The sequence below is a fragment of the Silene latifolia genome, chromosome Y (genome assembly GCF_048544455.1).
Source record: "Silene latifolia isolate original U9 population chromosome Y, ASM4854445v1, whole genome shotgun sequence".
Lineage (NCBI taxonomy): Eukaryota > Viridiplantae > Streptophyta > Magnoliopsida > Caryophyllales > Caryophyllaceae > Silene > Silene latifolia.
Window position 1 is genome coordinate 364,645,454 of NC_133538.1, and position 72,089 is coordinate 364,717,542.

Here is a 72,089-nt window from a genome sequence, read left to right on the forward strand (position 1 = left end):
TCATTTTACTTGAGCCTTGCACTATCATTGCCGGTTATTAGCCGAGTCTTACACATAATGTACGAGTTATTGTTCAAATATAGCTGACTGTTTAGACTTAACCTGATAAATTGGCAACGTACTTTACAATTTCTGAGATTTAGAGCCTTATAACTGGTGACATTCATAATCGGTTTATATAGGAATTGAGAGTAGTACTCCTTACATAGCATGTTCATCATTTTTGCACTTTTATGACATTTGATTTCTTGTCAAATGCATACATTTGGGTTTGTGGTCGGTGTCATATGCAGGGAGGTGCTTGCAAATTTTTCCCTTTTCTTACATTTTTCAGCCATTTAGCTCCACTTAAGCCAAATTTAGCCTTTTTGACCCATTAGTTACATCTAAAACTAAGCCTGCCTTGTCAAGCTCGTTTAATTTGTCTTTTGTGGTATATTTTTCCGTCTGCGGTTTGGCCCATGTGTATTTTGTTTGGAGTTGGTGGCGAATTAAGGAAGGGAGTATGAGAAGAAAAAAAAAAGAATTGTAAAAAAAAAAAGAATTACGTGAATTGAAAGAAAAAAAAAGAAAAGAAAGACGAAAAAAAAAGAAAAAATGAAGTTCACGTTAAAACCAGAAGAATAAAAATCAAAAATTTGAGCTGGTTTGAATATTTAGTCCGTCTGTGTTCATTTCTATTTGTGACGGTCTCACTCCTCCGTTTTATTCCATATTTTTGAGGAGATAGTGTATGTGATTAGTGAGTTGTGTGCCAAATGAAGGGCACTTGTGTCTATTTCTTTGTCAGTTGAGATTCGGACGGTCTTATATGGTCTTGTTTAGGAACTAGCTTGACGCTTTTACCTCCACATTTCCATAACTTGTTTTGCCTTTTCTCACCTGAACCTCACTATTCCTATACTATTTGTAAGCCCTCGGTTGTGACGGACATTATTGGTTGGATTGTATGCATTAGTACTTGAATCGTCATTCATTTTTGTTGCATGCATGCTATGTAGGTCGCAGTTTAGGTGAGTGACTGTTTCTCTTTCTCTCTTTTACATATAATTCACCCTTTGCTTCATGAGAGAAGAGTGACCATGTGAAAGTCCGATTTTGTTGGTCTTGCAAGGTCGATAGGTGGGCTTTATTTCTGAATAACTCATAACTCGTTTGCGTATTGACTGTTATACCTGTAACTGTTAGTTTTTGTTGCATTAAATTGGTTCAAGTAGACGTGTTATTGCTAGCTATGAGTTTTCATTCATGTTCCATTAGTTGCATTTTAGTTTACTCGAGGACGAGTAAAGGTTTGGTTTGGAGAGATTTGATACATGCATTTTGTATAGTCTTTTTAGCCTATTTTAGCACGTATTTCCTTGTACTTTTGTACTGTTTATATTGCATTTTTGCCCCGAATTGGCTACTTTGGTTCGTCATGTCTATTTTACAGGAATGAACGTGAAAGTACTGGAATCGTACCATTTTCGTCCTATTTTGCATGCATTTTGAGGAGACGGGATTTTTCAGAGTGAGATATTACATTGGGATGCGTGAAGGAACGGTCTACGAAGCAGTCGGCTACGAGTTGGAGCTGTTTCAGAGGAAGAACACTCGATCGAGGACATTTATTAGTCGATCGAGTGGTTTATTGGCTGAGGAGGTCGATCGAGCTGTTTATTCTAATCGATCGATAAAGCTGAAATTCAAGGATGCTCGATCGAGTAACAATTTTGGTCGATCGAGTAGATTACCTGTAGAAGTCTTCGATCAGCTGTTTCAAACTGCTCGATCGAGTGGTTTGCTATTTCACGGGCCTTAATTAGTCCGTGTTACTTATTTTTAGTTTATGGACTTCGCTAATTTCTATTTAAACGCATAATAATTAGGTCATTAGGATCTATCTTTTCATCTATCAATTTACACTACTGTTGAACGCAACTCTATTCTTTTTCTCTTTTCCAAAAACTTTTACTGTAACTTTTACTTTCGGGGTTATTTAGCTTGGATCTTGTGTTCTTTACGCCGGAATTCTCGCGATTGTAATCTCTTACTCTCTTTTAATCTTAATCTTTTATTTGTTTGCATTGTTTCTCTTGTTTAGTTCTTTTAATTTCTGCCCTAATCTCTTTTATGCGATTTAATTATCATTTCAATATGTTATTAGTAGTTCATTCATAATTATTAGTCTTCACAACATCAAAAATATGAGTAAATAATTTATTTCATGTTGGGATTAGGGGATCTACGGTAGAACTATGACAATGTACTGAATAGCTTAGATGAATTATTTGTGAGACTCTGTCCCCATGGCAATTTAACTGTATCACCAACTTAGTTAAGTGCACGCTTCTAAGTTACCCTTTAATCTGGTTAAATTTAATCCTGGATCGGAAGATTGGACTAAATAGACCTGCTATGAACAGTAGACTACCCTGACGAGGACGGAAGTTAAGTTAGTGGAAATCTAGGATAGAAAGTGGACCGGAAGGACCTTTCCATATCCGTCTCACAGTAATTTATCTAAGCTATTTACAGTTGACTCACTAGACTGCCGTAGTGAACCGAAGTCCTGACATGTCCCCTCTTTATTGATAGTTTATTCCTATTTTCTGCCTTTATTGCTCTTATTTATTTCTCTTCCCTTAAAGCTTAATTAGTTTAGAAAACCAAATTTACAACCCCCACTTATGACCGAATAGACGAAACTTTTACAGATATCTTGCCTCCCTGTGGAGAACGACCTGACTTCCCTAGCTATATAGTTAGTTTAGTTAGTTATTTTGGATAGGTATATGACTGCCCTGTCTGCGGGGATGAGAAAACTCACGCCGACGAGACGAGCCAATTGGTCGAAAAAGGTTAGGTTGTGGGCCCGGACAAGGAACCCGACTATGACCGTAATATCAATTGATGGATTTCAACCAAGACCTCGTTTGAGTCTCACCATCTAGGGATCACAAAGACACAAGTGTCCTAGTTTTCCCCATCAGAGTCGCCAATCCGTGGACATGGCCCACCTGCGACGCCCAGCCGATATGTGGGACGCGACAGCGGTCTTTTTGAAAGCCACGCTCGGGGGCGTGAAAATGCTTTCGACCGGATCGTTTTAGATCGGTCGTTTTCGTCTCGGCAAGGGTCTTGAAACAATGTAAGAGATCTTCGGAGTCGCCACCAAGCATTTATGGGATGCTTGGAACCCGTTCGAATCCACTTTATACCTAGGTCAACCAAGGCAAAAAGCGGTGCTTGACATAGGTACTAAAGATAAGGAATCGTCCCTCTTTAGCATCCTATCTCTAGAATGACTCTTGTACGCCCTGGATAAGGTCATCCACTATCCAAGGTTTCTCACTAAGAGGTGAAGGTACATATTAGGAAGCCCTTTAATCGGACACACAATCCCACTCGCGGTAGCGGCCTCTACTGATCGATCTTGGTTGGTTAAATGCAAAAGTTGATAAAACGGGTAAATGCCTGAATGCACATCCACGAGTTTGAACCTAACATGTGAGCTTTCTATGTCGGTTGTTTAATCCAAGTATCAAGCATTTGATGTCGGGTTGGATTTAATGTTGATTTGCATGCAAGACGGAAATTAAACATCCATTTACCGAGTTAGGTTTATGCTGCATAACGTGATCCATTTGTCTTAGTAAGGCGTTTTCCAAATATGATGTGAAATAGACAGATTTGTCATCTGATCCGTCCTGTATTTGGGTAAACCGAAGTCGGGATCGTCCTAGACAAATGCTGGAAGGAAACAGACCCTGCATCAGGCAGCCTATATAGGCGCGAGCCATCAAGCGATGAAAGCAGGTCTGCCCTTGTTAGGTTCATATACCTATTATTAGACTCCTCTAATAGTGAACTAATTAACTTGTTAATTATTTGTTCTTTAGATCTAGTGCATGCATAACAAAATGAAAGATTTATAAGAAAAACAATGTTCCTTACATTGTTAAATGGTTCGAAATATGTGGGCACAAGTAAGGTCACCTTCCTTCACTTGTTCTTGAGCTAATTATGATGGATGATCCTCCTAAGACTCCAAGTATAGAAGCCACTCCAATAAATTGCACCCAAAATTAATCCTAAAAATTCCTACTAATATTAGCTAGATATGTAGTAGAAATATAACCTTAATAATACTAATGTTCTTGTATTACTACCTCTAGTAATAGGATGATGATTATTAGTATTGTAGAGAGTTTTTATCAATTTTGCATGTGAGGAAAGTTAGAGAGAAGCATAAGCAAAAACAAACAAAAACTAGTGGAAAAATATGAGCAACAAAATTGCCCATATAGAGAGCCAAAACCGGTTGGCATTAGGCAAAGGGAGAATCTTTCCCTTTTGTTTTTACTTGTTTGTTTATAATGGGTACAGTAAAGGAGACAAGTGTGTAAGATGTAGCATGAAAAGGGTTGTGTGATATGTCACAATCACACAATAACCAACACCTATAAAAGACAAAAGAGCATCTCTTGTGCTCTTTAATATGACCGAAATATTGGTCTTATTTTGGTCCATTTTTGCCTTTAGTCATTTGTCCCACAAATGCTTATAAGTCATATGTTCAACAATCTTGCAAATTTAATTATTAATGTAATCATTTAACACTTAAATATTACAATTAATAATATAATATACACTCCACTTTTTGAGTAGTATACTACCATTATATCAACATATAATGGGTCCCATAATTTCTAGTTAGTTAAAATTACAACTTCTTGTAACTTTAAATAACTAATTACCTCTACCTCAAAACTTCTATTAATACCTCAACCAATTTAGTAATATAACACTTAATTACTAAATTTAATCTTATTTAATCACATTATAATAAGACGCAAAAATGCACTCCCAAAATTAAGGAATTAATTAATCTGTATCGCATACAATTAATTAAATATCTATTTGGGCCTCATCCTATAGGTGCGACCTAAAGGGATCAACTGACCACCACCGTCACACGACAGTAATGTCAAACTCTAGTTAGCCAATCATTACCGATTAATGACGGTCAGTCAACTGTATAAAGAATCATCCCTCACGTATTCTTAGTATGAGATTTAATTATGATATTTAAATCATGTGATCGCACTATTGTTGAGAACACATTTCCCAACAATCTCCCACTTGTCCTCGACAAGTGTGCGTCACCAATTCTCTTGTCCTATTACAATCTCCCACTCAATGCAAGGTGTCTTGCAAGTCGTACTTCCATTTGATCATATCTTGAGTGGTTTTCTCGATCTGGAGATTAACTGTCTGACCGGAATTATCTATCATAGACACCTTCCGAGCGTGGCCACGCATTTCCAGTTAACTACTCCTCGAGTGGCCTTGAGATTTCAAACAACCCTGACAAGAGGTGGACAATTCCTATCGCCCTATTCCCTTCGTTCTCCACCCACCATCATAACCCAAAATATTCCCAGTTTGACCTCATTTACGAAATCGTAGAGTATAAATCAAAGCTAATCAGAAGTTGTGCCAACTTGGGCGAATAGTCTCTAGTCAAAAGAATTGACTCATAAGAATACTATAGTAGCTCTTGCCACGACCAGGCTTTATGAATTACCAGAACTCTATAAGCGCTCACTGCCCGACAGATTGTCCCATATAGTCTGCCTATGTGATCGACTAGCCATCCCATATAACTCTATGTCACTTGAACTTGCCATCAATCGCATCACACTCTAGTCACTTGGAGACGTCACCTCATATAAGTAACTAGGGCCGAATACCATGTCAATCTAGTTCACTTTAATGGGGTTCAAATTGTCTCTACAACCCACTCGGATATGACAAGGTAGCGGGTGAGTTTATAAAACTCAAACAATAAATGTGATTATCACATATGAATAGTCAATACACTATTACTACTGTTGGAAATCTATATCTCATTACTCAACATATTCATATATGTTCTAATTAATTTAGTCATAAAATTAATTGCAAATCTTATGCATGCAAACTAAAATAGATAAGATAAGAAAATCAATTTCTCACCAATTAAATTTCGGTCAAATGGGCACCAACAAGATCTCCTTCTTGTTAGTTCTTGAGCTTTCCAATATGGTATGAACATTCAAAATCCCAAAGTAGATATTCTCCTCTTGATTGCACCCAAGACTATCTCTTATCCCCACTAAATAATATTAGCTAGATATTAGTTTAGTAGTTTACCTTAAAATTGATTACTAACACTCATATATTACATTAATAATTTTAGTAATTTCTTTGAATAATTTGGATCAAAGTTTCTCAAGTTTTTAGAGAAAATGAAAGAGAAGAGAGAAAAAGCATGTGAATGAATTATCATCATATGAATGTGTAAGAGAGGAAAATAATAACCAACAACCCCATCATGAAGGGGAGTGTCACGGTTTTGGGTAGTCCAAAATGGCATCATTTTTTTTCCTTTTGCTCTTCTCAATATTATAAGTGTGTAAGAATAGGTAGAGTAGGTTTTATTAATTTATTCTTATCACATAAAATAATCACCCACTAAAGCCTACCACCCACAATATTTAGGTCCACTTCTATAAAATGGACTACCATTTTATTTTTGTCAATTGTCACACAATATGTCGTATGTAGTATGCTACATGTTATTAATTAATTTTAATGCATATTTATCATATAAATATCATTTTATGAATTAATTAAATTACATCCAATAATTTGACTAGTGATACTTGATCACATAAATAAAATGGGTCATGTAATTATAATTCACAATATCTTGTAATTATAATTAACCATTCATTCCTATCTCTATTGTTTCTCAAACAATAAATAATTTTAGTAACAAAGCATTTTATTACTAAAATAAATCTTATTTAATCCCATTACAATAAGATATTTATTCTCTCTCACAAATCGAATTGTTCAATTTTAAGGAATTGATCAACTTGCATCGTCATACAATTAATCAACTTTATAGATAAGGGCATCATCCTTTAGGTGTGACCTTAAAGGATCAACTGACCACCACCATCCCACGACAGTAACGTCAAACTCTAGCAAGCCAATCGTTACCGATTAATGTTAATCAGTTGACTATATAATTGAATCATCCCTTACGTATTATTTATATGAGATTTAATAATGATATTTAAATCATGTGATCGCACTATTGTTGAGGACACATTTCCCAACAATCTCCCACTTGTCCTCGACAAGTGTGCGTCACCAATTCTCTTGTCCTATTACTATCTCCCACTCAATGCAAGGTGTATTTCGGGTCGTACTTGCAAGTGATCATATCGAGAGTGGTTTCCTCGATCTGGAGAATAACTGATTGACCGGATTTATCTATCATAGATACCTTCCGAGCGTGGCCACGCATTTCCAGTTCATTACTCCTCGAGTGGCCCTGAGATATTGTTTTAACCCTGACAAGGGGGTGGACAATTCCTATAGCACTTATTCCTTTCGACTAGCCACAGCCATCATAACCCAAAATATGCCCATTTGACCCCATTTACGAAGGTCGTAGTAACACAAATCAAAGTTAATCTGAAACTGTGCCATCTTAGGCGAACAGTCTTTAGTCAAAAGAATCGACTCATTAGAATACTATAGTAGCTCTCGCCACGACCAGGCTATATAAATTTGACAGAACTCTATAAGCGGTCACTGCCCGACAAAGTGTTCCTAACAGTCTGCCTATGTGATCGACTAGTCATCTCACATGACTCTATGGCACTTGAACTTGCCATCAATTGCATCACACTCTACTCACTTCGAGACGTCACCTCATACAAGTGACTATGGGCGAATACCATGTTAATCCGGGTTCACTTTAACGGGGTTCAATGTTGTCTCTACAACCCGTTTGGATGTAACAAAGTATAATAAAAGAGTTTTAAAGTAAAACTCGAACGACAAATGCGATTATCACATATGAGTAGTCAATGCCTGATTACTACTTCATATTCTATAATCCAGCTTGATCTTGAATGTAGTTGTTCATCTCAATTTAATTGAAATGACATGACTCATTATGTTTAGCCTATGAGAAGGCTTTGGTTAGTAGGTTTTATCAACTTCTTGTACCTTACTCAACCTTACTACATACTCGTTTTCCTTTGTAATGTATACATTTGCATTACAAAACTTTCTGAGTACGTGTCGAGATCCAATCAAGACATAGGCCCTCTAGCCTAAGAATAGCTCCCACTGTTTTCACGAAAGGCGACTCATCCTCTTGCACATCTCATGATTGCAAGTGTACTCAATTTCCGTTATAAATATTTTTCATTGTTCTTTATTCCCTAGAACGATTCTAGAAAATCTATTTCTTAAATAACATAGCCACAATGGTATCTTAACCATTCTAATGTGTTTTGATTATGGTTTTGTCGGAAACCATGCGCAATCTCCATTGTCAATTGTCACTTGTGTAACACCCTTACACAAAATTGCATCAAAAACATTTTTCTTTACATCCTTAATGCTTCTGCAAGCACTTAAGGGTAATCAATATGGCTACTTGAATTTCGATTTTGAAACAATTCATCATACTCTAAGTATTTGAAGTGTTATACATCATTTCCTATTTAATTGATTCGGCAGCGGAAGCGAATGGAATCAATCAAATATGTTCAACTTGATTGAACTAGTCATGAATCTTATAAACATAAGACTTCTTATTTGACGCTAATATCATGTAGATTTATCTTTATAAATCTGGATATTATAGATGAATTATAATATTCCATAAGTCTTAAATCATTCACAATGATCAATATGTCATCCACATATATAAGACTAATTAAAATTACCGTAACTCCCACTAAACTCCATGTATAAACACAACTTCTCGGCTTATCGAGAAAAGTTTTATAACATGATCAAAACATTGATTCCAACTCACTGATGTCCTACTTAAGACCCTCTCTTAAGTTTCACATTATCTTAGGATTGCAAGAATATACAAAACTCAAGACATGTATTGAATACATACCTTCTAATTAAAGAAGTGGGTTTTAGATTCACTCGCTATGTATTTCATAATAATGAAACACAATCCCTAAGAAGATCCAAATAGACTTAAGTATTTCAACCAGTGCAAAACTCTTTGCCACCAATCAAGCTTTGAAATCTCTCTTTATTAGTGCAAAACCCTTTGTCACTAATCAAGCCTTTTATTTCGGATTTTCATGGTTCTAAGCCTTGTAGTGAGTTGTGACTTAAACACTCTTATGTAAGTCATATATTCATTACTTTCCAGAAGTAACTTGAATCAAACAGTTTCTTTGTAAGTTATAAGCTCTTTACTTTCTTAAAAGTAGCATGAATTCATCATTTTCAACAAGTGACGAATTAACCTCCTAGGTTTTAAAGAAACAACATCTTATACAAAACGTCTCATGTAGCCAAGAAAGACCAGTTTCTTGCGACATAACATTCTTTGTGGCTCTTGAATAATTCTCCCACTCTGTCTTCTAGAAATAAACTTGTATTTTAGAAAGACAGCTTCACGAGCCGCAAACCCGTCGTACTCGTGATAATGGAAAGGGAAAAATTAGCATTTGTTTCTTGTGAAAACTTACAAACATGGTACCCTACCATTTCATATCTCATATGAATCGTTTTAGATTTAGTGGAAAAATAATCTAGACAAAATGATAAAATCCCCAAAAGGATCAAGTAACTCAAAGTAACTTGATTGAAGTCCAAACTATATTGAATAGCATTTGATTTCTTATCCAACCACACATTATCCCAGATTGTGTGTTAAGAGAGATTAACTTGTTATACTATATCACATTTGCTTTGGCTTATATCAAAGTTTTCACTTTGATAATCCCATCACGACTAAATCGTGATTCCCTGAACTCTTTGAACTTCTTCAAAGATTTCCCTATTTACCTTATTAAGTGAACACATTAGCATCAACTTAAATCGTTGGTAAAAGAAAATGATCAATCTATTTTGGATCAATGATTTACAACCTCGATCTCATTTTCAATCAAAAGGCACGTGACATCTTGCTTTGAATACAAGATACGCATATACCATAAGATCTAATGGTTTCAAGAGTACTCGATAACTCTTTGCGTTCATCATTCCAGAATCTAAGGTTTAATCATAGGTTACCAATTTGAGTCTTGCATCATCTACATGATATATCATTCTAGTTTGGTTTAGAATATGCTCACCTTGATAATGGGCTAGCCATACATGAAATCGTGGTGTATAGGGTCACAAAAGTGAAACCTCTTTTATATCTTAACAAGTTTATATTCTTATTTAAAGTTTATGCACTTAATAGTCACAATTAAGTACAACTTTAAATCCAAAACTAGATTGATTACACAATGACTCTATCTCTCGACATTATTGTTGCTAGTCGTCATATTCTAATCATCTTATGTGTCGAATACAATGACGAAAACCTCCACTGGTTTCTAATATTGACGAAGTAGTACTAGCAAAATTTATGTTTAATCAAATAAACATTTAAAGAAGAAGGTCCCATTAGATGTCTCACAACTAACTTGCTGATTCTTTAATAATTTGGGGTAGTTTCCTTTCTAGTGTCCAACATTTAAGACAGTGGAAACTTTATCGGTCGGGATTGATAGGTTTAGTATCGCTATTCTCAATAACTTTACTTTTAACATTACCTTGTATCAATTCCATTATAATCTTTACTTCTTGAACCTCGTCCTCATCTTAACGGTTTAAGAGAATGCTCCCACTCATTTCAATAAGTCTTTGCTTTGAGAAGCAAAATTGAATTCATAAAGATTACTCTTCATTTGTTCGTTTTAGTGTTAAAACTTTCATTGAAGTGGTTGCATTATTTTGGTCAATTACGAATTCTGACAAATCTAATTACAAAAACAATTTATCGCTTCAAGGTACTTAATTCAATTAAGTAAATGAAAAACAATCCATTGTAAGTAGATGTGTTTAGTCAAGAATCAAAAACCTGTTTGATAATGAATAACTTTAATCTATACTCTTTACAAGAGATCCTTAGCATTGGTTCATTTGAGGTTTTAGAAGCAAAATTCAAATTTTGTCTTTAGTTACGATGTTTTGATGGAGATTTGAATCAAAAATCGAAATGATATAGTATATGAATTGTGGTAAAGAAATAGAACAATATGATAACGGAATAATAAAAACAAAACATTTATCGTTATAATAATACTTGTAAATAACAAGTAAAGCATTTACATAGTGGCCTCTACCCAACTATGATAAATGATTCCAAGATCCAAATTTATATTAACTTGGGCACGGGGTAGCCGATGAAACCCTTATCAATATAACTCAGTGGACTAACTCTTTAATCGATTATACTTTTAGAACTCTCGGTCGATAAAATTACTCTAATATTTATCTATAGCGCAAAACACATCCGACAAGGGCACGGGGTAGCCGATGAAACCTTTATCAAAAACTTTTGTTGAGTTCAATCCAAATTTCTAATAAATGTGTCCATGATCCAAACCCATATTAACTTGGGCACGGGGTAGCCGATGAAACCCTCGTCAACATGAATTCGGTGGATAGACATTTATCACCCACTTCCCCTACGTAACAAGGTTTGTACCCCGGGGTAGCCGAGTGCACTCCCTCGCGAAATAGGTTTTCATGGTTTCTACTATTTGGTAAGGCTATGTCTCAATTGATTGTTTTAGCGAGAGGTCATGTCAATTTATTATCTATCACGTTTTAAGTGAACTAAAGCGGTGAACTACGACAATTCTAATTTACACGGTCGATATACTCGATTAAATGATAATGCATGTTTTAGTTATGGCGATATAGCGATGCATGCGACATATAAATAAAATGCAAAGCATAAAAATATATCCTAGTATGGCCTTCCTAAAATAGAAAAACTATTTAACTATTACACATTCGGAAACCAACTCCATTAGTCCCTTGAACTTCGGTTGTGGCACGCATCTCGAGGTAACACCGTCTTTATGTATCGCCTTCTTGAATGACACCGTCTTCAAGGAACTCCGGTATAAATAAATTACATAATTTCCTATTGTACATTTGTAATTAAAATAAAATAAATCTACTAAATTACAAAACGGTGATACGAGATCACAATAAATTACAACCGAATCGATATTCCCATACATTTCGGGTAATACCAATTAAAAACTAAGGCCATACTAAGATAAATTACATAATTCAAAAATTGCATAAATAAAATTATGACAATCATAAATAAAATGCAGCATTATAATATGTATGAACATGCCCAATTTTATGCTAAATCGCCTTTAAGGAGCCAATATCGTATATTAAACGGTTTTTACGGATTTGCGTGATTTAACATTTTATAATCACAATAATTACATAAATTCATATTTATGCACAAGTTAATTACCCTAAACAAATTATGACTCAAAATTAGTCTCTACTAACCATTTGACTAGAATTAATTTATATTTCTTAAAATTGTTCATTAATGGACTCAAAATTACAATAAAATGCTATAAACTTCAAATAAATCACAAAAATTTCAAATAAATTTGAAATTTGAAATTTAAACTGATGAACATTCTGGAAAAATACCATGACACTCATAATGTTCAAAAAACTTAGGTTAAAAATTTCGAAATTTATCGGGAAAAACAATGTTGCGGTTTATCGAATTTATCAATTAAAATCATAAAAACATGAGAAAAATTATACTCATCAACTTTTCAATTTTAGATCTGAAAAAGATAATATAATGCAACATGTGACGTTTTTCCTTAGTCATGAAGTATGTTTTAGCAATTATTCACTAATTAAGTCACTATTTATGCTATTTTTCATCAAAAATCCATAAATCATGCATGAAGACTTCATTATAGCCTATTATTTTACACACATCTTGTAAAATTGCATGTGACAACATACTAAATTTCTATGACCAGATTCGAAATATTTCTCATATTAACCTATTTTTCATTTAAATTCGATTTTTATCATGAAAAATCCATATTTCGAGCATAAGAAGTCCAAAAATTTTGAAAATTTCCAGATCATCTAAAAAAAATATATGTGGAAGCATATCCAAAAACCACTGGAAAATTCGAAATTTAGCTAATTTTCGTCCAAAAATGACATTTTTATCATAAAAATCACATTTTAATGCCAATATAATATAAAATGAACAATAAAATCTATAAATTAACCAAAATATCCTAAATATATTTTAGGATTAGAAACTTGAATATGCATGAATTAATTTCGTGATATATCATAATAACACAAATTTACAAAATCGTATAACTCGGAAAAACTATAACCGATTTGCATGCAAACAACCAAGGCTCATGATACCGCTTGTTGGAAATCTATATCTCATTACTCAACATATTCATATATGTTCTAATTAATTTAGTCATAAAATTAATTACAAATCTTATGCATGCAAACTAAAATAGATAAGATAAGAAAATCAATTTCTCACCAATTAAATTTCGGTCAAATGGGCACCAACAAGATCTCCTTCTTGTTAGTTCTTGCTTCCAAAATTGGATGAACATTCAAAATCCCAAAGTAGAGATTCTCCTCTTAATTGCACCCAAGACTATCCCTTAGCCCCACTAAATAATATTAGCTAGATATTAGTTTAGTAGTTTACTTTAAAATTGATTACTAACACTCATATATTACATTAATAATTTTAGTAATTTATTTGATCAATTTGGATCAAAGTTTCTCAAGTTTTTAGAGAAAATGAAAGAGAAGAGAGAAAAAGCATGTGAATGAATTATCATCATATGAATGTGTAAGAGAGGAAAATAATAACCAACAACCCCATCATGAAGGGGAGTGTCACGGTTTTGGGTAGTCCAAAATGGCATCATTTCTTTTCCTTTTGCTTTTCTCAATATTATTGGTGTGTAAGAATAGGTAGAGTAGGTTTTATTAATTTATTCTTATCACATAAAATAATCACCCACTAAAGCCTACCACCCACAATATTTAGGTCCACTTCTATAAAATGGACTACCATTTTATTTTTGTCAATTGTCACACAATATGTCACATGTAGTATGCTACATGTTATTAATTAATTTTAATGCATATTTATCATATAAATATCATTTTATGAATTAATTAAATTACATCCAATAATTTGACTAGTGATACTTGATCACATAAATAAAATGGGTTATGTAATTATAATTCACAATATCTTGTAATTAAAATTAACCATTCATTCCTATCTCTTTTATTTCTCAAACAATAAATAATTTTAGTAACAAAGCATTTTATTACTAAAATAAATCTTATTTAATCCCATTACAATAAGATATTTATTCTCTCTCACAAATCGAATTGTTCAATTTTAAGGAATTGATCAACTTGCATCGTCATACAATTAATCAACTTTATAGATAAGGGCATCATCCTTTAGGTGTGACCTTAAGGGATCAACTGACCACCACCGTCCCACGACAGTAATGTCAAACTCTAGCAAGCCAATCGTTACCGATTAATGTTAATCAGTTGACTATATAATTGAATCATCCCTTACGTATTCTTTATATGAGATTTAATAATGATATTTAAATCATGTGATCGCACTATTGTTGAGGACACATTTCCCAACAACTACTTCATATTCTATAATCTTTGGTGTATTATAACACTAGTTAAAATGCAATACAAGCTTGGCAAGTGGATATACCCGATATCCATATATTCCAACTTTATAAATTGCTATTTTCTTCCATTCAATGTCATCTCTAATAACATGAATTTTACAAAGTATGTGTCTAGACTTCTTACTAGACCCGAGCTCTTTAACTTGAAAGAAGCTCCCACTGTTATCGCATAACTTGTGACAAAATCATTTGTCGAGGGATTCACCCTTAATCCCTACGTTGACTATTTTATCACAATTTTACTTAGATTCCTTTTGTAGAATTTACAAAGCTCGAAACTAAAACACTTTTCTTAGTTTCTTACTCCTTTGTCAATAACATTAGCTTAGGATTTCATCAAATCCTTTTAAGCTTGGAAACTAAAGTTGGTGCAACCCTTCAACACCTTAACTTAGTTTATCATCTAAACATGTGTACAAGTCAACAATTGTACTTTAAGGCTTTCACAAGCCCATCTTATGAATTAACTTATTATTGACTCATAATGTACCTAGCAAATGGTACATCACAGCACGTGCGTCTGTTGGCATACATAATCGTTCTAATGGCAGAAACATTAGCAATCGATTTCATGTAATCAACAACTTAATAGGTTCAGTGAATGACTATGACTCCATCATAGTAATTCCAGTTTCATCAACATGAATAACCTATTTGACTTTGTTGTTGAACAACATATGTGAAATATCTTATCCTCATAAGACTCTCAACTTTATGCCAATATTCTCTCACATAGATTCAAAATCTAGAATACTTTGCATCCCTTTCCAAGTCACCCAATTACTATTACCAGAAGAGAGCATTGGTACATTATTCTCAATAAGTAATATGTTATCAACATATAAGATATGGAGAAACAATTCTAGCTCCCACTTAACTTCATGTATATCATGATTCTTCAATCATGTGAATGAAACAAGTCACTATAATATGAATGAAAAGTATAATCCTTTAATGCTTGCTTAAGATCATTCCAAGATCACTTAAGAAAGCTACGCATAATATGTTAGGATTCTTAGATCTTCATCTAAGATTTTGTGTTTCAAACACTTCCTTCTCTAAATTCCCATTTTAGAAAAAGCGAATTTTAATCTCATTTGCCATTCTTCATTAAAATGAAATGCGGCAATTCCTAACATAATTAATTTTGATCAACATCTTTATGTCAATCTATGCTTTTAAGTACTCTAAAGCTCTATTCAATTTAAGGAGACCCTTTCCTTTAAGTAAATCTACTTTCGAGTAACAATTTTCGGATTGTAATACTATGGCTCGTGTGTAACATGGTCATAGTACTATCACTTTCACAAAGTAATTTTTTTAAACAATAAGACATGTGCGATAAACTCCCACTGAACAATGATTCCATTCTATCTTCATAGACAATAGTTCAATACCAACTCTCACTCTATAATTCTATTACTTTCACAAAGTAACATTTCAACTATAAGAGATGTTTGTGACGATTCAATCTACTCCCACTCTATCTCTCAGAAATACATCTATATTCTCGAGAGATAGCTTTGTGAGTCACAAACATATATATTTAACAGAGTATTAGGATTTTATCTAGACTATGTATTAGCATTCAAAAGGCCATCCTAACATGGCAGCTTGATAATATACGAGTCTTATCCATGTCATCTGTTTAATAGACTCTCTATTCTAGGTATCTTATGGTTGACCATCCGTTTAGAATAATGTGTCCATATGGTATCGTAAATTCCCTACTTGATGAGTTCAAAAGCTCATTATAACTTTATAATTGATCTTACATAAGTAAGTTGTTACTTTTAGTAATGATGACATAAGGAGAATCAAATTCATAGCTTATGAACATATAATGATCCCATCATCATAATCGTCTATTTGATCAATTTGAGTTGTTTATCTAATGTTTCTCTACGCAAGTAATTTATGATGATGATTTTAGAACAAATAACATAATAAAACAAGTGATTTGGGTTGAAAACCAAATCACCAATATCCAAAATACAGCCCGTGTTTAAAGGATACAAACCAATTTCCAAGTCACACAAGGAAATCAAAATAGTTCTAAAACATGAACTACATCATAAAATTAAAGACAAAGAAAATTAAAGCCAAGCTTCCTTTGATACATCACCACGGTCGGCTACTCTAGCTTCCCACATGATCCTCTAGGCTTGCTTCTCTTTGCCTTTGTCCTTGGTAGGAGGCCCTATTTACAATAAAAAGGGTAATCATCACAACTTGTATCATCATACTAATTGAGATTGAAACATAAAATATAGGGATAGTTATATACCTACTGGAATAACCTTTCCAACTTTGATGTCGCCAAGGTATTTGGAACAATTTCTTTTCCAATGTCCAACACCACGACAATAGTGGCACTTCTCCCCGGAGGGGGCACTGTACTTGGGCTTGGAGGAGCTTGCTTTATAAGTCTTAGCTATGTTCCTATTGGGAGTTCGCTTCTTTCCCCTTTTCCCACTCTTCTTGAAAGTTTGCTCTTATGATTGACATTGAGCACATCTTTGGTGGTGCTAACACTTAGCCCCATGTCCCTTTCGGCTTGCACAAGCATTTTGTGCAACTCATCAAGAGAAACTTTCTTATCTTGCATATTAAAATTCACCCGGAATTGAACATATGCTTTGATTTTGTTGAGGGAATGAAGAATTCGATCAATTACGAGTTCATTGGGAATTTCCACCTTATGCATTTTCAAGGTCTCAACATGCTTTATCAACTTGAGCACATGAGGGCTCACCTTTTGGCCCTTCTTGATGTTAAGATCAAAGAATGCGGAAGCCGCTTCATATTGAATGACCCTAGGAGCTCGTGAAAACATGTTCACAAGCTTCATGTAGATCTCATGAGCGGTGCTAATCTTTATAGTACTTCGTTGGAGTTCGGCCTCCATAGCAAAGATCAACACATTTTTGATCGCGGCCGACTCCTTTTGGTAAACCTCATAGGTTTGCCTAGCGGCGGGGGTGGACCTAGCATTAGGTTCGGTGGGAGATGCCTCGGTAAGGTAACGAAGCTTGTCGTCACCTTGCGCGGCCAAGCGAAGTTGCGCGTCCCAATCGGCGAAATTAGACCCAATCTTTTCTAACTTGGATCGGAGCCATGACACATTGGTAAGCGTGGTGGAACTAGTGGATGCGGACGTGATTGGAGTTGCCATTGCGGTTGATAAAATAAATTTGACTACAAAATATGAATTGAAGGAATTAATTATCATCTATCGTTTTAATAATACTCGTAAATTTAACTACAAGTATTGCATTTATATAGTGACCTCCACCCAACTACATAAATGATTCCGAGATCCAAATTCATATCAACTCGGGCATGGTGAGCCGATTCATCCCTTATTAATATAACTCGGTGGATTAACTCTTTAATCGATTCTACTTTTAGAACTCTCGGTCGATAAAAATTACTCTAATTCTTATCTTTAGCCCGGAACACATGCGTCTAGGGTCAACAATACTTCCGTTGAGCTCAATACAAATTTCGATGTAATAACTTTTTATTACCCCACTTCGCCAACGTAACAAGGTTTGTATTACGGTGAAGCCGGATTAACTCCCTTATGAAATTGGTACTTCATGGGTTTCTACTATTTGGTAAGGCTATTTCTCAATTATTATATGTGAGAAGTCTTGTCAATTTATTATCTATCACGTTTTAAGTGAACTAAAGCGGTGAACTACGATAATTATAATTGACACGGTCGATGACTCGATATGATATGCATGTCTTATTATGGCGATTTGGCAATGCATGCAACATATTAAAAGAAATGCAAAGCAATAAATAAAATTCCTAGTATGGCCTTCCTAAAATAGAAAATCAAATAATCTATTACATATTCGGAAACCAACTCCTTTGGTCCCTTGATTCTTCAAATGGCACGCCTCCCAAGACACCGTCTTTGTCGGATCACCTTTCCGAATGGCACCGTCTTTGAAGATGCTCCATAATTACAAATAATAATAAAAATACAAAGCTATTCCTATTATACATATGTAAAATGGAAAAACTAATGAAATAAAAATAAAAGTGATACGAGATCACATTAAATTACAACCGAATCAATATTCCCTTTCATTACGGGTAATATCGATTAAAACTAAGGCCATACTAAGATAAAATTACATAATTCAAAATTATATAAATAAAAGACATTCAACAATTGAAATATGCAGCATTATAATATGTAACTATCATGCAAAATCATGTGCCAAATCGCCCTATTTAAGTTATGTCGTACATATAACCCGGTTTTATGGAAATGCGTGATAATAACCTTTTAAAATCACTAATTAACACTTAAATCACATCAAAGCTCAAGTTAATTATCCTAACACCTTTTAGGACTCAAAAATTAGTCATCACTAAATTTTTGACAATAATTCAACTTGATTTAATTTTATGCTCATTTTTTACCTTAAAATCATATTATATATGTAATAAATCCAAAATTAATTGTAAAAATTTTAAAATTTGAATTTTAAGTTTTTGAACATTCTGGAATAATTCCATGACACTCACAATGTCAAAAATCATGGTTAAAATTTTCGAATTCATTTTGTGAAAATATAGTTGCATTTTATCGGTTTTATCTCATAAAATACTTAAAGTATCCGAAAATTAATCCAATAATTTTTACAACCTTAGATCTGATAAGTGGGATATTAATGCAACTTCAAATAATTTTCTCAAGCAATGCAATACGTATTAGCTAATTTTTGCTAAAAAAAATCACTATTTATGCCATTTTTACTCAAAAATCCATAAATCATGCTAAAGAAGATATTTTAATCTAGAAATTTACATACACTCTGTAAAACTTTCATGTGACATCATATTAAAATATCATGGCTTAATTCGAAATTTAACTATTTTTAACCATTTTACCTCTTTTAATCCATTTTTATCTCATAAAAATCATAAATCATGCAATATTAATCAAATTAACTCGACTTTTTACACACAACTTGTAAAATATGCATGAGAGGTCATATAAAATTTCCAAGGTCAGAAACGAAGTTTAACTATTTTTAGCATTTTAATTCCCATTTTAGTCATAAAAATGTAATAAAATCACTAAAAATCATTAAAATGAGCAATAAATTTCCATAAATCATGAAAATGACCTAAAAACATTTTAGGACCATAATATATAACATGAATAGTGATTTCGTGGCTTATGCTAATAAATCACAAATTTTAAGTTTTATATGTTAACCTTTTTAACTCGGGAAAACAATAACCGATTATGCATGCAACATCCTTATGCTCTGATACCACTTGTTAGGTTCATATACCTATTATTAGACTCCTGTAATAGTAAACTAATTAACTTGTTAATTATTTGTTCTTTAGAGCTAGTGCATGCATAACAAAATGAAAGATTTATAAGAAAAACAATGTTCCTTACATTGTTAAATGGTTCGAAATATGTGCGCACAAGTAAGGTCAGCTTCCTTCACTTGTTCTTGAGCTAATTATGATGGATGATCCTCCTAAGACTCCAAGTATAGAAGCCACTCCAATAAATTGCACCCAAGATTAATCCCAAATATTCCTACTAATATTAACTAGATATGTAGTAGAAATATAACCTTAATAATACTAATGTTCTAATAGGATGTTGAGTATTAGTATTGTAGAGAGTTTTTATCAATTTTGCATGTGAGGAAAGTTAGAGAGAAGCATAAGCAAAAACAAGCAAAAACTAGTGGAAAAATATGAGAAACAAAATTGCCCATATAGAGAGCCAAAACCGGTTGGCATTAGGCAAAGGGGGAATCTTTCCCTTTTGTTTTTACTTGTTTGTTTATAATGGGTAGAGTCTAGGAGACAAGTGTGTAAGATGTAGCATGAAAATGGTTGTGTGATATGTCACAATCACACAATAACCAACACCTACAAAAGACAAAAGAGCATCTCTTGTGCTCTTTAATATGACCGAAATATTGGTCTTATTTTGGTCCATTTTTGCCTTTTGTCATTTGTCCCACAAATGCTAATAAGTCATATGTTCAACAATCTTACAAATTTAATTATTAATGTAATCATTTAACACTTAAATATTACAATTAATAATATAATATACACTCCACTTTTTGAATAGTATACTACCATTATATCAATATATAACGGGTCCCATAATTTCTAGTTAGTTAAAATTACAACTTCTTGTAACTTTAAATAACTAATTACTTCTACCTCAAAACTTCTATTAATACCTCAACCAATTTAGAAATATAACACTTAATTACTAAATTTAATCTTATTTAATCACATTATAATAAGCCGCAAAATTGCACTCCCAAAATTAAGGAATTAATTAATCTGTATCGCATACAATTAATTAAATATCTATTTGGGCCTCATCCTATAGGTGTGACCTAAAGGGATCAACTGACCACCACCGTCACACGACAGTAATGTCAAACTCTAGTTAGCCAATCATTACCGATTAATGACGGTCAGTCGACTGTATAAAGAATCATCCCTCACGTATTCTTAGTATGAGATTTAATTATGATATTTAAATCATGTGATCGCACTATTGTTGAGGACACATTTCCCAACAGCCCTGGTTTGAAAATGGAAAAAGGATTGGCCTGTTTAGGCGCGGGTCAATAGACGATTGAAGGACGTCTTCTAACCATTGAAAAAGTTCGTCAAGTGTATTAAAAAGAGGGTGTTGATGTGAAGAACGAGACTTGAATAATCATCATTGTTTTGACAATATTCGACGTCGGGTTCGGTTTTGCAAGCTTAACATAAATAGTTTTGAAAATGATTCTGAACTAATTGTTTTAAGTTCATTTGATTGTAATTAGTCAATATTTATCATCGTACTCGGGTTAAAATCCGACATGGTATGTAGAACCAAGGATTATTTTGTATTTATGACTAATACATTTGTTTTGAAAATGTACAGAAATGAAATAAAAGGCTTTAAAATACCTTTTAAAATGTAATTAACCAAATATTATCACCGAAACACGGATTAAACCGTCATGGTATTAGGAACCAAGGGTGAAAAATGTTTCATGATTAAAAGTTTGTTATAAAAAAGAGATTGAAATATTTGAAGTGGTAAAAACCTATTACAAATATGAAATGAAAACGAAAGAGGAAGAAGAGACCAAACACGTTTGGATTTAGGCTGAGAGGGGTTTTAGGTGCAAGCCTGGTTGCTATATAAGCAGCCCCTACCTCAACCAAAAATCCGGTTTTGGCTCATTTATCCCATGTTTGGACCATGTTACGCATGTTTTAGCATGTTATAGCCATGAAACAAATGAAAAACATGATAGAAGAGGATTTTTATACCCTCATACTTACATGCTAGGCTTAAGACGGGAAATCGACGAAAGTATATCAACTTGTTTGGTAGGAAAACTCGGTTGGAAAACCGTTTTAGCAATGTAAAAAAGTATTTTAAGATTAGTGATGGTGTAGTTGGTCGAGATGGTCGGTCAAGTGATTTAATGCACGATGACGGTACCAAACAATGTGTAAGGCTTGTGTTTTCGATCGGTAGGTCGGAAACACGTGTCGGTTTGTGACTTAAGATGTCGACTCTAGAATTTTAAGGGAGAGATGAGGGGGCGGAGACTCGCGTCACTCTCAAATGGTGGCATTTGAGGGGTATTTATAGGAAAATGGGTGGTTGTGTGCGTTTTGAGCGACGTGGCCGCATGGGCTGCTCGAAGAGGTGCGAGCTATTTCGCGGGTCTTTGAGATGTCTTGTCACTATCACGCAAGTGCAATCATGATTTGTTCTATCCTATGTTTTGGATGAACTTGATTTGTACTTGACCATTAAGGATTCCGGGAAACCTTAACATGGATGATAGGCTTATCGTGTACCTATGCAAAGATAATTTCCCTAGACACAAATTAATGTAGTAATAGGGGTCGAACACAAGGAAATGGGAATTACGTCGTGAATTTCTATGGGTAGATTTTTATCAAGGTCGACTTCGATTTGGGTTTGGTTTGTTTGGTTGATGATTAATAAAAATTGCGATGTAAATAATATAATAAAAGAGAGTCTAAAGGGTTCGGGTCACTCATGTAAAGGTAAACATATGAACATGATAAATTTGGTACTAATAAATTTGTCAATTGTTTAGGCTTAGAGATACCCACCTTACGGCATTAGTATCAACCATAGACCGGGTCATAGAAAAACTCTCGTCCATGACTAGGTCGTCCTACCACACATGCTTAGTCTAATTCAATTTTGTGCCTCTCGACTTTAGAACGAATGAACAAACTTAATCTACGATTACGGCCGATAACCAAAGATTAAACGTTACAATACAAACATGTGATGGAAACAATTGAACAATATTATTATCAACCTATTTAAACATGTTATATATTTGATTTTGCATGGCTCCCCTAGCCTTTAGACTAGGAATTTAGCTACTCATACTAAAATGTAAATTGCAAACTAAATTATAAGAAATGTTAAACATGGTTATATGATTTATATAAATTAGATGATATAACATGTGAAAGGAACAATGCTAATGTAAAATGAAATACTTGATTATAAACTATGGGGTAACTAAAATTGTAATGTAAAATTGCAAACTTAGAATTAGAAATACCTTAAAGGGAGAGAACTTATATGGAAGAAGAAATAATAATAACCAAATGCTTGAATATCAAATGCTTGAACAATAGTTTGTAATACAAAATGTTGAAAGATTAACTATGGAATGCTTAACAATTTGTAAATAAAAATGAGAAAACTAATGAGAGAAAATATAATGCTTGAGGCTATTGTAAGTAAACTTAGACGTGAAAAATGAGGTGCCTAAAACCTTGGAATACCTCTCCTATTTATAGGAGAGGAAGAAGAAACGTAAAAATCCAAAGGGCATGCAACCCTGATCGAGGCCGCCAACCCCGATCGGGGTCGTGGTAATCCGGGTTAATTCCCTTAATTCTCCTCTTAATTGCAAAGGGCATCCAATGTTCGTGGTTAATGATGTGATTAATCACTCGGTTAATGCTTCACATTCCTAGCATCCAAAGCTTCCTTAGCATCCAATGCCTTCACTTTCAAGTTGGACTTTTGTATCGGGCTTGACTTTGCTTTTGACAACATTTGAATTAAAAATGTTGATCCACCAATTTCTTCATGCAAAATCCACTCCAATACTCCATTCTTAGTCCAACACTTGGTCTTTGTTTAGCTAAGTGGACTTGGTGTACAAAATGATAGGAAAAAGCCTTCAAATGCATAGATTACTACAAAAACATAACAAACATAGCAATACACCTAGAAAGCAAGATTAGCTCAAAAATATACTAATTAAAGTATGATAATCAATAGAAACCGAGCTAAAATGAGGGGTAAAAGTGTATATAAAATGAACATATCAAACTACCCCAAGCTAAACCCTTGCTTGTCCTCAAGAAAGAAACCAAATCCCATCTATTGCAATATCCAAACAAGCTAAGCATAATGATTTAAAAACCCGAAACAACATGGGCAAGGAATAAAGCAAGACATGGATGAGATTTACACGACGGCGTAGCATAGAAAACTTTGAATGAACCTTTAAGCTCTTGTATGATCTTTTGACTTATGGACTCTCACGAGGCACTCAAACTCTTTTATATGTGAAAGGACAATTTTGTGAATTAACATTCAACTATCCTCAACTTATAACAATGTTTCCGCAATCTAATATGGTAAACATGTCAAAACTAGCAAGCAAAGACAATCAAATGTAAGCATGATGAAGAAGCCAAATGGATAGGAACAAGGAAAATAAACATGGGTAAGAAGGGGGAACAAAAGAGTTATGGTAATGTGAAGCTAAGTCAAGCTAGCAACTACCAAAATGTAAGGATGCTCAATCCCAATTCTAACCCAAATTTTCAATTCAAACCATAAGAAAATTCTCCAAAATAAAATGAATAATGCTTGAGAATTTCTCACATGTTTTCTTTTTCTTCTCTTTTTTTTTTCTTTTTCAATGCATACTTTTTTTTTCATGCTTTTTCTCATTCATTCATTTTTTCTTTCTTCATTTGTTTCATTTTTTTCCATTTCTTTTCTTCTTTTCTTCTTTTTTTTTGAGCATTAAGACCAAGCTCACATGACTTCAAACAACAAAACATTTCCCAATGAGCACCCAAACACTATCCAACTAACCTACTAGCTCAACAAGGGTAGGCAATTTTAATGATATAGCTAAGGATAAATTTTGTGAAGGGGTAAAAAAGGCTAAAATATCATGTGAATGGCTCCAAAATGCTATAACAAATGAATGCATTCTAACCAAGAGATGACATGAGAACCATACTTGTGCGTTTTGATGTAACACACATTATAAGGAGACACCTACACTCACCTAAGTGAGACCAAAAAAAGATGAAATGGCCTTAAAGGAAGTTCTACCTTACCAATTTTGTAGCTTGCCAAAAGTCAAGATCAAGCTTATTCGGTTCATTCTCCATCTCCCACCTACTATGTCAAGACATCCCCATGTAGCTAATATCCCATCATTCAAGAATAAATCATTAGCAATAAGCCATTATTAGGATAAGCAAAGAGGAAAGTAGGCTACAAGCAAGCACAAAGCAAAAATTTCTCTCAAAAATTTTTAAATTTTCTACACTAAATGCAAACTACACTATATGAAAATTCAATCCCCCCCCCCCCCCAAGCTAAACATCACATTGTCCTCAATGTGCCAACTATCCAAATCACCCAATCAAACCATAAAAATGGCTCAAAGCACAAAACAAGAAGGACTAGAGGTTATGTTTAATGGGTTGCAAGATCAAAACTAATATGCAAAGCAATTAAAAACTTAATCAACTTGCTAGCCCCCCCCCCCCCCCCAAGCTAGCATGAATTCGGGGGATTTCTTCGTCAATAAACTAAGAAAAGGGCCAAAAATTGAACCCCTTTCTTCTTCTTCTTACTACTACCACTTGATTCTCCTTGTTGGCCACTTCCACTTGAGTCATCCCCTTGAAGAGGAGTGAAATACTCACCAATATCTTGGCCACTACCAAGACCATCAACATAACTACTAATCCCACCATATCCACCATAGCCACCATAGCCTCCATAGCCTACTTGTAATGCCTCAACCCCATAATCCGAACCACAAAAATCCGGACCGGTTTCATATGTAGCAAATGTACCTGCATCATTGTTAGGAGGGGAAGGGGGGATAGGAGATGGAGGAGGAAATCCACCCGGAGGATAAGTATAGAATGAAGGGTGTGGCCCCTCGGGTTGGATAACTCCTTTCCTAGCAAAATGATCATAAATAGGATGTAATGCAAGTCGTTGGTCATCACGAATTTGATTAACACCTAAGTTCATTTCCCGCATCATATTCATTATTTCTATACTAGAAGGTGACTCAATGCTAGAGGTGGAGTGACGTGCTTGGGAGGATTGACCTCCCACACGCCTCTCAACGGTGGTAGGTGTCTCACCTCTAAGGGCCAAATGGTAGGTCGGTCTAACAAAGGGGTCACTTCCACGATGAGGCTTAGTGTGAACCAAAGCCTTAATTTCTTTCTTTTCCTCGGGTAGACGAATGGTTCTTGCCTACCTATCTTCCAAATCATGTTGGGATGAGCATCTTTAAACCAATTACAAGAAAGAAAATATTCATAATCAAGCGCGACTCCCTTAGACCTAGACTCAAGCAATGGTCTCAAATCGGTATTCTCTTGTTTAAACCTACACAAATGGTGAGCAATTTTAGTGACCAAACCTCCTAAGACAATGCAACTATTCTTGACATTACATTGTTTGGTCAAGTGGACCGCAAAGTGTTAGGGGATATTGATTCCCCACTTCTCATCACCATTAACATTCAAGAAAGAACCCAAGATTTCTACCTCAATCTTCCCCACCGAGTGAGGTTCATTTCTCCCAAAAAAGGTCCATCCCATAAACCTTTGCCAAATCCTTATGTCGGGGTAATGAATAAATTGATGACGGGTATGATCCCAACCCGGAAAAGGCAAGTGAGAAATGGGATTCCAAGTCAAAACGGGGTTATAATCATCGGGCGATTCAGTGGGTAAGTCTTTGTGAGGCAAATCAAAGATAGCGGCAAAGTCCGCTAAGTCCAACCTATGATCTTCATTAAACAAGCGAAAGGTAACAAAAACAACAAAACCGGGTTTCCTAGACCTATGAAACTCGAAAGAGCTCAAGAACTCAAGGGTGAGTTCGGGGAAGGTCTTATAATTCATGGTACAACAATGGTTCATACAAAAATTCTTAAACAAAGCCTTAACATTTTTCTCAATTCCAATATTGTTTAAAGATGCTTGGTTGATAAATTTTGTTGATTCCATACCTTTGCTCTTCAACAGAACCCAATTGTTGTATTGAGTTTGTGAATTGAAGATCACATTCGGATATTCCTGGTCTCGCCATTGTGGGACTTCTTCCATTTGGACATCCGCCGCTGCATTTGAAGGCTTCACCTCGCCTCTCCTTCTCTTAGAAGCACCTTGTGAAGGAGCTTTTCTTGGTGCCATTTTTCTAAAATTTAAGACAAAATTTATCTTAAGGCAAACCAAAATTCATCCTAATAGGCATAATAGCATGAATTAGTGAACTAATTCATACTACAAACATGTAATAAGCATTCTACAACCAATTTCTAGCACTAAAAAGCACAAAATCGAATTCCCCCAAATTGATTTAGGGTTTGCATAATCCAATTAATTGATTGAAATAGATGACTTTAAAGAGAAAAGAGAAGAAATATTACCAATTTGATGTTAATGGGTGATGGAATCTTGCAAAATTGATGAAGAACTTGAAGTTTCTTGTGATTTTAGATAGAAAAGTGAAGAAAATAATGGAGATAGAGAAGAGGAGTGTACCGTCGGGTAGGAGTATGAATGATGGAAGTTTTTTTTTTTTTTTTTTTACTTACCCGTATGAAATAGCAAAAAGGAGCCACAGAACCACGACCCCGATCGGGGCCACCAACCCCGATCGGGTTGACCGCAGTTTCCCGTTTTTGACTTCCTCGTTTATGGACTTGAATTATTTTCTCGTTTTTCGAAAACCACGTCCCCGAACGGGTTTTTACATGGGGAAGCGTGTCAAGTTCACTCCAAATTCTCCTTTCTTCATTTTCACCTAAAAATCACAAAAAGAAACATCGTTAAGTCGAGTATTTTATTACTAATCTACAAAAAAACAATAAATTGCAGAAAATTAAAAACAAAAATAAACTAAAGCAATAAAAAGCCTGGTTTGCCTCCCAAGAAGCGCGGGTTTAACATCCTGCACGACGAAAAAGCTTGCGTAGGTTTAAGCTTTCTTTGGTAGAGGTTGAACGGTCATTTCCTCTATCACACCAACGATCACATTCTCATGGTAGAGCTTCAAACGATGACCGTTTGCCTTGAATTTTTCGCCCTTGGTGGTCATCACTTAAACGGAACCGAACTTGTTGACATTTGTGACGGTATATGGACCGGTCCACCGTGATCGTAACTTTCCCGGAAATAGCTTGTATCGAGAATTAAATAGCAAGACTTATCACCAATTTGAAATTCCTTGTTCAAGATCTTCTTATCATGCCATCTTTTTGTTTTCTCCTTGTAGAGACATGAGCTCTCATAAGCTTGCAAGCGTAATTCATCGAGTTCATTGAGTTACAACAACCGCTTCTCTCCACTCAATTTCGGGTCCATGTTAAGCTCCTTAATTGCCCAAAAAGCCTTTTATTCCATCTCAACGGGAAGATGGCATGCCTTTCCATAGACCAACCTATATGGTGAGGTACCAATAGGTGTCTTAAACGTGGTACGGTAGGCCCATAAGGTGTCATCGAGCTTCATACTCCAATCCTTTCGTGATTTGGTAACAACTTTCTCAATTATGGACTTGATCTCACGGTTGGAAACTTCCACTTGGCCACTAGTTTGTGGATGATAAGCCAAGCCTCTTCTATGATAGAATCCATATTTTTCCAACAAAGCATCAAGTTGTTTCTCACCGAAATGAGTACCACGATCACTAATGATCGCTCTTGGAAAACCGAACCTTGGGAATATGATGTTCTTGAACAAGTTAATCACGGTGCGAGCATCATTGGTAGGAGTAGCAATTGCCTATACCAATTTAGAGACATAATCAACGGCAACCAAAATATATCGATTCCCTTTTGAGGAAGGAAACGGTCCTTGATAATCTATGCCCCAAACATCTACACTTCTACTTCCAAGATACCATTTAGAGGCATCTCGTGCCTTCTTGATATGGAGCCCGTCCTTTGGCAAGCATCATAAGCCATCACAAAATTCTTGGCATCTTGGAACATAGTTGGCCAATAGAAGCCGGATTGCAACACCTTTGCAACGGTCTTGGATGGTCCATGATGACCACCTTAAGGAGAAGAATGGCATCCTTCTAGCACTCCTTTCACATCCCCATGTGGGATACATCTCCGGAATAGCCCATCGGAGCAATGTTTGAACAAATATGGATCATCCCATAGGAAGAACTTGGCATCATGTAAGAATTCTTCCTTTGTTGATATGAAAGGTTGGGTGGCAACTCTCTCCCAACTAGGTAGTTGGCTATGTCGGCATACCAAAGAGTATTGGCTTCCAACATCATTAGAACATCGTCGGCGAAGGAATCATCGATAGGTAACTCAATACCTCCATCATTGAACCTCAAACGAGATAAGTGATCGGCAACAACATTTAATCTCAAGATCAAATTCTTGCAAGAGCAAAATCCATCGTATCAACCTTGGCTTAGCTTCTTGTTTGGCTAGGAGATGCTTCAATGCGGCATGATCGGTATGAACAATGACTTTGGAACCAATCAAGTAAGAGCGGAATTTTTCTAAGGCATAGACAATGGCAATTAGCTCTTTCTCCTTGGTGGCATAATTAATTTGAGCCGCATCCAAGATTTTGCTAGCGTAGTAGATAGCATGGAGAACCTTTTCCTTTCTTTGACCTAGCACGGCACCTACCTCATAGTCACTTGCATAACACATGAGCTCGAATGGCAAGTTCCAATCCGGTGATTGGATGATAGGTGCGGAAATCAAAGCCTTCTTGATCCTATTAAACGACTCAAGGCAATCGTTAGTAAACACAAAGGGAGCATCTTTTAAAAGAAGCTCCGTAAGGGGTTTGGCAATCTTAGAAAAATCTTTAATAAAACGGCGGTAAAAACCCGCATGGCCTAAGAAACTCTTTACACTCTTCACATTTACCGGTGGGGGTAGTTGCTCAATAACTTGGACCTTAGCACGGTCCACTTCAATTCCTCTTTCCGAAACAATATGACCAAGCAGCACTCCTTCATTTACCATGAAGTGGCACTTTTCCCAATTTAACACCAAATCAACCTCTTCACAACGCTTCAAAACTTTGGACAAGTTAGTCAAGCAAGCATCAAAAGAAGAACCATAGACACTAAAATCATCCATAAACACCTCCATGATAGACTCAATGTAGTTGAAAAAGATACATATCATGTAACGTTGGAAAGTGGCGGGGGCATTACAAAGACCAAAAGGCATTCTACGGTATGAAAATGTACCATAGGGACATGTAAACGTGGTCTTCTCTTGGTCATCCGGGGGAATAAGTATTTGAAAGAACCCGGAATAACCATCTAGGTAACAAAAATATTTGTGACATGCCAACCTTTCCAACATTTGGTCAATAAAAGGTAATGGGTAGTGGTCTTTCTTGGTGGCTAGATTTAGCCTCCTATAGTCAATGCAAATTCTCCAACCCGTCACAATTCTAGTTGGAATTAAGTCATTTTTATCATTTTTTACTACGGTGGTTCCTCCTTTCTTAGGAACCACTTGGACCGGACTCACCCATTTAGAATCGGAAATCGCATAGATAATTCCCGCATCTAACAATTTAAGCACTTCCTTTTTTACCACTTCTTGCATGTTAGGATTTAGTCGTCTTTGACCTTATACACATGGTTTATGATCTTCCACAAGATTAATTCGGTGCATGCAAAATTCGGGACTTATGCCTTTTAAATCGTCAAGTTTATAATCAATGGCTTTCTTGTGAGACCTTAAGACATGAAGCAATTTAGCCAATTGACTCTCATCTAATTTAGCACTAACGATTACCGGACACAACCCCTCATCATCTAGAAAAGCATACCTCAAATTGGAAGGAAGGGGCTTAAGCTTGGGTTTTTGTACCTCAAGATCTTGAGGTGTAGCAACCAAGCCTATAAAGTGTGAGCTCTCCTCCAATGATAGATCCTCTCCATCCAATTCTTGTTCCAAAGCATCAATCTCCTCATTTCCAATCTCATCATCACCTGCAAATGATTCTAAAAGCAAGAGTGCCTCCAAGGGATCTTTAGATAAAGATCGAGGTGTAGAGTCTTCTATAACAATGTCAAAAACAACCAAAATGTCAATAGAATAACAAGACTCTTCTATCATTGGACTCTTCATGGCACTATTCAAATTATATATGACCTTATCGTCACCCACTTCCAATGTAATTTTACCGTTCTTGACATCAATTAACGCACCCGCGGTGTGTAAAAATGGTCTTCCCAAAATGTTTGGGATTTGGGCATCTTCGGCTATGTCAAGAACAATGAAATCAACCGGAATGAAAAACTTACCAACCTTAAAGGGAACATCCTCCAAAACTCCCAAAAGGCGTTTTATAGAACGGTCTGCCATTTGCAATGTGACACTAGTGCATTTTAAGACTCCCATATTAAGCTTAGCACAAATAGAGTAAAGTATTACCCTCACACTAGAACCTAAATCGCATAAAGCTTTATCAATTTGGTAGGTGTCAATTGTGCATGGAATAGAAAAGCAACTGGGATCTTTTAACTTAGGAGGGGACTTGTTTTGCAAAAGAGCACTCACCTCGGCGGTGAGAGCTATTGTTTCAACCTCATCAAAAGTCCTCTTCTTATTTAAAATGTCTTTCATGAACTTAGTGTAAGATGGAATTTGAGTGATTAATTCGGTAAAAGGAACGGTTACCTGTAGATTCTTCACAACTTCCATGAATTTACCGAATTGAGAATTCTTTTGATGCTTTGCCAATCTATGAGAAAATGGCACTTTGACTTTTTCCGTGACCTTTGCTTCAACATCTTTCGTTGGAGGAGCATCCTCCACTTCCTTGGCTTTCTCAACAACAACAAGTGGGTCATCCACTTTCTTGGGAATTTCTTCATTTGCCTTATCATTTGGAGAAATCTCCAACTCAACAAGTACCTCCTCATCTTCTTTGGGCATGGATGGCCCATCATATTTTGTACCACTTCTTAAGGAGATAGCATTAAGGGTAGCATGTGGTTGCTCACCTTGAGGGGGTAGTTGACCCGATTTCCTTGAAGAGCTAGATGAGGCCAATTGAGCCATTTGTTGTTCCAACATTTTGATTGCGGCATTTTGAGCTTGCTCATTCTTTTGGATTTGAGCCAACAATTCCTTTTGAATACGGACTATCAAGCCCTCAAGCTTACCTCCCTCTTGGTTGTTTTGTTGGGCATTTTGTGGTGGAGGTTGATTTTGTTGGAAATTGTTTTGTGGGGGCCTTTGTTGATTTTGATAACCCGGTGGAGGGACATATTTTTGTTGTTGAGGGACATAGGCATTTTGTTGTGGTGGGGGTTGTGGTTGAGGATTTAGCACATTGTTGCTTCTATAAGACATATTCGGGTGAAATCTTGAATTTGGGTTATATGTGTTTGAGAATGTACCCGGTGGATAAGCATTTTGTCTTAAAGCTAAAAAGGTATTTACCTCTTCAATAGGATCTTGGCAATGAGCGGCATAATGACCCGCACCTCCGCAACCATCACACACAACGATTTGGCTTGTTGAAGAAATAGCATTGACTTGTTGAACGAAATCTCTAGCATCCCTTTCCGCCAATTGTTGTTGGAGCAAGGCAAATTGAGCTAGCAAAATGGATTTGTTGGAGGATTCTTCTTTACCTTTGGAGGGCACAACTCGGGAATTGACATATTGGGCATCATGGACCGCCATAGATTCGATCGTGGCATGAGCAAGGTCGGTGTCAATTTGATCAAACCGCCCATTGTTGGCGGAATCAAGAATCCTTCGGGACTCGGCACAACATCCATTGTAGAATGTTATTGCTAGAAACCAATCATCTAGCCCATGATGTGGGAATTGTCTTTGAAGCTCTTTGTACCTCTCCCAAGCCTCATATAAGCTCTCAAGAGCTTGTTGACGGAATTCGGTGATTTGGCTCCTTAAAGTTTGAGTTTTCTTCGGTGGAAAAAACTTTTGATAGAAGGCTATAGCCAAAGTTTCCCTATTGGTGATTCCCATGGCGGTGCGGTCAAGGCTATTGATCCAAAGCTTGGTCTTGTCCTTCAAAGAGAAAGGGAAAAGTATTTCCCTTATTTGGGCTTGAGTGACACCCGTTTGACGGATCATGGAGCAATAATCACAAAAGTTTTGCACATGCAAATTGGGATCCTCTAAAGGACTTCCCCCAAATTGCTTCCTCTCCACAAGGCTAATGAAAGCCGGTTTGATCACGAAGTCCGGCCCGGTGATTTGAGTGGTTGTGATTCTGGCCGGAAGCATGGCCACGGTGGGCTTTGAGTGATCGAAAAGTTTCACCATCTTTTTGGTAGTAGATGGTGATGGTGGTGGAGATGATGAACTTGAAACCTCCTCCTCTTCAAGGGCTTCTAGATCGTCTAAGTAAGACTTTCTAGCACTTTCGGCTTGTGCGGGAGAAGAGGCTTCTTTCACTTCCTTCCAAAAACGTCGTCTTCTCCTAAAGGTTCTCTCGGAATCGGAATCCGGTGAAAGCAATTCTCCCTTGCGTGAGGACCTGGGCATAAGACAACAATTTATAGAGAAGTGATATGTAACGGTATTAAGGAACAAGTGTTCCCCAAGACAAAGGAAAACAAGATAAAAATCGACAATTCAAAATGCAATAAAACCGTTTCCCCGGCAACGGAGCCAAAATTTGATAGGCTTATCGCGTACCTATGCAATGATAATTTCCCTAGACACAAATTAATGTAGTAATAGGGGTCGAACACAAGGAAACGGGAATTACGTCGTGAATTGCTATGGGTAGATTTTTATCAAGGTCGACTTCGATTTGGGTTTGGTTTGTTTAGTTGATGATTAATAAAAATTGCGATGTAAATAATATTATAAAAGAGAGTCTAAAGGGTTCGGGTCACTCATGCAAAGGTAAACATATGAACATGATAAATTTGGTACTAATAAATTTGTCAATTGTTTAGGCTTAGAGATACCCACCTTACGGCATTAGTATCAACCATAGACCGGGTCCTAGAAAAACTCTCGTCCATGACTAGGTCGTCCTACCACAGATGCTTAGTCTAATTCAATTCCGTGCCTCTCGACTTTAGAACGAATGAACAAACTTAATCTACGATTACGGCCGATAACCAAAGATTAAACGTTACAATACAAACATGTGATGGAAACAATTGAACAATATTATTATCAACCTATTTAAACATGTTATATATTTAATTTAGCATAGCTCCCCTAGCCTTTAGACTAGGAAATTTAGCTACTCATACTAAAATGTAAATTGCAAACTAAATTATAAGAAATGTTAAACATGGTTATATGATTTATATAAATCAGATGATATAACATGTGAAAGGAACAATGCTAATGTAAAATGAAATACTTGATTATAAACTATGTGGTAACTAAAATAGTAATGTAAAATTGCAAACTTAGAATTAGAAATACCTTAAGGGAAGAGAACTTATATGGAAGAACAAATAACAATAACCAAATGCTTGAACAATAGTTTGTAGTACAAAATGTTGAAAGATTAACTATGGAATGCTTAACAATTTGTAAATTAAAATGAGAAAACTAATGAGAGAAAATATAATGCTTGAGGCTATTGTAAGTAAACTTAGACGTGAAAAATGAGGTGCCTAAAACCTTGGAATACCTCTCCTATTTATAGGAGAGGAAGAAGAAACGTAAAAATCCAAAGGGAATACAACCCCGATTGGGGCCACCAACCCCGATCGGGGTCGTGGTAATCCGGGTTAATTTCCTTAATTCTCCTCTTAATTGCAAAGGGCATCCGATGTTCGTGGTTAATGATGCGATTAATCACCCGGTTAATGCTTCACATTCCTAGAATCCAAAGCTTCCTTAGCATCCAATGCCTTCACTTTCAAGTTGGACTTTTGTATCGAGCTTGACTTTGCTTTTGACAACATTTGAATTAAACATGTTAACCCACCATTTTCTTAATGCAAAATCCACTCCAATACTCCATGCTTAGTCCAACACTTGGTCTTTGTTTAGCTAAGTGGACTTGGTATACAAAATGATAGGAAAAGGCCTTCAAATGCATAGATTCCTACAAAAACATAACAAACACAACAATACACCTAGAACACAAGATTAGCTCAAAAATATACTAATTAAAGTATGATAATCAATAGAAACCAAGCTAAAATGAGGGGTAAAAGTGTATATAAAATGAACATATCAATGGAAGTCTTTTAAAAGTTTGTTTTTTGTGTTTGACTCGTTGTTGGAGTCGGGATTTAAATTTTCGAGTCCGTTTTTGGTCCGGTGTTGGTTTTGGCTCTAATTAGTGTCATTGTGACCCTGTCGTCATGCATTAAACACTCCAGGTACTTTTGAAATGTTTTATTTTCGAAATCGTTCTAAGTTTTCCGACGTATAGTTGTACAAAACTGTCGATCAAACGCTGCGATTCCTAAGCATGTTGTCGTCCGATAATCATCGGGTTTTTGTTGGAGACTCGACAGATATTGGGTATCTACAGTAGCCAACATAGTCCCCGTACCCAAGAAAGACGGAAGAATTCGGGTTTGTGTCGACTATAGAGACCTGAACAAAGCAAGCCCAAAAGACGACTAACCTCTGCCACATGTTGACATCTTGGTGGATAACACCGCCATGCACGCCCTTTTATCATTCATGGACGGTTATGCTGGGTACAACCAAATCAAGGTGGCTGAGGAAGACATGCACAAGACTGCATTCACTACACAGTGGGATACATATTGCTACACTGTCATGCCTTTCGGTCTAATCCACGCCGGAGCAACCTACCATAGAACCGCCACCACTCTCTTACACGACATGATGCACAAGGAGGTGGAGGTATATGTCGATGATATGATCGTCAAATCAAAAGAGCGAGACGACCACATCAGCGCCCTTTGGAAATTCTTCGCTCGCCTTCGAAAATACAACATGACGCTAAATCCTCAGAAGTGTGCATTCGGGGTCACCTCCGGAAAATTCTTGGGACACGTCGTCAGCAAAAGGGGCATCGAAATTGATCCTACCAAAATCAAGGCTCTTCAACAAATGCCTCGGCCTAAGAACGAGAAAGAGATTCGGGGATTTTTCGGTCAAGTCCAATACATCAGCCTTTTCATAGCGAAGCTCACTATGATTTGTGAACCAATCTTCAAGAAGTTCTGCGCCTTCGATCACACCGATTGGGGCGACGATTGTCAAAAGGCCTTCGACAAGATAAAAGAAATCCTATCCAAACCTCCTGTCCTCATGCCACCTCAACAGGGAATTCCCTTATCTCTATACCTGACTGTCACCGATACAGTCATGGGAGTAATGCTAGCGCAAACAGTCGACGGTGAAGAACGTGCCATCTACTACATCAGCAAAAAGTTGATCAAATACGAAACAAGATACACCCAACTGGAAAAGACATGACTTGCCCTGGTTTGGTCGATAAAGAAGCTGCGGCATTATATGCTGAGCTACACGGTTCACATCTACTCCAAGATGGACCTGGTCAAATACATCGTCGAAAAGCCTGTACTAAACGGAAGGCTGTCTAGGTGGACATATATGCTATGCGAATTTGCCCTCAAATTCGTACCCCTCAAGGTTATTAAGGGAAGGGCAGTCGGCGATTTTCTAGCAGAAAATCACGTCAACGAGGATCCAATGACCGACACATGGTCACTTCCTGATGAATACATCCTTTGTGCCGACACCTAAGAGGCTTCGGGGCGGGAATCCTTCTAATATCACCATAAGGGGAACATGTTCTGATCTCAGTTAAGCTAGACTTCGCTGTCACCAACAACGCCGCCGAATACGAAGCATGCCTCATCGGCCTAAAACTAGCCATAACACTTGACATCAAATGGTTGAAGGTCTACGGCGATTCCTCACTAATCATCAATAAGGTGTCCGGATCATAGAAAATTCGAAGCGACAGCTTAGCACCCTACTAAGCACAAATCAATCAGGAGGCCGAATTCTTCGACCAAGTCGACTACTTCCACTTGCCACGGGAGGAAAATCAATTTGCTGATGCCCTAGCAAAACTTGTCGCGCTCGTCAACATACCCGACGACATGACATCGATGCCCCTATGTGTCGAGAGAAGGAGCGAGCTAGCTCACATCTGCGCCATTAACAATGACGAGGAAAACCATGTCGAACCTTGGTACCAAGCCATCCTCAACTACAAAACCAAAAATGAATTCCCTCCCAACTCTGATACAAGAGGACAAAGAGCCATCCATTTACTTGCATCACAATTCGTGATAAACCAAGAACACCTATACAAAAGAACACCCCAGGGGATCCTTCTCGTTTGCATTGATCACCACAAAGCTAAAAAAGTCATGGGAGTGGTCCACGACGGAGAATGCGGCCCTCACATGAGCGCAATGATGCTAGCCCGAAAAATCATGCGGTTAGGCTACTATTGGACCACCATGGAAGCCGATTGTAGAAGCTACGTCAAACATTGCCACAATTGCCAAATCTTTGCTAACATACAACACATACCACCATCCCTTTTATACACCATGACATCACTTTGACCATTCTCGACCTGAGGCATCGACATCATCGGAAAAGTTAACCTGATAGGCACCAAAGGGCATTGCTTCGTCTTCGTCACAATCGACTACTTCACCAAATGGGTGGAAGCACAATCATATGCAGTCTTGACCGCCAAACAAGTAGCCAAGTTCATCCAGGAAAACATTATCTGCAGATATAGGGTACCCCATGAAATCATCAGCGACCAAGGCTCCCACTTCCGGGCGGAAGCACAAGCATTGCTAGATAAATACAAAATCAAACGGCATCGATCATCCCCCTATCGTCCGCAAACTAACAGAGCGGTAGAGGCAGCAAACAAAACACGCGTCACCATCGTCAAAAAAATGCAAGACAATTATCGTGATTCGCCGAGGAAACTCCCATTCGCACTCTGGGGATACCGAACCTCCATTCGAACTCCAACAGGAGCAACACCCTTCTACCTAGCATACGGTATGGAGGCAGTACAACCAGTTAAGTTAGAGGTCCCATCTCTACGCATCCTACTTGAAAGCCAAGTTCCTGAGGCGGAGTGGACCCGTCGAAGGTTCGAGCAACTCACACTCTTAGACGAACGACAACACAACGCCTTACACAATGTCCAGCTATACCAACGACGTATAAAAGGGGCATTCAACAAAAAAGTCAACCTAGAACATCGAGGAAGGCGACTTGGTCGTCAAGTCGGTTCGAGCACCATTATCCGTCGATCCGAGGGGAAAATTCAAACCCAATTGGGTCGGGCCATACCTGGTTAAGAAAATACTTTTGGGGGCGCAGTGAGATTGAGTGGCCTAGACGGGGAGGATTTCACAAACCCGACCAACCTAGATCAACTCAAGAAATACTACCCTTGAACCATTGTAACCACAAACCTTAGCCTAGTTTCAAAACTAGTGACCACAATCCCCCTTTCAAGTCAATTCCTCAAAGCGTTCTGATTTGAAATTGCATGTTTTATCGATTCTAAGTTACGGCACCTTGCCATGTTTCAAGCAGCCTCTGATCTGTCAAAGGCAACATCCATTTGCACTCAAAGCAAAAAAAATATCTGAACTACGAGCATGGTTTGATTTCACCTCTTCGGGTGGATACGTAGGCAGTCCTTTTCTTACACAAGAAGGATACAACCACAACACCCAAACAAAATTAACAAAACATTCGAACTACAAGCATGGTTTGATTTCGCCTCTTCAAGTGGATACGTAGGTAGTCTTTTCTTACAAGAAGGATACAACCATCCCCACACACACAAAGAAACAATCACCCATACCAACTTCAAAAGAAAAGGAAAGCATTCCCTTTTTCTCAAACAAAAAAAGAAGCCTTTCTCCCTTCCCACAAAAATCCCCTTTTCACAGGTGCAATGTTTGGGATAATTCAAACCGAATTGCCTTTACAATATAGATGAAAGAAACAACAAGTGTTCACAACTTTTTAACACAAGCAATCCTCTTATTTAATTAATAATGAGAGGGATTAAAAAACTGACAACAAATAAAGCTAAGCAAGTCCAAAACATTCCAAGCTAGAGTGTCGACTAAGACATCTGACATAGTAAAACTAGCAGAAAAACACACCATACATACCTAGTACAACATAATAAAAAAACACACAAACACTATTACGACATAATAGTAAAACGGGTAATGGAGGTCTTCACTCTTCCATTCTACCCTTCCCTTTTCCCTCAGGTTGCATCTTCCCCTTGTTCTTCTTGCTAGCCCGCCTAGAATGGGCTTCCTCTTCGAAATGAATCCTCAACGGATCTACAATGGCAACGGCATCTGGTCTCCTACATGCCATGCTCGGTCCAAGACGAGCCCACACACGACCCACCATCTTTGTGGGACCCAAGCTCCTCCTCTTCGGTGGCCTCACCACATCCGGGCTAACATCATCGGCAAAGTCATCAAAGAAAGCACGGTTGGCCTTGCCGACCTCCCTATACTTCAAGTCGACGACTTCGTCTTTGCGGAACTTTGACCATTATTCCAATGTTTGAGCTCTCGACCACTTGACATAAGCGGGAGTCACCTATGTTGTTGAAGCGGGGTTTGGTACCTCCCAAGTCGGCCGAGTGGCCCACCACCTCTAAAAGATCTCCACAAGCTCGGAGTTCCGGAAAACACTCTATTGGACGAGAGTATCTTGAGCGGGAACCTTTTGTTGGCGGCCTATTTGCCTCATAATCCTTTCGGGATAAATGAAGGAAGCAACCTTCAAACCTACCACCATCAAGGAACAATAACAAGCGGCCGGAGCGGAAAACCCCGTGAATACCTCAAGTGCCACCACGACACCACCCAACGGATATGAGGACCACCCTCTTCCACCAATCTCGAGGTCCAATAGGCCTCGGTGGACGCAAAACTATCCGAGTACAACTTTTTCCTCATAGTAACGTGACGGAAGGAGTAAGAAGAAATATCAACCGGAGGCTCTACATATGTTCCCCTCTCCATGAGCCACACTTGGAGGATCCTTGGATATCCAAACGAAGGAGCTTCTCCACAAGAGCCGTTCTTGTCCAAAGCTTGGATGATTTCGCTAAGCACCAACCACGATGGATCCCACCCATGCTCCGTTTGCTCAACCACATGCACAAGGGTCATGCTACCATACCATCTTGACCCCTCCTTCTTCAAGACATCAACAAGGAGGTACGCATGCACTAGGAAAAAGGCAAGAGCCCTTCTCATAGCTACCTCCGAGACATTAACATCCAACCGGTTTGAGAAGATGTTGATAAAAGCCAATATATCCACACCATGGGGAGCAAGGAGAAATTTCACTTGACTTGTCGACAAGCCCAACATCGAATGAAACTTCTCCTTATAACACAACCGAGTCGGAGGAAGCACCAGAGTACAACCCGACCACCCTCCAATGGCACCCACTTCTTCGGCAAGAGGGCAAATTTCACCTTTCGGTAAAATGAAAACATGATGTTTCGAATCCCAAAACCGAGAGCATGTTTCAAGGAACGAAGATTGCACCTTAACTTGACGAAGCACCAATAATTGACCAACTCCCATTACAACGAGTTGATACTTCTCGGGGGGTGATTAATCCCGACACCAATGTCGCAACCTATTTTCGAAAGCATCCATGATTCTTTTTGTGGAAGAAGAAGAGAAGGTTTTCGTAGAGATGTTTTTCGTGTTTCAGATGATGAAACAATGAAGCACAAACGCCCCTATTTATACAAAAGTATCAGCGTCTTTTTTCCGAAAAAAGGGAAGCTCCCTTGCATCGAGTCATCGTGGTTATTTTTTGTTTTCATCAATTGCTTTTGCGTGTTCACGTGTATGCATATGTGCTACCTGTTGTTCGTTTTCTACACCAACGATGCAGGAACAAATGCCGAAGCAAATGGGGAATCAATCAATGACCGTGCTTCTCCGAAACACAACACAAAAAAGCCAAACACAAACAAACTACAAACCAAAAACACATGTATACAAACCGCCTCAAGCGAAATATATATATATACAGTTCAAGGTCCAAAACACGGACGAACAACTACAACTACTCAACGTCTCCGGTTGGCGGCCAGCCTTGGTCTCATGAGGAGTCGCGGACAAACCAGACACCACCTCCTGTTGTGGCTCCCTCTCAGGAGAACTCTCTAACGTCTCCTGCTCCATCGTGACACGAAGCTCCTCCGCATCGGCCAACCGAGCCTTGTGAGAAGCAATCTCTGCATCCTGGCATCGCAACCCGTCCTCACGACGCCTTAACTCCTGTCCCGAGTGCTGAGTCCCAGCTCCTATGCCTGGATCGTCGACCTCGCCTTGTCCAACTCGGCATGGACCCGAGCAAGCTCCGCCAGATCAGCAGTACTCTGCAAAAAACAATACAGATCGTCAAGATCAAAACGTGAAATGCAACACAAAAACACACAAAACAACCAACAAAAAGCACCTGCACAAGCCGAGACTCCCTTGGAGCCAGGTCACCAACAAGTGCTCTCCACCGGTTAGCCATCTGCCACAGAGCTTGATGACTAAAGGTCGACACCTACAACAAAAACCTTTCAACAAAACAAGATACAAGGCAAAATACAAACAAGAAAAGCAGAGCTCAAACTAGAAGCTCAACCTCAAAACTGTCAGCCTCCACTCCATGCCAACATCGGTCACCTCAGGAACCGCAGGCTCTGGCAGACGCAACTGCAGCTCCTCACCACTCGGCCCATGGAAAGTGGTCTATGCCGTGAAAGCTGGGGGTTGGGTCCTCATGAGGTCGTCAACACCCTATAATGGAAAACCGTGTCAAAGGTAACAAACCAATCCACCCAAAAGAAAAAATTGAAATAAGCAAGAACGGAGGGAAACATACTTCAATCGGGTACCAAGTAAGCCTCGACAAACGCAAGGTATCGTAGCCGGCCTCTCGCAACAATAGCTCCTCATCTCCATGACCGTTAAGGTGCTCCTCAACCTCGTCAGGTGTCGACTCCTGGAACAACACCCTAGGCGGATCGACTGGCACCACAAAGGTCTCACTGCAACACTGACGAGCTAAACGCTCGCCAAGATACCAAACCAGCTTGATCGCCGTCTCAATGTACAAACGCTGGCAACTGCGAGGTCGAAGGTGCTACCAAGGCAACCCAAAAAACTGCACTCATGGCAAAACTAATCAACTAACTGGGGGCTTTCTAAGCTACCTAGTCATCCTATCTCTACCTTTTTTACAAAACAAAAGAGATAAGAAACAAGGACTTACGTCACCAACCCATAGGGCGTTCACCCGACGCCTGCAGTCTTCGTAAGTCGACTTGATAGACCTCTTCCGAGCCACCGTCCAACCCTTCATAGTCGGGTAAACCAAAGGCACGTCATTCGCCGTCTTCGGGCGAAAAGGAAGAAAATAAGCGAACAACCAAGCCTGTAACACAAAACACAACAACCACAAATCAGCCAATTTTCAAAATTGACAAAACTAAAAAAAAAAAAAACAAAAATCAAAATCAAAAACCACAAAAACTCTCGTACCTCGAGGATGAGGCCGGGACCAGCCAAAGCGGGAGAACTCCCATCCTGCATTATCCCCGGACGAACCGCAGCGTGCAAGTAGCGAGTAAAACAGGCCAGAGCCGGCATCACCCAGTCATATCGACCCAGAGCGCCTAGGTCGGCAAGCAAAGGAAGTACCTTGGTCGACAAGCGCTCACCCTTGTCGCCAAAGTACGTGGTACCCAAAAAATACCACAACCACAACCGCACCTCCTACGCGTCAGCCCTATCCTCAGCCTCCGGACTCGCCAGCGGCTCCGAAACAAATCCAATCCCCCTCTTCTTGAAGTGGTCCCTCATATAGGAGTTCGCTATGAGGAAAGAGGCAATGTCGGTCGGCGCAGGCAGAACAACGCCGATCAAGCCCGTGATCACGGCATAAGACACTCTCTTCGGCGTCTCCGGGAACTGGACTGGGGTCTCACCGCAAGGGAGGCTCGATATCATGGTAAAGTCCTCCAAAGTGATACCGACTTCCCCAAAATCCATGTTGAACGACGATGTTGTGTCCCAGTAGCGGTTAAACATGGCACGAATCAAACACAAGTTCAATCTAATAGAAGCCCCATGAATCTCGTGCCAGGCAGCAACTAGCGGCCCCATAGCCGACCTCTCTATCAATGCTCTCGAACCGGCCCGGAGAACGTCGTAAAAACCAATGCAAGTCGAGAAGCCTGAGAAAGTCCTCATGGTAGCAATCTTCTGAAATTGGGAATCAAACAAAGTCAAAATGCCTATTCAGGTCTGAAATAACAAAAACAACAAAAGTTCAACAAAGCAGCAAACTCACCAGACCCTCGTGTGCACGGTAGGAAATGTGAGTGTTAAGTTGCAACAGCAGCTGACTACCGTCAAAACCCTTAGCCCAAGCAAGCGTCGTCTGCAGGTTCAGCCCCCGAGGAGCCTGAACCCGCCTAGCCTCTCAACTGTCAACGAAGGCGTTGTCCGCCTCCGTCTTTACTCTCCTCCTCTACGCACCGCGAGACTGCACGGTAGAACGAGGACCCCTCTCGATAACTCGCACAACCTTCTCGAGCCTTTGTCTAGAGATCCGAGGACCCTTCCTAGTGGTAACCCTCTTCCCAGAGGTGCCAGCCTCGGACCCCTTCCGAGTCCTCTCAACACTAACAGCCCTAACAACGGGCTCCTCTTGAACCCCGCGGCTCTCTGAACACCAACTGCCCAGTGACGGGCTCCTCCCGAGCCCTTAATGCTCCCTCCGCTCCTACAGCCTCCATAGTGGGCTCCTCCGCAGAAGCGTCCTCCACTACTACCTCGGGCGCACTCCCCGGAGTACTAACTGGTCCAATCCCGAACAAAAGCTCCAAGGCCTCGGCCATGGACCCAGTGGGTCCAGAAGCTCGAGGACACTCACCTGAAATCAAGGCAAAACAAAACAACGTTAGCCGAAATTTCGGCATTACGACGGCACAAAATGGACAAAATCCAAAAAAAAAACACCTATAAATACAAAACAAAATCAAGGGCAAACCCGCCCAAACCCATCCAGCAAAACATTTCAAAAACAAATCACACAAAAAAAACGACTAGCCCTTCTTTTCAAGCAAAAGACGAGTCAAAACAACGACAAATTATAAAAACCACCCAACACCTCGAACCCACACAAGGCATTTTTCACAGCTCGAAAAAGGCAATTTTACGCCAATTTGAGCACAAACAGGTCAAAAATTCAAAATACAACCACAACAAAACAACGTGATTTGATCACGTCTCAAAGTGACCTAAACTATCGTTAAGGCCCATTTCAAAGCAAAACAGCTCAGTTTGAGCCCAAACAGACGCTTATTTCATCAGCATAAGACCATCTGACAAAGGTAAAATTCAAAATTTTGTCCCTAAATGCCCAACGAAGGTCCAACATGGCAAAGACGCTCTTCCTCGACTACAATACAACCTAGTGGGGCACACAACTCAAGCAAACAAACACAACATTGTAAAATACGACGATCTTTCGTCTCATTCACGTTTTTTGCTCCTAGGGAGCGGGAATGGGGACCAAAATGCAAACTAAAAGCACCCTTATACTCGTAAACGGGTTTCTAACTTAATGCAATAATCGATTTCACTCGAAAATAGGACAAGCAGAAACGCCCAAATCGATTTCAATGGGGTTAGGGTTTCGCCCTAATTCAGTCAACAAAAAGACAAACAAATTCAAATGGATTCAAAAGGATTTACATACTTTGAGAAGACATGATGTTTGTAGCACGAAAACAAGCAAAGAAAGAGGTCGAAAACAAGCAAACAAATATTGTTGGGTCTTTGCGTGTTTTAGGGAGAAAGACGAAGTGAAATAAGAGCAACCTGCTCTCGCGTCATTTTATAGAAAAAAGGGGAAGCCCCTTAAATCGCAAAACGGCTCGCGCTTCTTTGAAGTGTTCCCTGCTTTTTCAGCAAAATTTTGGGCTTTGGCCCAATTTCCACAAACACCCACTATTTTTCTCAATGGCGGAATTAAAAACCGTCATTTTTCAAACAAACACAAAATAGCGAAATTCATATTCGTTATTTTAAAAAATTTCAAACGACAGAATTAAAAACCGTCATTTTTCAAACAAATACGAAATAGTGAAATTCAAATTCGTTGTTTTCACAAAATTTCAAACGACGTAATTAAAAACCGTCACCTGTCAAGAAAATGAAATAGCAAAATTCAAATCCGCTATTTTCACAAATTTCAAACGACGGCATTAAAAGTCGTCACCTTTTCAAACAAAAAAACAAAATAGTGAAATTCAAAATCACTATTTCTCACAAATTTTAAACCACAAGACGACGACAATAAAAAATGTTATCTCCCAAACAAACAACAAATGGCGGAATTCACATTCGTTATTCCTACAAACTCTGAACAACGGCAGTAAAAACCGCTACCTCTCTTCGAAATTCGAAATTACGAATGACGATAACAGAGACCGCCGTCCACAAGAGCCAGACTCAAACTACGAAAGCCTATCTCTTTCCGGCGTCACAAACATCCAATATAAACACTGAAAATCCCAGCAGGATACCGGAGATCTCCCCACAGAGCCCCCTAACTCAACAACCTATCGAAATAAGCCCGTCCAACACGGCTATTTCCCACAGTCGATCATTCTATCTTCAATGTGGCTGGCGAGCCTCAAAACGCACCTTCAACATGGTTGGCAAGCCTCAAAATGTACCTTCAACATGGCTGGCGAGCCTAAAAACGCACCTTCAACATGGCTGGCAAGCCTCAAAACGTACCTTCAACATGGCTGGCGAGCCTTTGCGCGCAAACAAGAATAATTCAACGACATATCCCAAAGATGCCTCAGGTATGACTCCTTCCTATGGCTAGCGAGCCCTTATACGTAGTATAACGGACTTTAAACGACCCACACGGATAGTCGACAGACTCTAAACTATTCCCGACGACAGGTCCTTGACTCGTATCCCCGAGTCACCTTGGCGTCACCCTTTCCGACGGCAGGTCCTTGGCTCGATTTCTTTCGAGCCGCTCGACGTCGCTTCGATCTCCGGGTTGTAATCTTCGATTGAACTGAGGGATATACTTTGACTTTCGCCCTGTCCAAGCCTCAGTCAAAGTGGGGGCTCTATAGATACTCAGTATTTGTTGAATCCCCAACAAACACCCGATGACTATCGGACTACAACATTCTCAGGAATCGCTACGTTTAATCGACAGTTTGTATAACTATACGTCGGAAAACTCAAAACGATTTTGAAAACAAAACATTTTCAAAACTTTTCAAAAGTTCCTGGAGTGTTTTACACACGACGACGGGGTCGCAATGACACAAACTAGAGTCAAAACCGACACCGGACCAAAAACCGACTCAAAATTCAAATCCCGACTCTAACAACGAGTCAAAAACAAAAAACAAACATCACAAAGCGTCCATGTTAAGTATACCCAGTATACTTGAATGGTCAAGTACAACAATCATACCATCCAAAACCTAGGATAGAACAAATCATGATTTCAAGTGCGTGATAGTGACAAGACAACTCGAAGACCCGCGAAATGGCTCGCGCCTCTTCGAGTAGCCCATGTGGCCACGTCGCTCAAAACGCACACAACCACTCAATACTCTCTAAATACTCACCTTCACACACCATAATCTTCATGCGAGTGTCCGCCCCCTCATTTCTCCCTTAAAATTCTAGACTCGACTTTTCAAGTGACAAACCGACACGTATTTTCGACCTACCGATCGAAAATACAAGCCATACACATTGTTTGGTACCGTCATCGTGCATTAAATCACTTGACCGACCATCTCAACCAACTACACAATCACTAAACAAAACAAACACTCTTTAAATTGCTAAAACGGTTTTCAACCGAGTTTTCCGACCTAACAAGTTTTTACACTTCCGTCGATTTCTTGCCTTGGACCTAGCATATAAGTATGAGGGTGTAATTAATCCTCTTCTTTCATGTCTTTCTATCTGCTTTTATGACTTTAACATGATAAAACATACATAACATGGTCCAAAATACGGATCGAATGAGCCAAAACCGAGTTTTGACCTGAAACAGAAGCTCCTAGTCACAACTAGGTAGCTCGTGCCTCAATGGGTTGTCTAGGTCAGAACTCAAACGTGCTTGAGTCCATTATTTCCATTTTTATTTCATTTTACAATCGATTTTTACCATTTCAAATCATTTTTATGATAAACATTTTTTTAACCATAAAATGTACTCACCCTTGGTTCCTTATACCATGACGGTTTTGAAAGGATTCTAAAACCCTTTAATTAAACTCTTTTAATTATTAATCTAAATTTCTCATTAAAATAGATGTTGATCTAGTGCATTCATAACATTATATAAAATAGAAAGTAAGAACTATGTTCCTTACATTTGTAGAATTGGTTTAGGGCACAAGTGAGGACTCCTTCCCACACTTGTTCTTGAGCTACAAGTTAATGGATGATCCTCCAAATCCCAATAGTAGAGATTCTCCACTTGATGGCACCAAGACTACCCCTTAAATCTAATAATATATTAACTAGATATATTAGAGACCTTAAAATATGATCTAATAATATTTCTTATTACTACTTTTAGTAATCTAAATAAATTAGATTTTGAACATTATATTCTAAAACTTATTTTAGAGAGAAGATGAGAGAAGTGAGAATGATGTACGAATGTAAGAATGAATTGTTTTGAGAAAATAAGAACAATTTTTATTCTCTAAGTAGGGTGGAAAACTGTGGGAGGGGAGTGGTAGGGAGCCAATGCATTCCTCTTTTCTTTTTAGAGTTGTTATTCTCAATATGTATTAGGGTGCAGTATAGGCTATAATAGTAATCATTGTGTTTTACACAATTAAAAACAATTTAACCATTTCACCCTAATTACCTCTAAAACCGGTCCACATAGATAATATGGAATCCATTTTATTTTTGTCAATTGTCATTTGTAATATATTGTGTAATATGTAACATGTTGTCACTAATATTAATGCATATTTAACAATTAAATATCATTACATATATTATTTCAATTATATATAACAATTGACTAGTAATTCATAATCACAAGTATATAAAATGGGTCATGTTAATATAATTTACAACAAATTGTCATTATTATTAACCAATCATTCTTAATTTAGTTGTTTCATAAATAAAGTTTTAGTAATATAACAGTTTAATTACTAAAACGAATCTAATTTAATCGAATTATAATAAGATTTATATTCTTACTCAAAAATATAAATTGTTCAATTTTAAGGAATTAATTAATCTGTATCATTATACAATTAATTAATTTATCTATTGGGAATCGTCCTTTAGGTGTGACCTTAAGGGATCAACTGATCACCACCGTCAAACGACAGTAATGTCAAACTCTAGTCAGCCAATCATTACCGATTAATGTTGATCAGTTGACGTATAAAAATGAATCATCCCTTTGTGTATTCTTATTCTGAGTTTTAATGATGTGATCGCACTATTGTTGAGGACATATACTCCAACATTCTCCCACTTGTCCAAGACAAGTGTGCGTCACCAATTCTGTTGTCCTACTACAATCTCCCACTCAATGCAAGGTGTCTTGCAGGTCGTTCTTGCAAGTGATCATATCAAGAGTGGTTTTCTCGATCTAGAGAGTAACTGTCTGACCGGAATTATCTATCGTAGATACCTTCCGAGCATGGACACGCATTTTTAGTTCACTACTCCTCGAGTGGCCCTGAGATTTTTGAATAACCCTAACAAGGGGGTAGACAATTCCTATCGCACTATTCCCTTTGTCTAGCCACAGCTCATCATGACCCAAAAGATGCCCATTTGACCTTATTTACGAAAGTCGTAGAGCATAACTTAAAGTCGCTCTGAAATTGTGCCAACTTGGGCGAACAGTCTCTAGTCAAAGAATTGACTAAAAAGAATACTATAGTAGCTCTCACCACTACCAGGCTATATGAATTACCAGAACTCTATAAGCGGTCACTGCCCGATAGAGTGTCTCTTACAGTCTGCCTATGTGATCCACTAGTCATCTCTTATGACCTTATAGCACTTGAACTTGCCATCAATCGACTCACACTCTAATCACTTAGAGATGTCACCTCATGTAAGTAACTAGAGGCAATTACTATGTTAATCCAGTTCACTTTAATAGGGTTCAATATTGTCTCAACAACCTATTTGGATAAAACAAAGTAATAAAATAAAAAGTTTAAAATAAAAATCAAACGATAAATGCGATTATCATATATGAATAATCAATATAATATTATTACTTCATATCTCATAATCTAATACAAATTAGGCATACGCTTAAGACCCATGGAAACTACATGTTGGTCATGCGTAGCCAGTGGTAGAGTCTTGGTTAGAGGATCATCTGTTGGAGCTAGTGTCCTCCACAGTTAGTGTGATAACGTGTATAAATCTCTTATAGGTTCACAGGGTATACTTAGTATTTTATCAGTTGATTAACGTTTACTAATAACAGTTGGCTTGCTAGAAGTTTGACATTATTATCATACTGATGGCGGTGATCAACTGGTCCCTAAAAGTCACACCAAAAGGATGTGTTTGAGAGATGTGATTATATGAAAATATAATCACATTGATGCCTTATATGACTAAAAGTTTAGTCCAAGTATTTGACTAAAAAGTTAGTTAATGTGATGATGAGACGATTATTTAATACAATTAAATAATATCAGCTGAGACGAATTAATTGTTAATTCGTAAATTGAATATAAACAGTTATATTTAATTAATGTATATAATGTTAGCTTAAACGAATTAAGATGTTAATTCGTAATTAAACATAAACGGTTATATTTAATTAACAAATTATAAATATGCGATATTTATAGTTAATGTATATATTATACGAATTTGTCATAATAAATGTTGACAGACCGGTATTAATAAATCGACTACAAACTGTTGTGTGTGGACTTATTAAATACGTGACGACATAAATGACAATTGATAAATATACACATTTTATACAATATAATACCAACCTAAAATAAGAAGATTTTTCTCCTTATTTTGGGATTCACGGTTTGAAGAAAAAAAAAGGAAGAAAATTTATTCCCTATTTTTCTCCCACTTGGACGGTTAAAAGAGGAGAGCAGGGAATCATTTTCTCACTTGATTTTTAACCTAAAAACTCTCATCACTCAAAACCCTAAAATGATTAGAAACTAGGGTTCTTTTCTAGCAAAAAAAAGGGCATTTCTCAGAGCATCTTGGGTGCAACGATTAGGAGAATATCGATCTCGATATTTGTTCTTAAGCCAAATTGCTAGGACTGGAGGTTAATTCTAATCTCTATTCTTTTGTTTATGCAATTTCGTTTATGACTCGTAATTTCATATTTTATAATTTCGTTATAATCCGAATTTTCATGATGAGATATACCGATATTTCCTACAAGTGGTATCAGAGCATATCCCTTATTTCCATTTTGATTTATTGATATTGTTGTTTTAATATGTTAAGATGATAATATGATAAATTTGTAGATGTATTGATTTAATAAGAATTAAATTAAAATGTAAATGGAAATCGTTTTGTTTGATGATGTTCATTTGTTTTGCTATATAGTTTTGGCATACATGGTGTTAAATTGTTGTTTAAGAATCATGATTCATTAATTTAATAATGTTCAAATCAATTGTGATGAATCAAATATTCAGATAATCGATTTAATCATAATTTAGATATTCTTTTTAAGAGGTTAAATTGAATCATCTAGTTTGGATCTATGTTTAAATTAAATGTTGATGATTATGCCAATCTTGTTCTAGTAGAAACATTAAACAAATTTGTTCATTTTAAAAGGGTTGTTTTCGGAAAAAAAAAAATATGTTTTTTTTTTTAAATTTTAAGGGCAAATGCCGAGAGGAGCCGAGAGCAATTAAAAAAAAATTTCGTTTTTCGTTTTGGCCAATAATTATTATACATTATATCTATAATGTATGATTGTTTGTTGTGAAAAAGTTCACAAATTTTAGATACCCAATTATTTTAAAGTGGTTTAAAATAATGTTAGATTACTTCATATTACAAGTTAATGTGTATTAAGATTGGAATTATTGTGAGTAATTGGGGAATTGTCACATAATTTTGATCATTTTAAAATAGGTGGTTTGGATAAATTACTCTACATAATTAAAGAATTATGTCTTGAATGATTAATTTATAGTTGATGTATTTTATTTAGTTGTATGAATTGTTGAATGATTTATTTACGTATTTTTGCAATTTGTTGTAAGTGTGGCCTTAGTTGATTATGTTTTCGTAATGATGGAAACATAATTTTGATGTAATTTTGAGATCTCGAATCTCCTTTGGTTTTCTTTAGTATTACATTTTTAAAATTAGAATGTAAATAGGTTTATTTTGTAATTTATTAATTGTAATTTTGAGAAGACTAAAGATGGAGATTGGATTGCTCACTCCCGCTACATGGACCAAGATGGAACATCAAGACAAGCTTCTCGGGTCCTAGGAAGGATTCCAAAGTTGTATTTATGTTCATTTTTGGTAGATAGGCCACACTAGGACTTTGTTTTTGTTTTACGTTTTTCCATTCTCGTTGCTTTTCTTCGCTTGATAATTAGTGCATCATATTCCGCCTAAACCAAACCACCTACTTATATGCATGACAATTGACTCATATAGATTGGATGTTAGTTATCATGGACATAAAGATGTCACACAATTTTAAGCCATCATCTTAGTTTATTCATTCTCGCACGCTAGATATTAGTTCACTTAAAATGTATTAAAATAAAGTTGATGGGATCTTCCTTTAAAACTAAAATTGAGATTAGTCTTTATAGGCCAAACAACTATGAATCCCTTCTTCGTCGGTAGGCATATAGGACCTTGCTCTCCATATGACCCCTTCTACGTTGGGTAAGTAGTTTGTGTTGACTTATTTTACATCAACATTATAATCCGAAGAGTTTCTCGAGATTATGATGGACTATAGATAGAATTTACATAAATTTATCAACCAAGAATTCTAAAAGTAGAATTAGCCAAGAGGTTGGCTTATCAATTTACAGATAATTGAGTCTTGGGAACATTTATATAATTCTTGAGGGAGGTCAATTGTATAAATGCTTGAGTCTTCGCATTATAACAGTTTTTGCATTAGACTGAAATCATAACGATGAGTATGCTTATTATGTTTTTCTTCTTTTTGCAGTGTAGAATTCGTTTTATATTGATAATACTGCTTACAACAAATGGCTGGAAATAATGATATCCCTATGCCAAGTGCCACACTTGCACGTGAGTCCTGGCTCAAAACTTTCATGGACCACATGAATCAGTCCACATGACTAAAGAATGACGGGTCTAACTTTGCGGACTGGGAGTCATCATTACGGAATGTTGCCATTACTGACGGTAAGCTCAAGTACTTGACTGAGCCAATACCGCCAAACCCAGGTGCCAATGCAAGAGTTAACGAGTCACTTACTTATAGTGACTTCGTCATGGAAGCGGGTGCGATAAAGAACGTACTCATTTTTGCAATGGAAACCAATTTGCAAAGACGCTTCATTGCCAAAGGTGCAAACAAGATTTTCTCCACGCTCACTAATGAGTTCTCAAAAGCACCGAGAATCGTTACTTATGAGCATACCTGTCCCTTCTTTGAGGCGAAACTCCAGAAGGGCCAACCAGTTAGCCCACACATTCTTGACATGATTGAGAATGTCGAGAAACTGGAGGCACTTGATTGCAAAATCAGTGAGAGCTTAGTCATTGACCGTATGCTTCATTAACTTCATGATGGTTTTGCCCTTTTCAGGGCAAATTACTACATGAATGACATGAAGAAAAGTCCTCATGAGCTACACGCACTTCTCGTACAGACCGAAAAGGATATGAAATTGAGTGGGAGCATGAATCAAGATGTTCTCATGATTTCCAACAAGAATAAGGGTAAGGGCAAAGCTCACGGCGACCTAACTGTAGGAAAGCCAAAGTTTAAGAAGTCAGGAAACGGTAAGAGTAGGCCTGGTGAGACTAGTGGATCACAAGGCAAGGCAAAGAGCAAGGACGGTAACGTTGAGTGCCACCATTGTCACAAGACTGGGCATTGGAGGATGAACTGTCCCGTGTACCGTGAGGACATAAAAGCAGGCCGTGTCACTCCTGTTGGTATGTCATCTTATATTCATATGATTGAGATTAACCATGCAAGTTTCAAAACTTGGGTACTTGATACTGGTTGTGGTTCTCATCCGTGTAATCATTTGTAGGGCCTAAAAAACATCACACCCCTTGCAAAGGGTGATGTGGACCTGCGAGTCGGGAATGAAGCAAGAGTTGCTGCAGTCTCAATGGGAACATACGTAATCCAGCTCCCGAGTGGTTTTGAGTTATATTTATATAACTGTTACTATGTACCCAGTTTATCTAAAAATATTATTTCTGTTTCCGTACTTGATAAAGACGGTTCTTCATTTTCAATAAAGGACAATAGCTGTATTTTCTCTTTTAATGAAATGGTTTATGGCAAAGCAGTTTCCATGAATGGAATTTATATCTTAGATCAAACCACAGAGATATTACATGTGAATAATAAGATATTAAAGGTTGGTGACAAAGATCAAACTTAACTATGGCATTGTCGAATGGGACACATAAATGAAAAACGTGTAAAGAAACTCATTGAGAATGGGACTATCTCCACATTTGATTTCTCATCATTTGGCACGTGTGAATCATGTCTTATCGGCAAACTGACTCGAATTTCCTTCAAAGGTGTTGGAATGCGCGCTAATGACCTATTAGGACTCATACATACTGATTTATGTGGACCTATGTCAATCACCGCAAGAGACGGCTATAGATATTTTATCACTTTCACGGATGATTTGAGTAGATACGGATATGTCTACTTAATGAAACATAAAAGTGAGTCTTTTGAAAAATTCAAGGAATACCAGAATAAGGTTGAGAACCAACTGGGAAGAAAGGTTAAAGCACTCCGTTCAGATCGTGGTGGCGAATATCTTTCAAATGAGTTTGATCAACACCTTAAAGACTGTGGAATAGTTTTACAATTAACTCCACCTGGAACACCTCAATTAAATGGTGTGTCCGAACGGAGAAATCGAACACTACTTGATATGGTTCGATCCATGATAAGTCACACGGTAGTACCTGATTCATTATGGGGTTTTGCTCTTTTGTCAGCTGCTATTATACTTAACCGAAGTCCGTCTAAAGCTGTCGACAAGACTCCGTATGAAATATGGAAGGGAACAGTCCCTAACTTGTCCTTTATTCGGGTTTGGGGCTGCGAGGCTTATGTCAAGTGGAGACACGAGGATAAGCTCGGCCCGTGATCGGTCAAGACATACTTTATTGGTTATCCAAAAGGAATGTTTGGTCATTACTTCTATTCGCCTACCGAACATCGAGTTTTTGTTGCGGCTAGTGCAAAGTTCTTAGAGAAAGAATTTCTTGAGAACAAGTCAAGTTATAGAACCTTCGAGTTGTCGGAGATTCAAGAACCAACAACCGAGGAATAGATGGAGGAAGTTGTTCCTTCAACTGATGATACGGTTAATATTCCTCAAGAACCTAGGAGGTCGGGTAGAGTCTCTAATCCTCCAGACAGATACATTGGTATGGTCGAGGAAAATGATGTTTTGCTCCTAGAGAGTAATGAACCCGCTACCTATAAAGGTGCCATGACCTGTTCCGACTCTAAGCTATGGCTCGAAGCCATGCGATCCGAGATGGACTCCATGTATGAGAATGACGTATGGGATCTTATTGATTTACCTAACAAGGTACGACCTCTTTAGTGCAAATGGCTTTACAAAATAAAGCATTCTGTAGAAGGTCAACCAGATACCTATAAGGCACGACTAGTGGCAAAAGGTTTCACTCAAGTGCACGGATTGCATTATGATGAAATTTTTGCACCCGTAGTTATGCTGCGTTCCATTTGGATAATCTTAGCGATTGCCGCTTTTCATGACTATGAAATTTGGCAGATGGATGTGAAAACCGCCTTCTTAAACGGTTATTTGGAGGAGGAATTATACATCGTACAACCCGAAGGTTTCATAGATCCTGAAAATCCTAAGAAAGTGTGCAAGCTTAAACGTTCCATTTATGGACTTAAGCTAGCTTCTCGGAGTTGGAATCATCGTTTTGACCAGGTAATAAAAGAGTATGGTTTCACTCGATCGGTCGAGGAACCATGCTTATATGTCAAGTCGAGTGGGAGCAAGATTGTTTTCTTGATATTGTATGTCGATGACATACTCTTGATTGGGAATGACATTCCTCTCTTATCTTCAGTAAAAGGATGGTTGAAGAACCATTTCCAGATGAAAGATCTGGGTGAGGCACAACGCATATTGGGAATCTGTATCTATCGAGATAGATCGCGACGGATGTTATCACTGAGTCAGGAGTCTTATTTGGATAAGATTCTTGAAAGGTTCAGCATGACCAACTCCAAGAAGGGGAACCTTCCCATGACTTCTGGGATGCATTTTAGCAAGTCTCAGTCACCCAAGACACCGGAAGGGGTCGAACGCATGAGTCGTGTTCCTTATGCATCAGCCATAGGATCAATCATGTATGCCATGATATGCACACGTCCAGACGTGGAATATGCATTGAGTATGACGAGTCGGTACCAAGGCAATCGAGGTGAAACTCACTGGATGGCTGTGAAAAACATCCTTAAGTACCTACGGAGAACTAAGGATTGGGCATTAACTTATGGAGGAGATACTAAGCTATGTGCAATCGGTTCTGCAGATGCTAGCTTCCAAACGGATCGATATGATTCGAAATCTCAGTCTGGATTCGTCTTTACTCTTAATGGTGCTGCGGTCAGCTGGAAAAGTTCCAAACAGGATGTTGTAGCAGATTCTACTACTGAATCCGAAGTACTATGCCGCTTCAAAAAAAGGAAGCTATATGGATGCGTCAATTCTTACAAGGACTATCCATAGTTCCTAGTTCGAATGACCCAATCACCATCTATTGTGACAATAGAGGTGCCAGCTTCCAGGCCAAGGAGCCAAAGTCTAGCAACAAGTTTAGACATGTACATCGGAAGGCTCACCTGATCCGTGATTACGTGGAGCAAGAGAAGATAGTGATTGACAAGATTGCTTCGGATGACAACATCGCGGATCCTTTCACTAAACCATTGAAATATGATAAGCATGAAGGGCACGTTATTTCCATGGAAATTAAACGTGTTCCTGAGTTGTATTAGTTGCTTATGGATTCGATACATTTTCTTTTTCATATGCCATTTATAACTTCATCGTATTATTTCATATTTTGTTTTTCATGTGGATTGTACGACAACATTGAACGCCACAAAGTGAACTGAATTACATTATATTTGTTTTGGTCCATAATCGCCTACATGAGCTGATAACTCTGGCTATTATATTGTGAAGTTGATTGATGGTGGGTTCAACGAGCCATAAGTCAAACGGTTGGCTGATCGATCACAGATGCGAGTTATAATGATACCTCGTAGGACATTGTGACAACGTAATGGAGTCCTAAATGTTTAAAAACATTCGGTGCCAAGTCGTGGATAGGACGTCCATTGTGATCCTAGAGTAGATTCTTTTGACTATCGATTGTCTCTTGAGATTAAGGCAGTTTTTGGGTGACTTTGGTTTCTTTCTCATGGTCGACCGTAACAGGAGGCTAAGCAGATTTTTACTGGGTCATTTGATACTGCGCTTATATCTGCAGGATTCGAGTTGAAGAAAATATCCAACCTTTATCAGGTTTAGTCATTTCTCAGGGCCACTCGAGGAGTTGTAACTGAAATGCATGGCCATGCTCGAATGATGATTCGTTTATCAGTTAAGTTACTCTCTAGTCGGGAAAACCACTCTTGATATTGATCAGTTGTAAAATACGACCTTTGTGAATACGGATTTTGCAAATTGTTTTACATTGAGTGGGAGAAATTAAGGATATGAGAATCGGTTATCGCACATACACTTGTGAGGATAAGTGGGAGATTGTTGGAGCTAGTGTCCTCCACAGTTAGTGTGATAACGTGTATAAATCTTTTATAGGTTCACAGGGTATACTTAGTATTTTATCAGTTGATTAACGTTTACTAATAACGGTTGGCTTGCTAGAAGTTTGACGTTATCATCATACTGATGGCGGTGATCAACTGGTCCCTAAAAGTCACACCTAAAGGATGTATTTGAGAGATGTGATTATATGAAAATATGATCACATTGATGCCTTATATGACTAAAAGGTTAGTCCAAGTATTTGACTAAAAAGTTATTCAATGTGATGATGAGACGATTATTTAATACAATTAAATAATATCAGCTGAGACAAATTAATTGTTAATTCGTAAATTGAATATAAACAGTTATATTTAATTAATGTATATAATGTTAGCTTAAACGAATTAAGATGTTAATTCGTAATTAAACATAAACGGTTATATGTAATTAGCAAATTACAAATATGCGATATTTATAGTTAATATATATATTATACGAAATTGTCATAATTAATGTTGACAGACCGGTATTAATAAATCGACTACAAACTGTTGTGTGTCGACTTATTAAATACGTGACGATATAAATGACAATTGATAAATATACACATTATATACAATATAAAACCAACCGAAAATAAGAAGATTTTATCCTTGGTACCGGCTCATATATTTATCAATTGTCAATTATGTCGACACGTATTTAATAAGTCCACACACAACAGTTTGTAGTTGATTTATTAATACCGGTCTGTCAATCATTTATTGTGACAATTTCGTATAATATATACATTAACTATACATATCGCTTATTTATAATTTGCTAATTAAATATAACCGTTTACGTTTAATTACGAATTAACATCTTAATTCGTTTAAGCTAACATTATATACAATTTTTAAATATAACAGTTTATATTCAATTTACGAATTAACAATTAATTCGTCTCAGCTTATATTATTTAGTTGAATTAAATAATCGACTCATCATCACATTGACTAACCTTTTAGTTAAATACATGGACTAACATTTTAGTCATATAAGGCATCAATGTGATTATATTTTCATATAATCACATCTCTCAAACACATCCTTTAGGTGTGACTTTTAGGGACCAGTTGATCACCGCCATCAGTATGATAATAACGTCAAACTTCTAGCAAGCCAACCGTTATTAAGTAAACGTTAATCAACTGATAAAATACTAAGTATACCCTGTGAACCTATAAGAGATTTATATACGTTATCACACTAACTGTGGAGGACACAAGCTCCAACAAGATGGCCTCTCTATTATCGCAATAAAGTGTGATCGGATCTTTGGCGGAAGGGACTACCCTTAGTCCTTCTAAGAATTGCCTTATCCATACATCTTCTTTGGCAGCTTCAGATGCTGCAATGTACTCAGCCTCCGTTGTAGAATCCGCAACAACTGGTTATTTGAAACATCTCCTGCTAAGGGCACCACCGTTGATCATGAAAACAAAGCCAGCGTGAGACTTCAAGTCATCCCTGTCAGTTTGGAAGCTCGAGTCGGTGTAACCCTTCACACTCAGCTCGGTATCACCTCCAAACACCAAGAATAAATCTTTAGTCCTTATGTACATAAGTATATTCATGACGGCTACCCAGTTACTTTCACCTGGATTGGCTTGATATCTACTTGTCATGATCAAAGCATGTGACACATCGGGACGAGTGCATATTATGGCATACATAATTGATCCAACAGCGGAAGCATAAGGGATCAATTTCATGCGTTCAACATCTTCAGGTTCAGTGGGTGACTGAGACTTGCTGAAGGTAATTCCACTACCCATTTGTATAAAAACCCTTTTGTATTTTTCCATATTGAAACGTCGAAGAATCTTATCGACATAAGATTATTGGCTTAATGCCAATATCCTTTTAGATCTATCTCTATAGATTCGGATACCTAATATGCGTTGTGCTTCTCCTAAATCTTTCATTTGGAAATGATTTCCCAACCACCCCTTGACAGAGGTAAGCATAGGTAAATCATTTCCAATGAGTAGTATGTCATCCACATACAAGATAAGGAAGACGACATTGCTCCCATTGAATTTTATGTATAAACACGGTTCCTCGATACTTCGAGTGAAACCATTCTCTTTTATCACATGATTGAAAGATTGAAACGATGATTCTAACTTCTTGATGCTTGCTTAAGACTCTAAATGGATCGCTTAAGCTTGCATATTTTGTTAGAATTTTTCGGATTTATAAAACCCTCTGGTTGCGTCATGTACACTTCCTCTTCTAAATACCCATTTAGGAAGGCGGTTTTGACATCCATTTGCCATAATTAATAATCATGAAATGCGGCAATCGCTAACATAATCCGAATAGATCTAAGCATGGCCACGGGGGCAAAAGTTTCATCATATTGTAAACCATGAATTTGGGTGAAACCTTTTGCCACTAACCTTGCTTTGTAGACATCATCATGCCCTTCTATGCCATTCTTTACCTTAAAGATCTATTTGCATTGGAGAGGTTTTACACCTTCAGGCAAATCAACCAAGTCCCAAACTTGATTTTCATGCATAGAATTTATTTCGTATTGCATGGCTTCTTACCATAAAGTTGAATTTGGAATAGAGATTGCGGCTTTGTATGTTGCAGGTTCGTCACTTTCTAAATGTAACACGTCTAAGTTGTCATCTCCCTCGATAATAACTATATATCTATCAGGTTGGCGACTGACTCTCCCTGAGCTCCTAGGTTCGGAAGGAACAACGTTAGTGTTAGACGAGGAAGGAACATCTTCTTGCGTCCTCTCTTCAGTTTGTGGCTCTTGAACTTCATCAAATTCAACCTTTCTCCCACTCTGTCTTCTAGAAATAAACTCTTTTTCTAAGAAGACAGCCTCACGAGCCACAAACACTTTGTTCTCGTGACGAATGTAGAAGTAAAAGCCATATGTTTCCTTTGGATAACCTACAAATTTACACCTTTGAGACCTTGGGGCTAGCTTATTGTCAGTCTTAACCTTGACATGAGCATCACAACCCCAAATCTTAAGGTAAGACAAATTAGGGACCTTCCCTTTCCACATCTCATATGGAGTCTTCTCGGTTGTTTTAGTTGGGCTACGATTGAGTGAGTGAACATGCCGATTGAAGAGAAAATCCCCAAAAGGAGTCTGGTAAATCAGATAGACTCATCATAGATCGAACCATATCAAGTAAGGTTCAATTTCTCCTTCGGCAACACCATTTAGTTGTGGCGTACCAGGTAGAGTTAGTTGTGACACAATGCCACATCCCTTTAAGTGTGAATCAAATTCATTACTAAGATATTCACCACCACGATCGGATCGAAGTGCTTTAATCCTTTTGTTCAATTGGTTCTCTACTTCATTTTGAAATTCCTTGAATTTATCAAAATCTTCACTTTTATACTTGATTAAGTAAACATACCCATATCTACTTTAGTCATCGGTAAATGTGACGAAGTAGTCATAATTTCCTCTAGCGGTGATAGTCATTGGTCCACATACATCGGTATCTATTAGACACAACAAATCACTTGCTCGTGTGCTTTTAATACTAAAAGGATTACGAGTCATTTTCCCTAGAAGACATGATTCGCATATACCAAATGATTGAAAATCAAATGATTTAATTACACCAGTCGACACTAGTATTTTAATGCGCTTTTCATTTAAGTGACCTAATCGACAATGCCAAATGTATGATTTATTTAGATCACTTGTTTTGAGTCTTTTTGATTGCATGTTATAGACATCTTTGCTTGAGCTAGAAGTTTCAAGAACATAAATGCCATTATTTGATGTGCCTTGGCCTATGGCCAAGTCATTTCTAGAAATTACACAACAATTGTTCTTAATAGCAAACGAAAAACCTTCCATGTCTAACATGGCAACAAAAATGATGTTCGTAGATAAAGAAGGTAAAAAATAACAATTATGCAAGTACAATTCAAAGTCATTAGCTAAAACAAGTACATAAGTCCCTCTTGAAGTGGCGGCTATCCTAGCTCCATTTCCAAGTCGGAGATCCACATCACCCTTGTTTAGCTTTTCCACGTCTCTAAGCCCCTATAAATGATTACAAAGGTGAGAACCACATCCGGTATCCAATGCCCATGTTGAGGTGGAAGTAAGATTTATATCGATAATAATGTTTTCGGAAGAAATATTACCTACTGGAGTGATGAGTCCAGTTTTAATATCTCCCAAATACTTGGGGCAATTGTGTTTCCAATAGCCTAGGTCATGAAAATAATTACACATTTCGAATGGTTGGGCACCCTTCTTTGGCTTGGTAGTGGTAGTCCCGTTAGCCACTTCCTTTCCAATTATAAACTTGGGTTCTTTGCCCTTCCTTACTTTCTTTTTAAACTTCTCATTACTCCTTTTAGTTATACGGATACTCTTCCTTGAACTCCCACTCAAATCTTCATTATCTTTTGTTTCATTAAACAAGGAAGCCATAAAAGTAATGATCTCATCTTCATGGGATTCATTATTTGAAGCAAAATTATTGGAGTGGGAGGAGTTGAAGTTGTGAGATAGCAAAGATTCTCATCTTCACCAATGCTAAAGCGTAATTCACTAGTTGAAATGTGATCGTTGATGGAGCATTTTTCATCAAATGATTTAAGCCAAGTATCAATGGTAATAGGTGAAGGAGAATTAGATGAATCCATTGCGATAAATAACTACAAAAGGAGATGAAGGAAATAATTAACATTTATCGTTTTACTTGCAAACATTTTAACAAGGTTTAAAAGTATATATTTATATAATGACCTCGCACCTAAATTATATAAATGATTCCTAGATCCATCTTTATACAAACATGGGCACGGGAAACCGATACATCCCATACTTGCATAAATTTTGTGAATTAACTCTTTAATTGATTCTACTATAGAATTCTCAGTCGATGTATTTCATAAATTCCATCTCTAGCCCCGGAAGATAAGACTAGTCTTTATATCCTATTGAGTCCAACCAAATTCCGTGTATAATAACGTTTTATTACCTCACTTACCCAATGATAAATGAAAGTACCCCGGGAAACCGAATCTACCCCAAATGTCAAAGGGATTCATGAGTCCTACTATTTGGTAAGGCTAATCTCAATTTTTAAATATGTGTGAGGTCTTGTCGCTTTATTATCTATCATCTTTAAGTGAACTAAGTCGATGAATACTCGATAATTATAATTGACAGTAGTCGATAAGACGATAAAATATGCATGTGAAGTTATGGCGATTTGGCAATGCATGCAAACATATAAAGCAAGCAAATAAAGAAAAGTAAATTTCCTAGTATGGCCTTTCCTAAAATAGAAAATCTTATATTCTATTACAAATTCGGAAACCAACTCCTTTGGTCCCTTGAATCTTCACGTGACACGCTTCCCAAGGATAGACACCGTCTTGATCGGAACTCCTTTCGGAATGGCACCCTCTTTAGGAAACTCCGGAATTACAAATAATTAAATAATAAAATGTACATTGTACTTCCTTATACATTTTAAAATAAAATCTAATAAAATAAAATAAAAGTGATACGAGATCACAATAAATTACAACCGAACCAATATTCCCTTACATTACGGGTAATATCGATTAAAACTAAGGCCATACTAAGATAAAATTACATAATTCAAAATTATATAAAAGAAATATGACATTCATCCACTAGTACAAAAAGAGCCATTGACATCGCCATGTTAGCATCGTTTTTCAATAAAAACGATGTAAAAATCATAACCTTAATTATTCACATCGGTTATAAAAACAAAACGATGTAACTTTTATATTATTTTTCTATTTACATCAGTTATACTACAATCGACGTTAATTTATTTAGATTAAACTTACATTGCATCGGTTTCTTACTTAATGAACCGATGTAACGGAATTCCGATCCAATACATACACAATATCACATTAGGAAAAATAATAAACCCTTCCCCTCCCCCTCGAAACCCCTTAGCCTCCTCACATACCGTCCACAGTCGCCCTCCACCGTCTGTCTACCACCATCGACGACCACAGTCGCATGCCGCCGCCCTTCACCACAGTCACCCTTCACCATTATAAACCCTTCGCGAATTTGCATTCAACTGTTAGATAGGGTTCACTCTTCTCCGCTGTCTTCACCACCATCCGCCACCGCAGCGATTATTCTTCCTCCGCCACTGATTTTCGTCTCATTTGGTTGTCCTTCCCTTGCCATCACATTTTGAAGGATTAATCTACTTGAGGTGCGTAATTTATGTATTTCTGTTTGGTTGTTGTCTTTAATTTGTTGTTATCCAAGCTAATTAATTATGCTTATACTTATTTGATGAATTGTCTCAATGAGTTTTGAGAAATTCGTTGGGTTTCAATTGCTGTTTGGTCCAGAATTGTGGGTATGCGAAGATTTTAATTAGGGTTTTATGATTTCGAAATTGGAGGAAGTTGATATACACGACTAGCGCTCTTATTCTCTGGGATATTGAATTTAATTGCTACTACTGTGGTTTAATAGATTTGAGTTTTTGTTATCTGCAGATTGTGAACAAACATGGCAATTTTCCAAATTTTCCTTATGTATGTTGCGTCCTTGGAGTTTTGATTGAGAGGTGGTGGTTGCAATTGCTCATTTTCTCTTCATCACCTTTTTTACTCTCCTTCCCAACTACACTTTTACTTGGAAATTGCCTTCTTTTACTACACCTTTTGCTTTTTATTATTAATCGTTTTATTGTTAAGCCCCTCAACTATATCATCATAGAGCCCTAAGCGGTAAACAAATGCAGGTAGTTATTATCATCATAGGTTTATGTCGACTAATATTGGGGAAGGAGTTGATAAAGTCGGGTACTTGAGTTATGATGCTGAGGCTATAACTGATGTATCTACGGAGGTAATAGCTTCCCAAGCTCTGCTTTTGAGTGAAGTTGTAATTGCGGCAGCAGATTTCACGTTTCCTGTTGCTGCCTTGCAATATGTGATCGATAGCGTACATTATTTTACTAGATCGGGTTCGTTAAAAATGCTCTAAAATACTCTTCTCTGGTTGTGTATTAATCAGTTTAAGAGTTTTAAGCTTTTAAAATGGCTGATTTGAGTTTTGTCGCATTTTAGGGCAGCGTCGATAGCTCTTACCACGGTACTGATCCGTGGGGTATCAGTCCCTCTTTTCCTCAATCAGTTCAAATCGACCTCTAAATTGGCGGTATGGAGCTGTTCTAGAAACGTTATAATTTATGCTAATTTTTTCTTGGAAAACTAATCGAGCCTGATACATGCATTTCGTATAGTCTTTTTAGCCTATTTCAGCACGTATTTCTATGCATTTTTATACTGTTTTTATGGTATTTTGCCCCGAATTGGCTACTTTGGTTCGTTTTGTCCATTTTGTAGAAATGAACGCGAAAGTAGTGGAATCGTATTCTTTTTCGTCCTTTTTGCATGCATTTAGAGGAGACGAGATTTTCCAGAGTGAGATACTGCGTTGGGAAGTGTGTTGGCACGGATTATGAGGCATTCAGGCAAGGACTTGAGCTGATTTGAAGTCAAAGAACTCGATCGAGAAGTTAAACCTCTCGATCGAGTGGTTTTTATGTCCTCTATTGCTCGATCGAGTAGTTTTCTACTCGATCCTTAAGTTGCTGAAAGACGAGTTACTCGATCGAGTAACTGTTTGCTCGATCGAGTAGATGTTGCTGAGGTTTTGCTCGATCGAGTGGTTTTATTCCACTCGATCGAGTGGTTTCGCTGTTATGGGCTTTTATTTAGCCCGTGTTATGTTTTATTCCGCAAAACTTAAATATTTTCTATTTAAGCAAGCTTTAGTTAGGTCATTAGGATGAGATTTTATTTCACTACTTAGCTTTTATCAAACTTTACTGCGTTAAACATTCTTCTTCACTGTAACTTTACCTTTGGGGTTATTATTGCTCGGATTCGATTGTTCTTTACGCCGGATTCGCTTGATTGTAATTCCTTTCTCTTCTCTTAATAATAATTAATCTTTTGTTTGCTATAATTCTACGTTTCATTACATTTAATTTCTGCCCTAATTTACTCTTTATGCGATTTTATTATAGTTTTAATATGTACTGCTGGAAATTTATCTGCTGTTAGTATTGATAGTTTAATTAGCGTTATGAATAGCTAAACCCCTTTCATGTTGGGATTAGGGGATCCGCGGTAGGAATGTGACGATGTAGTAAATGAAACAGATGAATTAATTATGAGACTCTGTCACCATAGCAATTTAATTGTATTTACCGACTTAGTTGAGTGCACGCTTCTGAGTTATTTCTTTAATCTGGCTAAAATTAATCCTAGATCGAAAGATTGGACTAAATTGGCCTGCTATGAACAGTAGAGTACCCTGACGAGAATGAAAGTCTAGTTAGCGGTATTTTAGGATAGAAAGTGGACCGAAAGGACCTTCCAACATCCGTCTTACATTAATTCGTCTGAATCATTTACAGCTGAGTCACTGGACTACCGTAGTGAACCGAATTCCCGACATGTCCCTTCTCTCTTGATAGTTAAACTTATTTCCTTGATTTTACTGCTCTTAACCTTATTTCTCTTCCTTTAAACCTCGTAGTTTAGAAATCATATTCGAACAACCCCCCCATTTGTGACCAAATAGAAGGACTTTTAAATATATCTTGCCTCTCTGCGGAGATCGACCCTACTTGCCGCTAGCTTCTGTTAGTTGTATTTAGGTTTATTTTTGATACTGCGACGACCGCTGTATCAAATTTTGGCGCCATTGCCGGGGAGGAAATTGTTTTATTTTTATTCTTTCTATTAGTTTAAGGAACATCCATTCCTTAAACTATTCTCATATCCTACTTGTAGTTTCTTCTTATGCGCAGGTCACATGGTGGTGAATTACTACCGTACAATCCTGAGATTGAGAAGACTTTGCGTGAGTTGAGGCGATCATCTAGGGTATTGCCGACAGAGGAAGACCTGAGTACTCTGTCTAGTTACTACGAGAACGAGCTATTTGAGAAGGATCCACATTCATCTCCTATTTCCACTTCTTCAGCTGAGACCGTCACATCTCCAGATTTTCCAGTCATGGCTGAAGAAGCGAGTATAGCCAGTCACTCTGAGCCGACAGCTGCGAATCTTTACAAAGGATTCGCATCACTAGGGGAAGACCAAAAATTCGAGCCGAAGCCTTCGTACATTAACTTGGTTGAGAGAAACCAATTCGGGGGAGCTGCAAATGAAGATGCAGCTAAACACATGGAAATATTCATTGACTATTGTTGTTCCATATTCTCTCTTCGTGATGCTGCAAGGGAGTGGTACCGAGATCTGGATCGATTTGCCAACGGGATTACTGACTGGAATTCCTTGGCCCTAGCATTCTACAAGAAGTATTTCTCTGTCTCAAAGACGAATGCCATTAGAGCTCAGATCACGAGCTTTAAAAAGGGTCCGGATGAGAACTTTCATGCGGCGTGGGTCCGTTTCAAGAAGCTAGTGCGAACCATTCCGCATCACGGGTTTGAGAAGTGGAGCCAATGCAATCAGTTCTATAATGGGCTCTATGACGATCAAAGAACTATCCTGGATGCTGCAGCTAGTGGTAGGTTCTAGGAGAATGTTGGAGAGACTAAGGGGTGGAAAATAATCGATGATTTGGCCACCCATAAAGCTGAGTATGGGAATTCCAGGGGAAATCAAAGGAGGAGTGCCGAATCTCCTTCTGTAGCTGCACTAGAGGCTCTCACGGCGAGATTTGAAAAGTATGAGTTGGGAGGAGCTTCGAAAGGAGGGATCTATCATGTGAATGTTGTTTCAGACGATCCTTTCGTCTACTAGACATGTGGAGGAGAGGGACATGTTTCAGACAATTGTCCCAATCCCTTTGATTCTTGTGCTGCCTTTCAACATTATAGGCAGACAAACACGTATTATGAGCCGAATGTCCATCCGAACTTGAGGTGGAGTAGCCAAAATGTGCTCAATCCTACTCCTACTCCTCCTCCGCACCAGCAGCAGCCGCATGTTCCTTCACACAATAATCAACAAGGCTTTCAGAAGCCTACGTCCTTCACTCCTCCTAATCACGGTGCATCATCTTCCGGTGGGGTGAGTGAAATAGGTGAGCTAAAGTCTATGTTGCAAGCCTTTACAAAGCAGTTTCAGCTGAGTGATCAACAGAAAGATGCGTCCATTAAGGCACTTGAAACTCAAGTTGCCCAACTAGCCTCGAATCAATCCTCAAGAAAGCAAGGTCAATTACCAACTCAAAATGAGAAGAATCCACATGAGACGGTAAATTTCATCAATCTGAGAAGCGGTCATTCATATGAGGGACCAGAAGTGTCGAAATCAGACCCGAGGAAGGCTATAACTGATGATGAACAGTGTTCGTCGAAGAAAGTGAACTCACGGCAAAGCAAGTGCTCGATCGACTGGTTTCAGGTGGTCGATCGAGCAGATTTGGTGAAGAAGGTGGTCGATCAAGTGAAAACTCCACTCGATCGAGTGAACAGGAAAAGCAGACTGGTCGATCGAGTAGTTTTTCTACTCGATCGAGTGAACAGCAAAATGGAGTTGATCGATCGAGTGAAAATTCCACTCGATCGAGTGATATTAATGAAGATTCTACTCGATCGAATGGGAAATTTGGTCGATTGAGTATTTTCGATGACGAGAAGCTTATTCGAGAGCCTGCTAGTGCTCGTTTAAGCGATAAATCACCAGAAGGACCTCGTTCGAGAGGTAAGAAGCGTCCAAAGGATACAGAGCTTTCTCCGGGTGATACATTGGAAGAGAGAAACAAGGGACTCGAGATACCCATCACGGTTCCCTTCCCGAGGCGGTTGCAGAATACCAAAGCTAATCAACAATTCGGCAAATTTGTCGAACTCCTGAAAAGCTTCGAAGTCACTGTGCCGTTCACTAAGTTGCTGACAAAGGTACCCTCTTATCTTAAGTTTATGTAAGAAATTTTATCGCGTAAGAGGAGTATAAGTGATAATGAGACTGTAGCTTTGACTGAGGTGGGGTCAGCCCTATTTCAAAATAAGTTACCTCCCAAACAGTCAGATCCGGGTAGCTTTTCAATTCCGTGTCATATCGGTACCTATTTGATTGATAACGCGCTATGCGATCTAGGCGCCAGCGTGAGTGTCTTACCGCTGTCTCTGGCCAAGAGACTTGGTTTGACAAAGCTGAGTTGCACCAATATGACTGTCCAGATGGCCGACCGTAGTATATCACGGCCACTAGGTGTAGTAGAAGACGTACCTGTTCAGATCGGGAGGTTCTTTATTCCCGTTGATTTCGTTGTCTTAGACATCCCCGAAGATGCACACACCCCTATTATTTTAGGGAGACCATTTTTGTCTACTGCCCGTGCAGTTATCGACGTCGGGGGGAAGACTTTGACCTTTCAGGTAGGAGATGAGGAGTTGATTTTTCATCAGTCTAAGTCCCGGAGGGCTCCCATGTAAGCTCAGCCTTGCAATGCTCTCTCTTCTATTGACCCTATTATTGACACTCCAGTTGAAAATTTAGAGTATTGTGCTGCAATTGTTACCCCTCCGCCTCAGACTGAGAGCAAAAAGGAGAAAAGTTCGTCTGTTTTCCTTGCTGCAGGTACAGATGAAAGCAATGAAGGAGCTGTTAAAGGGTGTTGTGCAACTACTGTCAATCAAATTGGAAGTGAGGATGCTAAAGACGGTGATAAAGGAGCAAGGATGAGGAAAGGTCGTGGTTATGTGGATGTGAACTATTCCCCTCCTAGAGAATTAAATGATTCAAATTCAAGCTCATAGAAATTGAAGAGGGCAGTCAACGTCGCTGAGATGACGTCCTCCAGTCAGGAGCCCACCAAGGGGCTACTGAAGTGCATTAGGAATTGAGCGGGGAAATGCCCCGTGTAACACTTTGTAATAGATAATTTTTGAATTTTCCGTTGAATTTGTTTTAATGCTTTTAATTAGGACAGTTAGCTTTTAGACAGTTTTTAGCGTAGATTTAAGACTATAGACTGTTCTCATGCGTATTTGGTATTTTGGAAAACTTTTGCAAGTGTTTTTATGCAGGTTTGGGGAAGTTTTACGCATTCCAAAGGAAGAAAAGACGAAATTCAAGAGCTTACGCGAGAAAAGAGCTCGATCGAGTACTTCTTGTACTCGATCGAGTGAAAAATGGTCGATCGAATGCTTCTCTTAGTCGATCGAGGAAAGCATAAAAGGGAACTTCTCGTTTGAGTAGAATTCTACTCGATCGAGTAACTGGATCATCAAAAATCCTCGATCGAGTAGTTTAAAACCACTCGATCGAGTGGATTCGCAAAAGACGCAGGGAGTTGTTCCTTAAACTCTATTCTTTTGTTTCTAATTTCATTTTCCCCTAATTTTCGTCTAACCCTTCCCTAATTGCGACCCAAAACTCCCCCAAATCCCCATCTTTCTTGCTCAAAAACCAAATCCGCATCCTACAAATTGCTGCTTACTAATTAATCTTTCATAGCCCCTTAATTTCCCCTTGATTGGTGCCCGTTTTCTCGGTTTTAAAGAGGGTTTAGGGTTTGCGGTTTTTAGCTCGAAAAATCGCCTCTTTTGCTTGTTTATTTGAAGATTAATTGCATTTGTAGGATTTCTATCATCAAGTAAGTGATTCCTTCATCCTCTATGCATTTTAATTTCGATTATTTTGAATTTCATGAGGAAAAATTGGAAATAGGGTTCGAGATTTTGGTTTAGTCGAATTTTTCGACTTTAATTGCCCTTGTTCGCCCTTACTTGTCTTGCTTGATGATCAAACCCCCAATCCTCGCTGTTGTTGCTTGTTTTAATTCGAATATTGCGCGAGATTTCGCGATTAGGGGTGTTTCAGTCGAATTTTTCGACTGTCAGACGGGTTATATGCTTCCTTGACTTAATTAACTTTCGTTGTTGTTAATTACTGCTGTCATTACCTGCTATCCCGCTCCTTATCACCATTTGCATGCTATAATTCGAGTTTTTCGAGGAATGTTGGAAATTTTTGGGGCTGAAGTCAATTTTTTTCGACTGTCTGGAGACTGCAATGCTGTTTTCATGCCGGTTTCTTGCTGTATTAGCCGCTGTTTAGCCATTGTTATCTTATCCAGTCCCCTGCCCTTGTTACAGGATGGAGTCTAGTTCATTGCCTTCTACTAGTACCACTTCTAGTCCATCTCTGTCTGAGACAGTGGCCCCCGCTAATGCCACTGTCTCCACTTTAGTGAGTCTTTGCACCCCGTGTTCCTAGTTTCACCAGTGCGATGCGATTTTACGCTCCAGCTAGCTCTCATCGCTAGCTCGATTCAGCCGCCACTCCCTCTACGGTCACCACCACCGCTAGCACTTCGCTGCTAGTTTCTCTTGATGGTGGCCACAGCCTTCTCCTTCTACACCAGACCATGTTTTCACGTCGTGGTGCACTCGCCACGTGACGCGCATTTGCCTTTTTAGAGCACCACTGTACCTCAAACCGTCACTGCACGGGCTTCTGCCTTGAGTTCCAGAGGCCGGGGTCGTAGTCAGTTTCGTTCTACGCCAGCTCCTGTCACCTCTACTTCTGCTGCTACTACTTCTACAGCTGCTGCTCCTTCTACTTCTGGCACGGTCACAGTTCGAGGGGACGCTTCCCTCGACCCTCACCCAGACTACCCGCAGGTACTTTTTGTTAACGCCTTACATCGTAAGAAGTTTTATAACCTGCTGCGCTGTGTGTTTATACCTTCCCGATTTCTAGAGAAATCGGCACTTGAGAGACTCGGCATTTACGAGTCGGTTTGTGACTTAATACGGGGCACGGGGATAGCCGGACTCATCACTATGAGCGGCCGTACCTTTTTAGAGCTGAGCCTTGAGTTTCTCAGCTCCTTTACCTTCTCCTCAGGGGCACACGATGCTGACCCCACTAGTTCTTCGTGTCCTTCCGGTTGTTTAACAGGACTTTTCCGATTACCATAGGGGAGTTTGGTAGGTTACTTGGCCTTACCTCTACGGGCGAGACTGCAGCCCCTAGGAGGGTCTTCCGTCAGCGTTGGAGGACCCTGGCCCACACCACTTTTAGGGAGCGAAAGCTCCAACAGGTCCACCTTCCCTCTGTCCGTTGTTTCCTTAGACTGATGGGGAGCACTATCTTCGGCCGAAAGAAGCTGAACAACATCACAAACACCGAGCTTGCCATCCTGGGCGGTTGCCTGAACATCGACTGTGAGGGTCCTTTTACCCTCAACATTGCCTTCTTGACCGCCCAGTAACTTCAGAGCCAGGGGAAGAAAGAGACGGGAACCATTGCCTGCGGTGGCATAGCCACCATTCTTGCCCGCTCTCTTTTCCCCGATTGGCCTCGTGACTTGCAGTACCTTGAGGGAGAGAGGTTACTGAGTCTGGATGCCATGCTTTCTCAGCATTGGCTTACCCCAGACTACCAGACTTGGAAGATAGACGGCTCTTTGTCTGTTGATTTACCCTGTGACACTCTCCCCCGTCTAGAGCCCCTTCCTAATGTTGCTAGGGGCTCCCGTCTGCCACCACTGCCTCACCTTCTCCTTCCACTCCGACCTACTCCTGCTGCACCCGCCGCCAAGAAGCGGTGTCTTGAGACTGGAGAGGGGTCTACACCTTCAGGGAGTGCTCAGCCTTCCATGGCTACTCCCATTCCGACCCCTACTCCCACCACTACTACCACTCCTACTCCCACTCCCACTGACTAGACACAGGCTCAGCCGGACCTACCGGCTACTTTCGTACCACCTTCACCCTTTGTGGCGCCCGCGGTCCTGGACCAAAGGGGCGCCGTTTACGGTTTGTTGCTTGAGGTTGCAGAGCGTCAGGATCGTATGGAGAGGGATTTAGCTCTTGCTTTACAACCTCTGTACGAGTACCACTTGCGGCAACGCCGTCCAATCCCAGAGGGTTGGCCTCACCGTTCCTTCTACAGGTACCCACCTGA

The 72,089-nt window shown here is 38.2% G+C and overlaps 1 non-coding gene across 1 annotated transcript; it reads left to right on the forward strand.

Annotated features, from left to right (window-relative positions):
• Nucleotides 1-32,834: 32,834 nt before the first annotated feature.
• On the forward strand, nt 32,835-32,942 carry LOC141635248 (small nucleolar RNA R71). The gene has a single exon (XR_012539947.1). It is a non-coding gene; the product is annotated as a small nucleolar RNA R71 (small nucleolar RNA).
• Nucleotides 32,943-72,089: the final 39,147 nt, after the last annotated feature.